The sequence below is a fragment of the Osmerus mordax genome, chromosome 18 (assembly GCF_038355195.1).
Source record: "Osmerus mordax isolate fOsmMor3 chromosome 18, fOsmMor3.pri, whole genome shotgun sequence".
Classification (NCBI taxonomy): Eukaryota; Metazoa; Chordata; class Actinopteri; order Osmeriformes; family Osmeridae; genus Osmerus; species Osmerus mordax.
In genome coordinates this window covers 9,536,279-9,597,226 of record NC_090067.1, presented here as the reverse complement: position 1 = coordinate 9,597,226, position 60,948 = coordinate 9,536,279, and the positions used below count along the sequence as shown (strand labels likewise).

The 60,948-nt window shown below is 45.9% G+C and overlaps 1 protein-coding gene across 1 annotated transcript; it reads left to right on the top strand.

Moving 5' to 3' along the window:
* Positions 1-5,799: 5,799 nt before the first annotated feature.
* On the top strand, positions 5,800-44,602 carry efna3a (ephrin-A3a). Its single transcript, XM_067256205.1, has 5 exons — positions 5,800-5,936; positions 38,625-38,926; positions 39,604-39,669; positions 41,602-41,688; positions 44,484-44,602. Exons 1-5 carry the CDS (start codon positions 5,827-5,829, stop codon positions 44,600-44,602), a joined length of 684 nt encoding a protein of 227 aa, XP_067112306.1. The 5' UTR covers positions 5,800-5,826.
* Positions 44,603-60,948: the final 16,346 nt, after the last annotated feature.

Sequence of the window (60,948 nt, the reverse complement as noted above, 5' to 3'; positions counted from 1 at the left end):
CTAATATTGTAACCAGACTTTCTGCAGAGCGGCACTGCTCTGTCAATTAGGTCAATACCCCAGTCAGGTAGGCAGGGGAGGGGAGGGCCATCTATCCATCAGAGAGGAAGCAGCACAGAGCACGAGACCTCATTACAGCCGGCCGTCACTGTCCAACCTTGCCTCCCATCGACAATACGCTGAGCAGTGAGTGAGAGGGCGGCAAACTTCTCATATCGGTCAGGCCATCGACCACCCATCCATGTTACCACCATTACCACCACCCCCTCCCACCACCTACCCCCGACCCACCGGCTCCACGCTAGGCGGGCGGCAATTATTCAGACGACTAATTAGGTCAGTCAACTCCTCCAGCCCCACACGACGACAGACGCGCAAGACGACCCAGGCTGACCTTACTGGCTCTGTGTAGCGGGTTGTCTGAGTGTTCCTGCCTGGGATTGGTCCCCAGCCAAGGGAAGGTTGACCTAACCGTCAGTTGGACTTCTGATTAAGACCCTGAGCCTTCAGTGTAGGCTTGCCAAGATTGCCCCATGATATTCTCAGACATATGATGGAATTAGAGCTGGCAAACTGCAAACATTCTATTGAGTGTAAGATTGGCCTAGCATCGAGAGTACAGTGGTTCTGGACCACAACTGTTCTCGGACCGGTTAGTCCCCGTGGTAGCTAAATGTCTGTAACCTCTAAAAAGGTCAGAGGTATTCACAAAAACTTGTTCCATACCTTTTGAAAAACACCAAACATCCACATAGTTAATACTCTGAGCAGTGGTGTCGTTGACAGTTAACTGCTGCCCTGCAAGACGTCAATTAACAAACCATCAGGTAGCGGCTGGATCCAAAACCTGCTGTGTCATGTTCTTCCATAATCAGCCCCTTTCTAACTCTCACTCAAACCCAATGAGCTGTTTCTTTTCCCTAATGTAATGCCATAATCCCGCGCCAGTTCTCCTTCAAAATGCACACAAGGAAAAGCTTGATGTCCACACCAAGTAGCACTATGATAGTGATTGTGACATTTCCTGCGCCCCCCCCCCCAGGGGAATATTCACCCTCACGCCACACCCCCACACCCAAATGCTCCTATGCCTCAGGAGCAATAGCTCTTCCTCACAGAGAAAAAGGTCACATGCTCCATTATTTCAAAGTGAACTTTCGACCTAACATTTACAGAGGAGGCGAAAAATAGCTCTCGACTTTAAAGAAACAGGGTTTTGGCATGGTGACGTTTCTGAAAGGATGCAGATGCTAAACAATGCTGTTGAGAAACATTGTTTTGACACTTAAAAAAAAAAAAAATAGACAATAAAATGGAAGTGGTTCAAAATGGAGGTGAGCACTCACTGTTCTGTTATTTGTTTTGTGTTGTAAATCAGCGTTAGAGTGAGGAAGCAGGCCAGGTCACTATCAGTGCCTCAGGCAGTGAGGACAGTGACTAATTCAGTTGACTCTGATTCACTCTGCCAACCAGTTGACTCTGCCAGCCCAGTTTCCTTTCCATAGATTCTCATTAGCGTTGGGAATGAAACAAAGTGATGGGATGGAGAGCAAAACTCCGGCATCTCAAATGTACAGTGCTATTAACTCATCAAGGCAATGAGAGGAGAATCAAATATCCTCAGTATCCCCACCATCATGCTAATTCTGCTACATTTACAGATTGATTGCACTCCCCGATCACAATCTGCGTATAACTGATAGAAAGATGAAATTTGAGAAACTCAGAGAGCCAGAGTAAGAGAGAGAAAGAGAGAGGGAGGGAAAGAGAGAGAGACAGTAGTAGGAAATTAAAGAGAAACATCTATGGATTCATTGACCTCTGTACTTAATTGCTTCCTTAATCGATCGTCGTCTTGTGGCTTGGTCAGTTGAGACTGCTGATTGGGGCTAGGTTATTGACCCTGTTGTTGATTCCGCATTTGCTTTGTCGTACAAAACCTAATCCTTGGAGGCTTAATAAGAGGGGTGCATTGTAAAAAAATATTGGCTTCAAAATATACTTTACAGACCACATCATGCTCAGTCTCGCGTCAGCTTGCTTAGCACACAGATTCTCATTCCGAGGTTTGAGTTTCCCGTTTGTCAATACTTGTTCATACAGTACATGTTCTTGTCAGATGTTATTGAACAAGGCCTATGTAAGCATTTGTAAAGCGTTTGTTCTCTATAATACACATTGTCAGATTTCCAAGCTAAGGATCCAGAGCACATTCATTTTGCTAGGATGTCTTTGTCTTTCGACTTCTTGTCAATTAGGAGAGTGCCGTGAGGTTTTTACCTGTACTGAGCTCATTGTCCTCCTCTCTCAGAGCCTCAGACCGTCCCTGCCTCTTTTTCCCCAGTAAATTTCCCTCCATCACTCATGCTAATAACTCACTCTCCTCTTTTTGTCTGCTCATCAGACACATGCTGCTCTACCCTCTCTTGTTTTTTTGCTCCCTTCTCTTCAATATTTCATGCCATTGAAAGTGCATCTATTTTTGGTCTTCCAAATGCTTTACCACCTCCCTAACTGTCAAAACATAATTTTCTATCTTCCTGCGTCTCTCTGTTGTCTCATACCCCCTCTTGCCTCTCAATCTTCCCAGTTGGGGCAATCCTGTGCAGTGACCCTGAAGGCAGTGGTTTGCTTTGTGGTGACTTCGTTTAACCTTCTCTTGATGGCAAGCATCACATCTTCACTGTATTGGTTATATCAAGCGATGTCAGTGCTCAGCATTTAAGAAACCAAAGCTTTATGGACTAAATCATAGCGATAAAGAACATGGTCCCACTCGTCTCTTTTCTTTGTCAAATCCTTTTTTCCTTTTCTTCTTGAATGTTTACTATTCCCCTGCTCATTTCCCAAAGGTTCACCCCTCATCCACACCTCTATTTTCTTTCTCTCCCTTTTCATCATGTCCCCGACATTGCAGAACATTGTGCGTGATTGCTTGACAGATGCCATTATCCAGGGCTTATATCTTCACAATCACATTAGCCATTTGTACAGCTGGGTACTTACTGGAGCAAAGCAGGTTAAGCACTACGCTCAAGGGTACAAACAGTCTGGGCCCACCTGGAGCTCAGCCCTACCACAGTCCTCATCACCAACCATAACAACAGCTCACTGGTGGCGTTCTCTCCATTCATCTGTCTTTCCACTTGGACATGTACCTCGCTTTCTTGGTCTCTCTCTTTTCACCCCCTGCTATTTCAATCCATCTTTTTCACTTTTGCTTTCTCTATCTGATTATCTGTATTTTCATCTTTTCCATTTTTTTCAATTTAATCTCAGTCACTTGTAGCCTCTCTCTTTTTGCCATCTCTCGGTCTCTATCTCCGTCTGAATGCACCAAACCATTTCTGTTGTCCTACCTCTTTATTTCTATCCCTCACTCGTTGTGCCTCCCTCATCCAGTTGTTCTCTCTCTCTCATCTTGCTTGTTTTTGGCACAGTGGGGTTAGGTAAACAGAGGATTGGAAAATACACATCAGACTAAGGGGTGAGAGAGGGAGACAGGGTGAAAGACTAGGAAGATGGCTGAAGTTAGGTGGCCATGTCAACACGGTTCACTAACCCAACACTGAACCGGGGAATCAGACCAGGGATGTTACAGATTAGACAAAAACCTGCGACTATGCTAACTACTGCTACGTCCTTAATTTGAAATGGCCATAACAGTGATCCCTACAGATGCTTTGAATATAAATGTGTTTTTAACTAACTATTAGTGCAAGATTGTGTATCCTGTAGGAGTCTCCTGTCCCGCAGTACCTTCTGCCAGAAGAGGTGCGGATCCTGCTGTCTTGGATGGCTTCCCAAACTGGCATAAGAAGGTAGACTGAAAACAGAGGGAGACAGCAAAGATTGAAGAGGAAAAGAGCACAGCTCTTTTTGTTAGTGATGTGATATCAATCACAAGCCAGCAAAAGTATGTGAACATAGAAAGGTTGATTAATGATAACCATTAAATCTAAAGAATCAAAGTGCCCATAATGGTACTGGTCATGAATTAGTCACAAGGCAGAACAATTCCCACCATTGGTGTTACTAGCATCAGCTATGTGCTAACAACACCACAGCAACAGCATTAAAATGTATATATTAGCATCATATAACATTAAATCAAAACACATTAGATAATATATTACTCGGGAACTCACTGGAGATACCTTACCCTCATGCAAATATGTATACATACACACGTGCGCACACACGCAGATGCACACGGTATACATTTCGAAGGGGCATAATATTTCCCTCATGAAACATACATGATCTTGAAGTGTCAATCTCAACATTTGTTTTTATTATTTTTGTTTATTAAAGCAAGCGAGCGCAAATGTTTGGATGGATGAGGCTTACTGAAATGCCACTGATTTATAATGGCTCTAACTTGACAGAGGATGACAAATGTTGAAAGTGATCGGGTATAGAACGAACAGACAGAATAGGAGGATTGGACAGAGTTGGGGGAAAGTGTCTGTAGGTAGCGTCCTCTCTCTCCCTCTCTTTCATCCCCCTTTTCCCCTAGTCTCCACGGCAACATGCCTGGAGGGCACTCAAGAGAGGCGTCATCACTGACAAAAACAACAGAGGGAGAGGGAGAGAGAGTGAAAGGAGACCAGAGCGAAATAGACAGCGTGTGTGAAAGAGAGAGAGGGGGGTAAAACCATGTAGGCTGTCGACCTACTATGCCTTGGATAAAATCATTTGAGTTTTGAATTTGAGTTAAATGAGTAAAATGGAAATCACTTGACAGTGAACATTCACAGATGGTGGAATTATCACAATAACTTGAATGCTTTGGATTTTATGGTGCCTAGAAGTAAACTTTTATGTGATTGCAGCAGTTAATGAAACAGGCCCAAATGTTTATGCCTGCAACAGGGAAATTAATAGTTCCATCACTCTTGGTAGATAACATGGTAAAACCACCAGCAAAATGAAGCCTGTTAATTAACATCTTAGAATTCTGATGAATTAATTAGAGTTTGGGTGAGAATCTCTCTCTCTCTCTCTCTCTCTCTCTCTCTCTCTCTCTCTCTCTCTCTCTCTCTCTCTCTCTCTCTCTCTCTCTCTCTCTCTCTCTCTCTCTCTCTATTACACACACACTCACACACAACATGGTTGGGGCGGTGCAGAATATGGACAGAGAATAAGCGTATCCTGTCCATCACCAGAGGGCGGGATTGTTGCATGGCGCGCGCGGAGGTTTTTGAGGCAGCGGCAGGTGAGACAACCTTCAATAATTTCTACGAACAGCCCGAGGCTTAGCCAAGCTTACTCAATTGTTCTCTGAAAAACTGGGAACACATAATAAAATAAGGATTCATGTTTTTAAATCAACTCTATTTTACCACATAACTGGCAGCTGTTCAGTAGAAAGAAGCCTGTTCAGGACGAAAAGCGTCTTCTGAGGTGAGTTGCCAGTGATGATGAGGTGACTTGCAGCCTACTCTCATCTCTCACACGGGACTTCGAATGTAGCCAACCTGCCCTATCTCCCCTTCTACCATTGTTTCAAATCTGTGGAGAGTAGGCGCCATAAAAAGGAATACCCAAAGCGCTGTGACTGACTTCAAAGTGCGCAGCAGTACGTAAAAATAGCAAAGTTGGGAAGAGGATGCAGAAATGGGGCTTGTCGCTATGGAATTTGAGTTAAAGAACACATAAGCAGTCCAAGTAGCATAGTCTGTTCGTCTCATCTGAAGCTGCGGGAAACATTTCAACGGCGTTTTGCTGACCGGTGGGATGTTGTGAGACATTCGCTCCTCGGGACGGAGAGACTGAGAGCGAAGACTGTAGAGAGAACAAGGGGTCGCGAGGAACTGAAGGATTATGGCTCTTGCAACGTTTTCTTTCAGCCTCTTAACGCTCGCCCTCACAAACTTGCACCTGGCTCGAGCCAACAACCGGCATGCTGTTTATTGGAACAGCTCAAATTTACAGTAAGTGAATAAACATCCTTAGCTATCGTATGGAGTGTAGTTCACAGTGTATTGTATGCTTAATGCTTGTCTGTGCACGTGAGTCGATTGTCACATTAGCAGCAGGAATCGAACCTGGCAGATGTCAACCTTTAAAAAATGCAAGGACATAATTACGAAGGGGAAATATCACACGTTTTTAAGTTACATCATTTTGCTTGACAAATGAAAGTTGTGATTAATGTTCTGCAATAAATCAATGACCTATATGCATTCCAACATGCCATTCGTGTCAACAGTGTTTGGAAACGCAAAAGTATATTTTTATGTTTCAACAGTTTTTTATTAAACAAATGTGCTACCACAGTCCCCCAAACTAATAGGTTTTGTTTGCCTTTTGGTAACAGCTGTACTGCTTAAATGTTGCTAACCGCATGTAGGCAATATACTGGATGTAGTCTTCTGTATATTTTATGGCCTCTTCTCACAGTTTACCGTCCATCCATGCCTACCACTGGCAGTGATGAGTCATATCTGTCATCTTTTGACCCTCTCCACTCAGTTCTCTGCTTTTGTTGTCTTTCACATTATATTGACTTCTTTGCCCCCAGCCTCCGCCCCTACTTTGCAAATTCAGGAACACACATACTCCAAGAGACACACACGTAGACAGACAGCCCCACCCCCCTCCCCCCTCCACCGCCACACACATACTCACACACCAAACACTTCATCCCACCTTGGACTAAAACCCCACACAGTACCTCAGGTACAGTACACCTCCACCTAGACCTTTCTAACTCAATACTTGTTAAAGCAGTTGCGGCAGAGATCGATGTGGATTCTGGTGCCTTTGTCCCCTCATTAGTTAACAGTGAATCCATCTCTCTCACATTCCTTTATCTTCTCCCCTCATCCCACTCTCTGCTCCTCCTCCTGCTTTATCTGTTTTCCTCCTCTGGCCATTTATATTCAACTCAGACTCTGCTGGTCTCTCCTATCACCTCTCTCTATCGCATACTTGGTTATTTTCCTCCCTCTTATTTTTCTACTGTCTCTCACAGCCAGCCTGTCCCCCTCAATTCCTTTTTTTTGCATCTCATTACCACCCCCCCATCTGCTCTCGTTCCCTCATTCACCTCCAGAACCCAGACTGAGAAAGAGAGAGGACATGACAATAATTAAAAGGGACGGAGAGATTTGAATGAGTCTCAATGCCCATTTTAAGCATTTTGTCAAAACACAAAAACTAGGAACATCCCCTGTATCCTTGCTCACAGCATTAGTTAGGTATCTTAATCAACACTTTGAATGAAAGTAGCCAAACGAGCACAGTACAAATGGCAAGTCAAGTTCCTTCTAGCTTCGGCTGCGATTGCAATTAAGTGTGTCAGTATGAATATGAATCGAGGGGAAGCATATTAGAGGAGACTAATTAGCATTGAGAGTGTGTGTTCAAAGTGCTGTGAGGATTCGCAGGTTTGTGAGTGTCACAATCTGTATTAGCAGTATCTATCATTGTTAATTATTCATTTGCTGTGTGCTCCGTCTAGAATGACTTGCACAGCATGAGCATGCGAACGCGTTGTACGATACAATCATTCATCAAGTGTTGGCACATTTGGCAGCTTAATGTAACATTTTCAAGAATATTTTCCCATATTGATGTATTCCAGGGGTAATAATGATGTCTGTGTGGGACTGGGGCTGTGTGTGTATGTGTATGTGCTTAAAATCTCCCCCATCCTCCACAATAAGATAAGAATCTGTAAAATAATGCAAAAATTGACCCAGTTTGCAGGTAGCAGACAAATCCACAGAGGCAATGGCAGGAATACTGATAGGCGATCAAGCTTTAAAGGCCGTAGGCTTCAGGCCACACTACACCACTGCTGTGTCCACAGCCTGCCGCAGGCCTCACTTACCCGACCCAGCCGTGGATGCTATCTCAGGGTGAACAGCGAGGAGCCAAGGCTGGGGCAGAAGGCCAGGGACCAGGGGTTTCAGGGAAGAACTCTGGGTGAGGCCTCACTGTTATACCCTTGAGCGAGGCATCCAGCCCAGATGGCTACAGAAAATACCCAGCTGTGAAAGATGGGATCACATGGAAACCAAGCTGTTTGTGCGAAGGCCATGAAAACAGCTTGTTATGGTTCTTGACTCTGCCGCAACTTCAAAGGAATATTGCCATTTTGGCATAGTTATTGCAACAGTAACATATCACCTTGTGGTTTACAAGTAGAGCATGTCACACTGTAGGATGAACTGGTTTATCTTTTCCATTTGGATAAATTCTTAAGAGGTGTCACGAACGTCCAGACAAAGTGTGTTGAGGTTATACGGAACCTTTAAGTGCTTTGATTTCAGCTGTGATTTGACTGCTTTAGCGGCTGTACAATATCTCCATTAAAATGTGTTGCTCTCAGCTTCCACTCTCGGCTTCCGCTCGCAGCAGTGCGCCCAGCCAACTCGTTACAGATGTCCCTGCTAATGGCTGACTGAGGCAGGAAAAAACGCACGCGCAGGCCATTAAATCATCTCGGATCTGAGGCCATCTGCCAATTAGAGAAGGGAGATGTGGAACATCTTGAGGAGCTCGCGGGAGCCGTGCGGCTCCATGGAGTCATATCACCGCCGCCGCCAGTGGCCTACACTCCGGCACCCCATCAGGTGTTGGCCGTTGTCACTGGTGACATGGACCCGCAGGCTCATAATTGGCTGCTCTCTGTCAACATGATCAAAATAACAGTGAGGCTTCCACTCAGTCACTCCTGCACTTTGATCCCCGGATAAAGGCTCACAACTTAGCAGTTGACTAAAAAATAAAGACTGCCAGGCTTTGTAGAGATGTGGGAGGGGAGCAGGGAATCACTGTGGAAATGTAGCACACCGTATTGCTCATACAGCATAGCCATGGCTTTCCAAACAAGATAAAAGCTCTCTGTTCCCCCTCCTGGCAGACTTCAGTGAGTTATTGCTCTGTGTGTTTCCATACCACATGCAGTGACCCTGATTTGAGACATTAAATTGAGTCTGTCAGGACCCCCCAAGCCAAATATAGAAAAAAACAACTGTTCTTGATACACCATATCCGGTGTTACAAAATAAATTATCACCTCCACAAAGCGCTTTCCTGAGAGTTGCGCAGGGGGGTGGCGGGGGAACATGATCAATGTGTAGCAGGTCTGCCATCTTACTCAACCACATAATTAACCAGCGGGGCTGTGTGGGGGTGTGGTGAGGATGGGGAGGAGGGGCTTGGGGGGGCGGGGAACCGTGTGTGGGGGGGTGTGGCTAGGGGACATTAGTGAAGAGTAGTGACATCCAACTTGGTGGTCGTCTGAGATACCCACCTTGAGAGGGACAGTGAACGGTCAGAGAGTAGCGAGACAGAAAGTGGATAAGGGAGAGAGGAGGAGAGAGAGGAGAGGAAGGCGGCGGGTAGGTTAGGAAGGCACAGAGATCTAGTAGACCGATCTACTGAAGTGAGAGAATGAAGGATAGAAGTGTGAGGAACATTTTGGAATTAAGTGGTGGTGGGTAATGAATAACAGGAGATGGGAGTGATGGAAACTGTGCTGGAAAGGTAAAGGTAGAGTTTGAGATTGAGAGAGAATGATTGAAAGACGAGAGGGAGTGAGTGGGAGTGTTATAATTTTTTGGTTTCCTTTTTCTTTCAAACCACATTTAAAGTCATTTGTCGCCTGTGCTGCAGCTGCCGTTTCTGGGGAGATTATACTTGTGGGAGTTGACCGATGCTAATGTGGACACACGTGGGATCATTCATGTGGACCAGTGCTCAAAGACAATAGTGCCCGGCCTACGCAACACAGCGCAACCGGCGCATAGTGAGACACTAGCGGATTTGCTAGATGATTACATGCAAGGCTGTCTGCTTGACTCGCTCTCTGAGCAGTCTCGCCAATTTAGCATACAAATGCGTCTTATTCACTGGCATTCAATTTGTTCTTTTCCACATCCATTGTGCCTCACAACCGTCTCAAATAACATTAGATAGCATGCAAATATTTTTCCAAGTATTTTTTTCCCCTGTCTTGTAGTGCCAGGCTGTGGTGCTGAATGATAATAAAGTGTTTAACACGCTAAAACGTGTTCAGTGACTTTCAGTACTGAATTAAGTGTTTATTTATTTATGCAGTTTGATTGTGTAATTAAAAAATGTTTTACAAGTGTATTTTCAGATGTTTTCATGAAATATGTCCAACACATAATACATTAAGTACATTGAAAGGGCTGTCAAAGTGCACACGTGAACAAAAATGGGGGTAGTCTAGGTGGACTAGGGACCTGTTTTTTCCTTTGATGTATTTGGTTGCTAGTCCAGGGTTAGTCTTGCAAATAGCTGAAAGGATGTTTCAGCTAAAAGCAAGCTGAAAGGATATTTAATGGTTCTTAAGGGTCCCAAGGGTGAGTGCGTCAATCAATACAACTGCATGGGATGGGAAAACAGTACTGGTTCATGGCTTAAAAAAAAACACTCAAACCAAGGCTGCACGCCCAGCTACAATCAATCCCAGACCATCAGGTGATCAATGTTCAAATGCATTTTTAATTTGATTTCAGTGTCAGTAAATTGCCGTAAAGTATTCTTGGGGTGGATTTGAAAAGATCAAGTATTGACTTTTGGTAATGTGTGTGTGTGTGTGTAGGCATGCTTGTGCAGGCTTGCAACACAGTTCCTGAGTTTAGGCCTTGTCATGGCAGTTTTCTTCACACCTGTTGAATTCAGACAAAGGTAGAACCAGGAAAACAACAGAATGTTTCAATCAAAATATGTCTTTAACATCCTTACAAGCTCAGAGAGACAGCTAACTCCTTCACTAGGTCTCTAACGCACATCTCAAAAACTTGCTTTCTTAAAGGGCTTCAGACAGTCAGTGGACTTTGTGCACTTGCACAAACAAAGTATCTACAGATGTGTACATGTAGTGGTTGTTAGTACTCCTCGTGCGTTGTGTCTGTGTATGCAACAGACGTGGTCTTGCAAGCTGTCAGAGTTTTACGGACCGTGTTCATCCTTCACCGAGAATCGAACACCCCATCTCTGACTTCCCAAGCGCGACCACTACCAGCTATGCCAACGAAAAGCTAGCTATTCATTGACACGGGTGGCCTGTTACATTCTTGAGGAGTGAGTTTCACCGATTCACACCGGCTACATACACACAAGCATTGTTTCCAGCAGTCAGGCCATAACTTACGTAACAGCCTAACAGCAACGTTTTACCTCAACGCAGGTGGGCCTTGTACTGCTGCACAAGACGAGGTGGAGGATTTTCTGAGGCAGCGAAGTGTCACCTTGTTTTGAAGGCCCCTATCGTATGAAAGGATCAAAGGATATTTTTTCAGCAAGATAATAGGGTTATCAGTTTAACAGTGAACAGTTTTTCACCAACAGCAGAAAAGGGGCTAACCTGGTTTAGATAGTAGAGTCTAGAAGTACCACTGATGTGGAAATGTAGTTGGAAGTACATTTTCTCTGGTATAGAACTGTTCCATGTAGTTACATGGTAATATACAGTATATAATCTTAATATTAAGTGTTGCCCAAAAATGTAATGATAAATACTTTAGTCTCCCTAACTGAACTATTATAGAACTATTATATTACTTTGCAATATTTTGCATTCCCTACAACTGTTGCACATTTCAGCATGAAAGTCCTGGAATCAGACAAGCAAAGCTCCAATTTATTTCTGCCACAATAGTGCAAAGAGTCGTGGTTTCATGAGACTTGATCTCACAAGATCTGATGACAATAATCAGTCCTGAGTGATAAGCCACTGACATTAATGAGAGTGGCTTATCTTATCTCTTAAAATAGCCCTCTGTGGCAGGACTACCAAATCTGCCAGCAAAAGAACAAGGTACTCCAGCGCTACCTCTCAACCTCATTATCATCAGAAGAAATGCATTGTGGGCATTGTAGTCTCCCTTCAAGGGCTCTGTAGGGAGGTGCCATGGGACCAATCTGTGTTAGGCCATGGCTTCTCAAGATGAACATGCACTGAAAACACAGACCCTTCACATGCTATCAAAAGCCATTAGTATTCCATCCGCTCCAAGGTTATAGAGACTGCACTTAACCAGCTCTGTAAACCCAGAGGAGATAGCCCTGATCCAGACAGGTAGAACCAATTTCAGACTCAACGATTTGAATGCAAATGTTCCTTAGCAGAGGCCCCTTCTTCTTTCAAACTCCTTTTCTTTGGGTACGGACTCTGTGAGCACTACAGTACATTACTCCGGCATTGCTGTGAGGCACCCATCTCCTGCTGGGAAATTGTATCGCCTTTGTAAATTGTCTGAATGTAGGAAAAGATCAAAGCCACTGGATGGTGGATGATGGTCACCAGACAGATCGGCACCATTAGTGTAATGGACATTGCTACATGGACTGGAAAATATGATGTACTTTGTCAATAATGTTATTTTTGTGTCTCTTCCAGAAGGGCCTCGTCTTGTGTGAGTGTGTGTGTGTGTGTGTGTGTGTGTGAGACTGATCCTGCTATGCTACAGAAGCTGAACTAGCACCTTCAATACATCCCAATTCCTTCAGTTTACACACACATCTTCGCCCTGTCATATCGTGTTCACTGATTGTGTAACTCCCTACAGCTCCTGAGCCACCATGGATCTTGCCCTAATCCTTATGAGTACTTCAACAATGCTGTCAGTTTTGAAAAGCAAAAAGTCTCCTCTTGAGCTCCATAGTCGAGGCATTAGTCCATTTATCAAATGGGGGCCATTCGAGTTTGGATGTAATAATTAGGGATTCTGTTATAATTGAGAATTTGCCGATTGAAGCTGTAATTATAGGAAGGTTTGAGACCCTTTGACAGCTGCTGTCTTCATAATGAGGACATCTAAAGAAAATTGAAATCTCTCTCCAGTGATTTGCACATTTTAAAGTGACTAAATGTAATTTGACCCCCTTCAACGGCAGCAGTAGCTGCCATTGCCTCTAGAAGTTGAGTTGTCCAGTTGTAATGCTGGGGGCTTTAACATTTAAATCAGGACAACTTCAAGCGAAACAGTTTCATTACAAATATGATAGCCGACTCTTTCGAGCCTGAAAGTCAGAAGTAAGTGGATTGGACAGGAGGGCTACCTGAGGGTGCAAAATGGAAGTGAAATGATCGCGTGGAGAGAGATGGGAACTTGGTTTAAGAGGGGAACTAATGGTGAGCTCACCTTTGTCAAGCAAGTAGCGGTTCTTTGAAAGAGCTATTACCAGTTTAGACTTGCATCTTTAACAAAAAAAGAGCTTCCTTTAGCTGGGGAATGACAAAGTCATGACGGTTCCCACGTCAACATTTAGAATACAAGACAAAAACTGTTAACCAGTACTCAAATATGTACTTTAAGTCTGGCATTGACACTGTTCATCGGTCCAGTTCTGCTGTCCATGTTTAAATCTCCTCAACCTCATCATTTAATCTGGTCTCGTGTTGGCCTGCATCAAAAATCTATTTGGAATTCATTTGCCGCCTTGATGTGTAAATTTGGTGATGGTTTATACATGAGCTACCACTACATGCATAACCATGCCTTTTTTCTTCATACACATGCACATGTTTTAATCCCTGTGTTATTCACGTTGATTTAACACTATCTATACAGTACGTGACTCATTCTACACTCATCTTTGTATTCCTTCAATGGGCGTCCCCTCTTCGGTTCAATGTATGTGCGCTTGACTGAGCTGTGTGAGGGTGTTTGTTCACCAAGGTATTTGCCATGTCAGTTATGCATTGGTACTGTAGGTAGACTTTGTATGCAGGCATTCTTCATCCTTAGTTCATAGCTTGTGTGCCATTTTATTTTTGTATGCCGGCCTGTAACTGTATGTCTGACAGATGACGGTATTGCGCTCTGGGAATAGTGTATGCTTTGTGTATACGTTGAGCTGTGTGTGTGTGCGTGTGGCAGAATACTGTAGCCATGGGGCTGTGTGTGTATTTGTGTAAGGACTGACATGTAGTGTATGTGTAAAAGGGGCCCGTCTCGGTGTAATGCCATGTGATGTGTTTAGTGATGGTGCAGAACGATGCAGTACGGAAAGGGGGAGACACACTGCCCATGAGCACAGAACCCAGATCCTCAACACGCTGTGTGTGGGTGGACTGAATATCAATGTCCTGCTGCGCTCTGTGCATGTGTCTGTGTGCCAGTCTGTGTGTGTTTTTGACGGAGAGAAGGGGGGTAGGATTTTAAATCTGAGTGTATACAAGTTTTAGCATGAGGGAGACGGTGCACTGTACTGCACGTCTTTCATTACTTGGCAGTGACTTCTTTTAAACGTATATTCATGTGGGAACCTTGTTCGTCGGTGTATGTTTCCCGGTGAGAACAAGATACTTATCGCTCCCTGTCTCCCACCCACCGATTGCCGGCGTTTCTCTACCAGCTCACAGGCCGCGGGTGCATGTGAGGTTTGTGCGTGAGACACGGCTCGATCTCTCTCTTCCTGCTGAGCTGTTTGAAGTGTTGTTGCTCAGCCTCCTGTTTTTGCTCTGCTCTCACCTTGTGTGGAGTCAATGGGAAGTCCCTGCGGGCCGCGCTCCACCGCATTGCCGTGCGTGGGCAGAGAGCGGACAGTCCCGCCCATTACCTCCCTTTCATTTAAAGCCGCTCTGACAGCGCGTGTCTGCGCGTATTGATGGGTAGACGGTAGTAAGAGGAGTGTTTGTGCTGGATGGGATATCCTTATGTTATCTGGAGGATGTGTGTGCTTGTATGTGGTTTTCCGTGAGTAGATAGTGAGGAGATAGATGGTTGTGATAAATAGATTTGCTTTTACATCACTTAAAAGATTCTGTGCCACTTCCCAAGAGGGTGTGGGAGAGGTGGTAAAAGTAGTGCCGATATAACCAAAAATGGAGCTGAAGAAAGATGTGAAGTATTATGGGGGAGAGGAGGGAGGAAGAGAGGTGAAGGAGGGAGAAATAGAGTGGAGGCAGAGATGTTAAAGGAGATTGGACACAGTGGAGTGGGGAAAATGGAGGAGAGGGATGCAAAGGGAGATAGATAGATAGAGGCATTGAGAATATGAATGTTGTGTCATGGAGTGGAGTCTCGTCACAGACTTGTACCCTCTCCCCTTCTTCACACACAGACACAGTATACAAAAATGAATTCAAGACGCTATTGCACCCTTTCTAACATCACGCTGATCTCAACACTCATCAGACTGCAACAATTCTCAGTGTTTCTAGGACCATCCAGAGGAACCACGGGGACTGAGTTGGCCAGTAAACAAATGTCACCTCACAGTTGTACAGTCCATGTAAAGTCAATACTGGAAGAGTTCTGGAATGTTGTCCTCGAGATAGAATACTGTATGAATCATTCTGGTTAATTGAGAGGTGACTTATCTTCAATCTTTACTCATTTGTAATATCAGGCTGCACCGAAGTAGGCTGTCTGGGGCTCCAACACCTGCTCCACTGGCCGATTTACACACAGCAAACATTGACATTCACACAGACACAATCACACGCACAAACACACACACACACACACAGTGTCTGCTGAGTTACCACTGTGTCAGGGTTTCCAGATCCCTGCCAGCACCTGTCACCAGCTGGATCCACAATAAGCTGCAGGAAGAGGGGGAGCAGAGAGCTGCAAGTGTAGGAGGGAGAGAGAGATATAGGGAGGGAGCAAGAGGGAGAGAGAGAAAGAGAGAGACATGTAGGGAGGGAGTAAGAGAGAGAGAAAGAGAGAGACATGTAGGGAGGGAGCAAGAGAGAAAGAGAGAGAGGGAGAATAGGGTGGTGGATGGTGGGTGGGAAGCTGTAGATGATGCTCATTTACAATGTGGGGGTAGGGGCGGTGATGGCAGTTTGAGAGGGAGAGACCCCCTCTCTCTCTCCCAGGAGGCTGTGTGTGTCACAGGTGACAGCCAAACAACAGGGCCAAGCAGCGGGCTGTCTGGGACTGAGACAGAAGGAAGAGGGACAGACAAGAGGAGGGGAAGGGGATAGACTGACTATGGAGTTTCACATATAGCAAGAGAGAGAGAGAGGGGGGGGGGAGAGAGAGAGAGAGAAGAGAGAGAGGAAATGTATTTTTTGGTGTCAGAGGAAGGGACCCCATTCTGCAAAGTTAAATGATGCAGATAGGAAATTAACATATGCAGCCTAGGGTGGTTGTTTGTGACGGAGAAACAAGTGTAGCACACAAAAGTAGTGGTGGATTTTTTGCCGGTGAAAATTGTTGTTGAGTTGGACTCTGAGGCATTCATACCCCGAAGGGCAGATCGAGACAAAAAAGCTCCCTAATTGAGTAAAGCGGAAAATGGCACTGTAAATGACAATTATGTATGAATATTTATTTGATGTTGAGTAGAGCTCTTTGTGAAAGCATCTCAATGCTTATACACACTGTAGCTGGCTTACGTAACTGCTGCTAGACTTTGAGTGCTTGTGAATGTGCATTATCAATACAAAGTAGTTGTTCCTCATATGCAGGGTTTTGTACTGAAGGTACAATAACCATTTACATTTTTAATTTGGGAGCGGCATGCATTTTAAGCAGTATATTTTGATAGGAGTTTCATTTTCAAGATTTCTTATTAACTACCTATCTGATGAAGATAATGTATAGTTTATTTACAGAAAAATTGCCTGTCTAAGGCATTAGCATTCCTGCTCTGTGTGTGTGTAAGACTTGACAGTATGTGCTTTTCCCATCTGTATGTGTGCGTGTGTGTGCGTACATGCACGCGTGTGCGCACAAGGTTTCTTTAAAAAAATCTATACAAAAAATAAATTGCTGTTCGTCAGCAAGCCCCTCTACCCCCACCTCATTAGAAAGTTCATCAGCAATCTATCAGCATATGTTTTATTTATGAGCAGGCAGAATTCATTTCTCTTTAAACACATTGCAGGTTCCTTATTTAGTTCTCAATGCTTGGGAGCTCAGTCAGCCCATTGTGAGGGAGTGCTCAGGGCCTTAAGGAAATGCTGCTTTTTACTAAATAAGAACTCATTCCCAGCACTCAACTGAAGTGAATAGGTCTACAGGCTCCCTGTCAGACGCTCGATACATTTGTATGCAAATGTACATTTTTCAATCAACCTTGCGTTCATTCACAGGCGCTCGATACCAGCTCTGGTGCGGGATCATTTTCCCAAGGTTCCCCTGACCCTTTAAGGTCACCTCACGCAATCATTCTTTTAATCACTCAATACCATACCTATAGACCTAGACAAGCAACGTCAAAGACCCTTACTTGATAGTTAGCTGTTTGCTACTGTTGCTGAAATTACTTTCCGTGGTTTGCCTGATTGTGTCTGAGTGGTTCATTTAAGGGATTGTACATTTTTCCTGTTAGTTACATGTGGTGTATTTGCGCCGTAGCTTAAGGTTTTTCTTGTTTTGGCAAGAAGCAGAAAAAAAACATGGCGTCCCACATCTCAGTTAGACAGCATATTTCTTTGTTAGCAAGTTAAAAGGTGAAAAGCAATTTTTAGGCGGATTACACCTGAGAGCAACACTTCCCTCACCAGAGACATGTCTTACACATACTAACCCTGCTCAACAAAGCAGCCAGCTGCAACCAGTGAATAATTAGCACCACGGAACATCATCATCCTGTCTACACTTGGAATCCACACCGCTTCACTGCAGGAGCCACGCTGCCACGATTCCCCTTGCCAACCTACAGGTGTGGTCCACTCCTCCTGAGTTCATGATTAGCACTGGATATCATTGGTATTCATCCCTCACTCCTGATTCCCTTCCGTGGTTTTTTTTCCCTTTCACTTGACAGAGGGGCGTGGGTTAACTGCCGGGGGAGCGCTCCATCACGACTAAATTTGATCCAATTAAATACAGATTTAATCAGATCCGCGGTCGGCATGTGAATACGGAATGTGATCCGGCCGGTAACCGGGGTCTCCTTTGGCGTGGGCCGGGGTTTCCGTGACGCCGAGTGGACCGGCCTTGTGGGTGAGCCAGGGAGAGCGAGGGAAGCAAGGATACAGAGAGGGAAGGACTGACCTGCACTTATCTGTGGTTTCAATCAGACTGGCTCAATCCAGCTATTCTTGGAGATTTGCTTTTTAATTTCTAACGATCCATTTTGAACAAATTTTTCTCTTTTCCTCTTGTTACTACAGTTAATAGTTTTGCCAATACCGAACTGGTTGATTTTGGAAGCGGGAGAGAGACCAGGGGGACCAGGGGGGTGGAGGGAGGGGGGGAGTGTGGTGAGGAGTGGAGGAATGATTTACTGTTGATGTAAACAATTGATTAATTAATGATTTAGTGATTGGATTAAATGTGTGGCAGGGCAGAAACGATTTGGAGGTGTTTCATCTTTCATTTACTGGCATGGACAGAATTAGAATCTCACCTTCAGGACTTGGGGAATACAGAGAGAGAGAGAAAGAGGAGAGAGGGGAAAAAAAAGAATCAGCCCCTTTCTCTCTACCAGTTGTCTGCAGACTGAGAAAATGTTCCTCCTCTCAGTAGAGCAGAGCTTCTCCAATATGAAGTACGTCTCCCCTGTGACCCATCAACGTCCACTCTAACTGCTGTGTCACCTTCAGACATCCTGGGGAGGCAAGATGCTGTCTTGAGTATCAATGAGAAGTCTTTGGAGGGAAGAAGCTGTACCTCAACATGTCCCCAACGCCTGGGCTGTCTTCCTGGCTCACTTCACTTTACGAGGAAAGACTTGATTACAAACTGCCATTTTGTGTTCGGCAGCTGTGTGTGTTTATTTTCGGTTAAACTTGGCTGTGACCAACTGTTTTGACAATGCTAATATGGTAGCCTATGCTCTTGATTCTGTAAATATCAACTCAATTACTCTACATCCCACACTATGTAAATAGAGCTGAGCTGTAAGTGCACAGTTTAGAGACTGAGTCAAATTCAGACTGGCAAGCGCTGAGGGTAATTTTAACAAGCTGTTGGTTTGTTTCCTATCCAACATGTCAGTCACTTACGGTAATGCAAATAAGTTTTGCCTCCTCTGTGTCTTTCATGTTGGCTGTGATGAATTACGGCCTTCCTATCAGATCACGTCAGCCCACATCCTGTGTACATACTCATTCATGTGCAAGAAGAGTGTAGGACGAATCATCCTTATCCAGTGGCTCGTAACCGTTCGAAAACCCACAAATAGAACAAAACTCGAACAAGGATGTCACATTGGGTATCAAGGAACAAGATCTGTGAGCAATTACACTGTGAAGTTATTTAACTTAACAGCGACGTCTCGCCTCGTGCCCCTGGGACTTCCTTTACCCACCTCCACCCACGTCTGACCAGGAGGCTTTAATTGGATCCTGCATCCGGGTGACGAGTCACCACACAGGTTATTTCCAAGTGTAAATGAGTGGGAGAGAGAAAGGTTAGCATCATCCCCACAGGACCCTCTGCTCCTCCAGGACTAGATGCGCTCACCCCCTCTTGCCCTAGCCTGATATCTCAAACAGAGCTGTGTTTGAAGTGCTCGGTTGGGTGCCCACATTTTTCACCCGGCGAGAAAAGACGCGGCGTTCAGCTGCCTGGCAGCCCCCCGTAACTTTCTGTTGTTTGGCATTTGCATACCGAACAAACAGGAAATTGTGTTCATTTGTATGCAAATGTCTTTGTCCCCAAGGCTTGGATTTTGAATTAAAAGTTTTACCGTCCCATTAATTCCAAATTACACACAGGCACTGACATGGGCCCCTCTTCCTGGCAGGGGGGGAAGGGGGGGTCCTTCGCGCCACCCCGATAGCAGCCCTGTCAGTTTAGGCTGTTTAGTTTGCCTTCTGCGAACCACTTTGGAATTTGGATTTAATCTGGTCTGGTGATTTGCAGATTGATCGTCTGCGCCACATCGCAATCTCCTTTTAATTATCCCGCAGAAATATGCAGAGATTCGATGTGATTGATAGTCCGGAAGACTGCGTGAGACAGGAACGCAAGGGCCTTGGAGTTGTTGACTGACAGGTCGTGAGCCACATGGTAAATGGGCAGGGAGTGCTGAAGGCTGTCCTCTGTTCAGATGCAGCAAACCTTATCCGCCTCCCTCATTCATTTACATGTAGATCTTATGAAAAATGGATGACCCCTCCATGATGTGTGGCATGTATAGACTGAGGTTTACCATCAGAAAAACCTGATGAACCAGATGTTTTGACGCTAAATAGGGAGAGTAAAGGGCTGACTGACCCTGATTGGCTATCAGTCGATAGCCTTCCCCTGCCTGTCTGCATTCTATGTTACTGTATGGAAAGAGGTGAAAGCAACCTTGTATTATCTCGTGTCAAAGCACTGGTTCAAAGGCTGCCATAGAATTGAAATGCTTTGGATTTCACACAGGGATGATTTCAGCATGCTTGAAAGACATGAATGAGCGAGTTCGAGAGAATATGAATTAATCAGTGAAACCAGTGGATCGATAGATATCCCCAGACAAATGACAGCCTGCCCCCCCCTCCCCTGCACTGCTGCACACGCCTCAAGGAGGGGCAAAAAAATCCCCTTGAGTGAGGCAACGTCACACAAATGTCTCTGTTCCTGTAATAGAATTCACAGACCCAGCGTGTCTGTTCAAGTCGCTGGAAGAGAAACAAACAGAAAGAACAACCAGTCAAAGTGTCATGGCTTGTGGCCCTCCGTTCATATGGCATGTATTTCTACATCTCCAGTCTCTCAGACCCCGAGGCATCCAGCCCAGTGATGGAAGCCGGTACGACACGGTCCCCAATAATGGAGGCATATTGGAAATCGCATTAAAGCCGCCCGAGCAATATGGCGGCTGATCTTGCTGTCACTTTTCACTGTCCCCCGGAGTCCTTCCCTCTAATAACAGAGCTGATCAGCGCCACTGTGAAATACGACACCCGGCCCCCCTACAGGAGAGTAATCACTGGTATCACTCACATGTGGCTCCTCTGCAGTTCATCACAAAGAGACGGGATAGAGAGATCTGAAAGGGAGGACTGTTTGAAAGAAGGGGAAACAAGGGGATTGAGGAATGGATTTCGGTGGTTTAGGAAGAATGAAAGAGAGTGGAAAACAGATAGATGCTGATATTTGAAACAATGGGGTTTTGATACGGAAGGAAGATATTGCAGGTGTCGCAAAAATATTCAGAGGGTAAAGAAACTAGAGAACAAAGAGTCCTAACCATGAAGACTTGAAAGTGTTTTAATCATACAGATGGTAAAGAGTGGAAAAATTACAAACAGCTCAGCGATACTGAAATTCAGCATCGCTTTTAGCCAAGATGGGAGAGTTGTTAATAAGTGCCAAGTTCTTGAAGGGACTTTAAAGATTCAACATCTGAGAAGTTTCTCAAAGGCGATGGATCAACTTTATTAGTCAGCTACGAGGGCAGGGAAATGAAGGATAAAGGGAGCAAGGCCTGATAATTGTCTTGCCTTTCCCACTGGTAAAGGTATTGAGGATGTTTTCAGTCGAGGCCTACACTTTGACAATTCAATCTGCCGGATTTAGTCAAGCTCCTCACACTGCCTTGCCTAACGCTTAAGTCTGATTCAAAGACACACGCCACAGGAAGTACAGGGATCATCTCGCCATTACTGCCGTGTGAACTTGCATGCTCTGCATTTTAAATGTCAGCAGAACGAAATGGAATGGGGACAGGACATGAGTCAGTAATCTGGTACCTCCATCTGTGTGGAGGCCTAGCGGGGAGGTGGATGTCTGGGAAGAGAAGGTGGTACGTGGGAGGCTGAAGACACGGTGTGAGGACGGAGGAGAGGACCAAACGAGGCAGTGGACCCATAGAGCGTTGAGGCACCGCGTTTAAAGGCAATTATCGTGTACCTTAACTCCCCGTCTCCCCCTCTCCTACTCCCAACCCTCTCCGCTGCCACCTTCAGTTATTAGCAATGAAAGGAGCGGTATTGAATTAGGCGTGTCTGACGTGTCATTATAAGCGTACGGACCTAGGGCGGTGATGCTGTGCTAATCGAGCCTATTCTGCAGGTGTAGCCGGAGTTGGCCGGTGAGGCAGCGGGGGGCTAACAGGACCGAGCGGGCACCGGGTGGGGACCATCAGTGCTCAAAAGCACACAGGAGGGGAGAGAGTAGTCCGGGCTCTGCGGCGCAGTGCAGAGCAGACCTGGCTCTGCCAGCTCCACTGGAGGCTGATAAGCCTTAATGGCGTGGGCACAATGATTCACACCACGTCTCCCAGCCACACACACACCTCTCGGGGCTGTAAAGAGTCATTTTCAGGACCCGGGGCAAATTTGCAATAGCAGGGAGCCTCTATTTACCAGTAATTGCATTTCTGTCCTCCGTCAGAACTCCCTTCGAAATGTTCAGCCTCGGGAACTGGAGCGGGAAGAAACGCAAATGTGTTCCGGGCGTCCCGCAACGTTCTGCCACACGCTTTTAGGAGCTGCAAAATGTGTTAGAACTGTGAGCTTGAAGGGAGGATGAACAGAGTTTGTCGCTTATCTTTCTCTCAAACCAATTCGGCTGAAGAGCTAAAGGTGTGCCATCTCAATCCCAGATCAATAATTTTACATTGATCAATTAAATCCCCGGCCTGTGTAAATCCGACAGGATTGAACGAAAATGCTCCAACAATAGACCATCAGCATTACCCACACGTGTCTTGAACCAAATTATGATAAATAGTCTTGATATGTGGCTACTTTTGCCGAAGGGACAAGAGAGGAAGAAGTTTGCCAGCAGGATCTCAGCAAGACCAAGGGAATCATCTCAAACAAAACAAAACATTACTCAAAACGACAGTAGAAAGACAGAGAGAGAGGTTATCAAACTGTGAAATATATCCCATTGGATGCTAATGGACTGATCTAAGGCTTCTACTGAGATGAAGGGGCTCAATGTCTAGATACATATTTGAGCAGGGAAAACAGGAACGAGGCAATAAAGAAGTAGAGTTGTGCCATAAAGGAGTGCTTTGCGTCATCCACACACACCTAAGATGGAGACACAGAGCCGCAACACATGTGCACTAAAATCAATTGACCAAAGCAATTCCTTTTGTGAATTGCCAAACGTCTGTGAGCCAAGGGTTTGGCAATCGGACTGGTAGCAATTGACTGGTATTGGTGCATGGTTGCGTAGGTGGTGTGTCATTGTGTTTACACATGCGTGGCCAGGCACTGCAGAGTTTGTTTGGCCTACCGCTCATCCACACAAAGGGGGTGATTTACCCCCCTTACTGGAGAACTAGTTGTGCTCAAACCGCAAATAAATGGAACATGAGTTAAGTGATATTTCTAGACTCTCAAGAGAAGGACACGGAGCAGCACCACCTGAGCCCAGCGCCACCTGTCACAACCCACAACACAGCCGGTACAGGGAGGAACAACAAGCCTCCTAGCCCCCCTTCTCTCCACTCGAATGTTCTACACCCATTCTCTGGATTAGAGGTTTAATTGAGCCTCATAATCACCACTGTTGTTCTCACTTATTGTTTCCTTGCTCGATTTGTTTTCTGTTTTTTTTGTTTTTTTTATTTCATGCTTCGGCAACACAAATGTTCCTTTGTCATGCCAACGAAGCAATTTGCATTCAATGCAATCCAATTTAATTGAATTTAAGGAGAGAGCGAAGGAAGAGGGAAAAGGAGAAAGAAAAGGCGGTGTGTGAAAGAGGAGCCTGCGGACACTAGAAAGGAGGTGAATAGAGGAGAAGAACCGTTCGGCTCAAAGTTGGGTTAACATTCTATATCCTGTGGCTGTTTCTACCAAGATAAAGACTACAGAATGATGGAACATGGCTCTCAAATTCTAGAATATAATCTTTAGGAAGGTTGATGTTAATTAGTCTCAATCAATCAACCTGTTTATGAAAGCTTGGGACATTCTGTATTTCCTGTGGTAAGCAAAAGCTATTGTCTTGGGGGATGACATGCTTAAAGAGATTATCTTTGGTGGCTCCAGGTCACTTTCTCTTCATTATATCAAGATTAAAAGAGGAAGGGCTTCCAATAATCCCAGATAGGATTGGATATTTATCACAGCCGTCTTAGCCTTCTGTATCTGCACGCATTTCACAATGCTCAATAATAAAGGAGAGAGAGGGGTAGCCTATATTGTATTTTAATCTTTACCAAAGACAGTTTTAAACTACACAGTAAAATCAACCTTATTCTTTCCTTTAAAAAAGAATGGATGACCCATTTCTGATGGTGATTGATTAGGAAAGCAGCTATGAACTTGTACACGTGAATTGGGATATCAATGTGTTATTTGAACAGTGTAAGACCTAGTATGGGGAGCAGTGTCAGGGATAAGTGGATGTTTTAAAGTGGCAGTTGAAATTTGTGATACCAAAACACAATCAATGTTAACATCCACTTTCCTTGGAAGGACCCATCTCCCCCATACCAAGTTTCATTGTAAGAAGTGAATTACACCAGACCAGAAGGAACTGTAACAAAATAGTAGTCAATATGTAACTACATATTATATGTTGTTACTGTAGGTATTGTTCTAATCTGCAGTTAAATGGAGATTAATGTAACCTTAATGTAATTCTTTGGCGATCTTATTTTTTTCCTTTATTGTATGTTTTACAAATACAGGGAACGCACTTCTCTTCAATTCCAGAGCAACGACTTACAGGACGAGGAGGTGGTCACACACAGCTCCTGCCAATGCAGACTAGTGCCTGGGGAAGCCCCCCCCCCCACAACACACACACACTTTGTGAATCAATACTGGTCTTGACTGTGGCCAACCGGCTGGAACTGGCTCCAATTTCCTGGTGATTCAGGCTGTGTTCGTTCACCTTACTCATCAGTGGTGACTGGGCAGACAGCATCCCTGCCACCCCTCGACCAAAACACCGGCTGGACCCCCGTCGCTGGCGCACATTAGGCACATTAATAATGCATTATTACACGGCGCAACATGTCGTAATTAACCAAGGTGATTAAAGTCAGTGCCGATATGCTAGACTGCGTATTACCGAGTGAGCACAGGCGATGACTAAGCTACACATCTATCTCTCTGTGAGGCTGTGCATCCATTTAGATATACAGCCATTCATCCAGCCATCCATCCATCCGTCCATGCTCCGCTGGCGATGATTGCTGGTTTGTGACGTGGTGATTCATGGCTAATGCGTGCTCATTAGAACGCAGGAAGTGATATTTAGCTGAATACAGTCAAGCATTTTATCAAAATGTCAATCAAACGTATAATGCCATCATTTCTGGAAAGAATTTAACAGGGCAATAGAAATGAGCACATGCTTCACTCTCTTGCTCGCTCTATCATTGATTCTTCTCCTTCACCCTCCCTCTCACTCACTCTGCTCTTTTCCTCGTCTCCTTCCTTCTGTAATCTCCCAGACAGGTTTTCTCCAGTCCGGTGGTTCTGCTCCACTACCCTCTGTCCTCCATCTTCCTGGTTCTTTATTGAACCCCAGTGCGTAAAACACTGTTAAACCAGCATCAGTGTAATAGTTGGCATTAGCCCTTTGAACTAACCTTAATCAGAATGTAATAAACTCACAGTTGTTTTTTGTTAAGGCGGTACACGCACGCACGCACACACACACACACACACACACACACACACACACACACACACACCACACACGTTTGTGTCTAAACACTTCTGGGAAGTGTGTTTCTGTCTCTGTGTTTAAGAGAGAGAGAGAGAGAGAGAGAGGTGGAGAGAGAGAGTTCCTGCCTATTGTTATGGATATAACGTTGCCAATACAGAGCCTGTCAGAATCTCTTCTGCAGATGCGGTGTACTAGAGCTGTGCTCGAGACACAACTTTAATTGGAATGTAATTGGAGAAGCACCATTGATCATAAATCACATTCGGCTACCTCTCTCTCCTTGTCTCCCTTTCCTCGGCTCAGGGCTCCTTCATGTTCGATGCTGTACCTCCCCTGTACTCTCCTCCTCCTCGCTCCTCCTTCCCTTTTTCTTTCCTCCTCCTCCCTCTCTGTCCTTCCTTTCACCAACTCCCTTCCTGTCTACCTGCTCTCTCTGTCACGGTCCTGCCTTCTCTCCCCTATGCCTTCCCTCGCTCTCTTTCTCTCCTTCTCCCCTTCCCTAACTCTCGCCATCCCCTCGCTCTCTCGTACGGAGAACGTCAGTCATGTGCAGTGGAGCGACGCAGAGGAACAAGGCCCCCTGCTGGGTCCACAGTGCCAGGGTCAATGTACGTCTTGGGCGCTTACCACTACCGAGCAGGAGAGGAGGCAGGGGGGAGAGCAGAGGAGAGGAGAGGCCAAGAGAGGAAAGGAGACGAGAGATCAGGAGGAGAGAGACGGGGATACGCCAACGGATGAGGAGGGAGGGGGTATCATTTGTAATTGCCTGTGCTCTACTCCATTGTGTTATTTCTTCCAGCGTTCAGTTAAGTGAGATTTGTTTTTCCTTTTTGTTGTTTCGCATTCTTCGGAGAAGTCAATTTGACGCCTCATTTGTCAACCACTGGTACACGTCAGTGGCCTCTCAACGGTGTCAGAAGCAGAGCCTCCTCGTTCAGCTGGAGTGCAGATGCGAATCAAGCTTGAGGAGATTGGCTGGGCCTTTTGGAATGCAGGGTCTCCCGCAACAATGAAAGCTGAGGGAACTCGTGGAGCACCCCTGTCACATATTGATTCTGAAGTGGAAGAGGAAACACAAAAGAAAGAGAAGGAGGTTTAGAGGAGAAGCGAGGGTCACAGGGTCACGTCATTCTTTACGTAATAAAACAAAATAAATATGAATGGATGAACAACTGTTGGGAAAGTTCAACAGTTGAAAGAAGGAGGACAGACGTGGAGAATGAGGGAGGACCATGACCAGTTGCTGATGACCAGTTGCTGATGAAAACAGCACTTGGTCAAGGACCAGGTCAAATTCCTGAATGAGCAAAGGCATTAAGAGTTGAGATGGATGGAAACGGAAAAGGAAAGGGAAGTGTGAGGAAGACTGAGTGAGAAAGAGAGAGAGGGAGAGAGAGAGAAGAGAGAGAGAGAGAGAGAGAGAAAGAACAGAGAGAGAGAGCGAGGGGTCGTGAGTAGATTCCGAGAGGAGGGTGAGGTGTCGCGAGCCAGGGGATGGAGAGAGGCAAGGGGAGAGAAGAGGAGTGCGAGGGAGGAAGGCTGTTGTTTTAAGATCAGTACGGATGAGTGCATTTCCGTCCTCTAGGGAGGGGGCCTGTTGGCTCTCTCTGTCTGTCATTCCACTCGTTTATGCTTCGCTCGGAGAGAGAGGGAAAGGGCACTGTCTTAGTGTGATGAAGAAAGGGGGAGGGGGAGTGCCCGGGGTGCCATACTGCCGTTTTCATCATTTCACACACTTTATTTTTTACACCTCTCCCTCTTGATCTCCATTTTTTCCTTTTCCCTTCCTTCTGCATCTCTCATCCACAGCTGTCATCCCTCGCTGTCGCTCTCCCCCTTCCTCGCCTCGCGTCGGCTGTTCCGTAGGTCCCTCGGTTTCACTTGTTCGGTTTCCCCGTCTCCGAGCCTGGCAGTCCTCACAGGACATCCCTACAGAAAACAGAGTGTTGTTGTCTACCTGAAGGAGGATACTTGGGAGTCACACAAGAACTGTGGCTGGCTCAGTGTCTCTGCTCATGGTTTTGGACCAACATCCTTATATACAAAGCCAGTACTGTCACATGGCCACATACCCATGATGAATAATGCCCACTCACACCTTCCTGAGTGCTACCTCCCAGCCCCCAGTACACAGCCGTTCAGTCTTGCTACCAAAACCAACTGAAGTCCTCTGCAACACAACCCCCAGGTATTCCGACAAACAGTCGCATTCCGCTTTACGGTCTGATTCTAAACTTAGAAACAGCTTTGAATCCTGCCCTGCAGATTATTCACAGAGATTTTCAGACCATGTTTTCAGCTTGTCTTTTTTTTGGGGGGGGGGAGGTTTGAAGTGTGGTGAGGGTTTATTTGATGTGTTTGATGTATTCCGCAACCAGGACAGTGTCAAACTCTGTTGTTGTTGTTTATTTCAGGCTGTCTTGTGATACAGGTATGTACGAGTCATGTGAAGGTTATCAGGCTTGTTCTCACTTTGGGCTAGAGGTGGATGGGAAACATGACTGGCTCCCCACTGGTTAGGAATAAGTATTCATAAGACGCTTATTTTTACCCCTTAATGTGTATGTGCCTCACAGTGGGAGCAGCCAAAGTGCGTAACACTAATGTCATCCTGTGGCCGTCCTCCAGCTAAAAACCAGGTTCCCCTCTCCTGCTTACCCCAATGTCACCTTCATTTCTAACACTTTCTCTCTCTCTCTCCCTCTATCTCTCATACTGTCTTCTGCCCTCTCCCTCCCTCTCTCTCACCTCCTCCTCTAACCCCTCTCCCTGTTTGTCATTTTTCATCATCTGTCGGGTGTTTCCTAATCTCTGTCCTTTCTCCTCGTCTCCGTCTCAATTCATCATCTCAAGTTCAGTCTTGTGCTGAAGGTTACTGACTCGCTGATAGAGAGAACAGGAGGAACAGACGATCACAGAAAATGACAGAAAGGAGGAGGGGGGGGGGCGGTCATCTCTTCATCCCTCCCTCATCTCTCTTTTCCGCCTTCCTCTCTGTTTCTTCTGCCCTTTATCTGCGTCCCTCCATCTGGCTCTGCCTTTCACTCTCACCCTGACATCCATCCCTCACTCCTTCTCTTCTCCTCCTGGTGATCCCTGTCTTCCTGACAGCTGCCAATTCCTGAGAGGTTTCTGCCATGGCTGCAACACGGGACTGTTGTGCTCAGATCCAGTGTGTGTGTGTATGTTGGTGTGGGGCGTATGTGTGCTAGTGTGCATGCTAGCTTGTGTGTGTGTGTGTGTGTGTGTGTCTGTGTGTGCGCGTGTCTGTGCATACCGTTTAAGGACTCAGTATGACACTAACCCATCACAGTGTGAAGCAAACCGTCCCACGACTAACATCTCGTAAATCAAACAACCTTAACCCTCTCTCCACCCCGCAGCCATGTAGCGCGTCCTGAACCCCACTCTCTGCCATGTCCTCGGCAGTGGAGCTCTTTTAAACACAATTACTCTGACCCGCTCCATCACGCGCCAGCGCCAACACCCACAGGCTCACACTCACATGGCTCAGTACAAGAGAAGCACATTAGTCGTGTGTGTGTGTGTTTGTGCACCGTGTATGCTATCTTTACACCCACTCAGGTGCCTGTGTTAGGGACCAGGCCCATGGCAGAATTTGACTCTACTTTCTTAGTAATCTTGAATTTGAATCAAAACACACACACACACACAGTACAGACAGTCCTGTTCGACCTCTGTCGAAACTGCTAAGCTCTGGACAAAAAGTTTTGGTTACACCGTGAGGGCCATATCCGAAGCTCACAGTCGTATTACATATTGATAAAACACAATCTATTCCCAACTTCCTTTAGTCCCTTTCAGTCACACCCCGCCTTTCTTTCAGCCTCCCTCTATCTCTCTTTTGTCCCCCGCGCCCAAGTTCAACTCTATCATTTTCAGCTCACCTTAACACATTCCTCTTCCTCTCCCCCATCCCTTTGTCATGATTTATTTATACATTACACATCTTTTCTTAATAATCTTTCCAGCTTATCTTTCTATTGCCCCGCCCCCCTCCCCCCTCTTTGCCTCCCTCCATCTCAGCCTTCCTTTTCTTCTCCTCACGGCTAAAGCACATTGCCTCACCTCTATCTCCGTTTCTGGGTGCTGTTGCACCCCCCCACCCCCCACACCTCCACCCCCTTCCCTTCACCCACCCCCCTCCTCCCCTCCCAAGCTCCAAAGCCCCTTCCCCTTATCTTGTCTCCCCATATCCCTTCATCTCTCCTTCTTTCCTACCCTCTTCCTCCTCTATCTCTCTGCCCGGCTTCCTCTGCCGTCCTCGCTCGCTCCATCCCTCCCTCTGTCCCTCCCTGGCGCTCTGTCCCTCTGCCCCTGACTGAAATTAAAAGCCGGCGGCACGGGCTTGGCCTGACCACCTCCCCCGCCCCGGCACAGCCATATGGGCCTTAAGAAACAGACCTTGAAAAACAAGATAAAGTACATCAAAACTGCTACAGACTCACAGCTCTGTGGGCTGTGTGTATTTTTAGATACAATTTTTCCAATTTTGCAGTCCGTTTTCAGCCTTCTCTCTTCGTCCCTCTTTCTCCCTCCCTTCCTTTTTCTCTCTTTCAATCTCTCTCTCTCTCTATTTCTTTGTATTTCTGTCTCTTTCCATCTCCTTCTCTCTCTCCCTCTCTCTCCCTCTCTTCCAGTCTCTGTCTCTGTTTAAGCCAGACAGACGGGTCCAATTCTGACAGTGGTCCGAGAGTCTGCAGTGATTAACACTGATTAAAGTAGCTAACGAGCCTTTTTCTCATTTGGAGTGTGTGTGTGTGAGGGGCTATGTGTGACTGTGAGTGTGTGAGACAGTGCGTGTGTGGAGAGATTGTGTGTGTGTGTTTTACCATAAATGTCTAAGTCATGTCACTGGCATTGATTGGATGGATGCACAACTATATGGGTATTATTTATGTGTGTGTGTGGTTACGTGTGTGTTCATGTGTGTGTGTTGTTACGTGTGTGTGTTTATGTATGTGTGTGTGGTTACATGTGTGTGTTTATGTATTGTAGCAACCCAGGGGACTTGAAGGCCCACATTTCACAATGAAATAGGACTCAGACATGCAGAGTCAGATGGCTGAGCGTTGAGGGAGTTGGGCTAGTAATCTGAAGGTTGCCAGTTTGATTCCTTGTCGTGCCAAATGATGTTGTGTCCTTGGGCAAGGTACTTCACCCTACTTGCTTTGGGAGGAATGTCCCTGTACTTACTGTAAGTCGCTCTGGATAAGAGTGTCAGCTAAATGACTAAATGTAAACTGTCCTTTTAATAATGGATCTCAGGGTAAGGGTACTGGGACGAACTTCAAATCAGGATTCTTCCCATCTGGGGTCTGTTGGCCTCCATGTGTGTGCAAGCTCATTTTCATGTGTGTGCTTAAGAAGATCCTTCAGCAATATCTTCTTTTCTCTTTCCCACTTGAAAAACACCCACGCCCATAAATGAGAACGAACCTGAAGCCTCGCTGCATCACCCGTCTTTGTTTGGAGTCAGAGTCGGGGTTTATGCACACGTTCATGTGTTGTATCTCCTCACGTAACCTTCCTGCATGCGTTCAGGCCGACTGAGATGTTTGGTTAAGAGCCTGAATATGCAGCACCTTGACCCACAACCTCCTCTCCCTGACGGAGTCCTGTCTGACTGAGTGAGTCTTTCAGCTAGGATTCAGATCCGACATGGCTGCCTCAGCCAAAAGAACAACTCCATGAATTATGAAAGGGCACGAGCACATCACTGAGCCACACGGTGCTCCAAGGAAGAGAGGGAGAGAAAGAAAGGGGGGTGGGGGGGGGGGGGGGGAGAGAAGGAGAGAGAGGAGAGAAATATGAAGAAAGATAGAGATACTGAGGGGTGCAGTGCATGTGTGTTTTTTAAGGTATGCGTGTGTGTGTGTGTGTGTGAGAGAGAGAGAGAGAAACAAGTAATAAAAAAAGAGAGATGGAGAGAGAGATCAGCGCTGCATCCTCCCATATCCAGCCAGAGAGAGATCAGCGCTGCATCCTCCCATATCCAGCCAGAGAGAGATCAGCACTGCATCTTCCCATATCCAGCCAGAGAGAGATCAGCGCTGCATCCTCCCATATCCAGCCAGAGAGAGATCAGCGCTGCATCTTCCCATATCCAGCCAGAGAGAGATCAGCGCTGCATCCTCCCATATCCAGCCAGGGGAGTGTGAAACACCAGCTAGGCATCCTAACCCGCAGCAGAGACGCAGAGACATTCAGAGGCTTTGTGCTCGTGCCTTTAAACACCCGCTGCCACGGAGACGCAGCCACGGAGACGCTGCAACAATGCTCCAGGCAGGTGGTGGTGGGGGGGGAGTATGCTTATCCGCCACATCGCCTCCTTACCCCCCCCCTTCCACACACACACACACACACACACACCCTGACGCCACCCACTCAGGAAGGAGACGGCTTTTTACACCAATTATCTAATGTGTGATCTTGGAGGGCCTGTCCGCCTGTCATTGCCGTTTTCCCTTCTTTTTTTCTTCCCTCCTCCGGTCCTCCTCCTCTCCTCCATGGGGCTCTCTGTCTGGGCCGTGTGTTGGTAGGCATGCAAAGGGCCTGCTTCCAGTAGGCGGCGGCACGCGGCACAGCCCCTTAATACCACCAGACAACTGCTGCAGCCTTGCCTCGTCCCAGCGACGCGCTGTCCCTCGTCCCAGCGACGCGCTGTCCCTCGTCCCAGCGACGCGCTGTCCCTCGTCCCAGCGACGCGCTGTCCCTCGTCCCAGCGACGCGCTGTCCCTCGTCCCAGCGACGCGCTGTCCCTCGTCCCAGCGACGCGCTGTCCCTCGTCCCAGCGACGCGCTGTCCCTCGTCCCAGCGACGCGCTGTCCCTCGTCCCAGCGACGCCCTGTCCCTCGTCCCAGCGACGTGCACTCACCAAGACACAAGTTCACTAACTGTATCGACCCGTTAGACAGGCAACCTTAATACAAGGTAAATGAGCGACATTGTTCCCTAGTGAGAAAGGATGGAAGCCACGTGTCTGGTCTTAGACTTTCCATCGCGCCTGGCAAGTTGGCTCCTTGTCTAGGTCTGAAAAAGAACTGAAATGCATCCATGTTAGGTGCTGGCGCAAAGTCATAACTACCTCATGATAGGGAGTACCTTAAGAATGCTTTCTTTTGTACAACTGCTCTTATGTATATACGGTCTCTGCCATTGTGTTGAGAGAGCGAGACAGCGGGGAAAAGAGAGAGTGACGTGAGAGAGAAAACGTGGGCTAAGGTCAGTCAATTATTCAGAGAGTGAAATATGGCCCATCTTACCTTTCGGAAGCTCAGAGCCAGCCCGGCCCGGCAACACCTCCTCTCTGGCTGCAGAGATACCTTCCCGGTCTGCTCTCTCTCCAGTCCTGCCTCTTTAGAGGGCTGCAGAGAGAGATCTACCTGTCCTCCTCTCTCCCCAGCACCAGTGGGCTGTGTGGACTGACCTGTGCACTCTGCTGTCAGGTTAATACACTCATTACCTCTCCTCCACTGGCCTGAAGCTGTACATTGGTTGTTTACACAAACAGACTGTGGACCGGTAAAGGGACGGGTTATTTTAAGAACACATCAAATATTAATATAGGAGGAGGTCTATGTGTGTTCTGTATGTACAATCTGGGTGTGTGTATGTGTGTGGGTGGCAAGTGGAATTTGTGTATGTATAAGTGTTTGTGTGTGGGAAGAGGTGATCGTTCAATATGTGTGTTTGTGTATGCTTGTTTGTGTGGGAGTGTGTGTGCGTGCATGTAGAAGTGTGTGAGGTTGTATGAGGACAATCCGGTGTGCCCTTGCTAACCATGTATGTGTGCACACGGGTGAGACTGTATTATAATTATAATGACATGTACGATGCAGGTTTGTGTGTGTGCGTGCAGTTAAATCCCTGCAGTTGTTCTGGCTTAGAGATAAAAGCCAGGTTCTATTTGGTTGGCACTGTCCCTGTGTGTAGGGTCCAATCTAGAAATAGGTCCTACACTCTTGTTCTCTTTTCCCCTCTCCTTCCATCTCTCTCTCTCTCTCTCTCTCTCTCTCTCTCTCTCTCTCTCTCTCTCTCTCTCGCTCTCTCTAGCAGTCTCTCTCTCTCTCTCTCTAGCAGTCTCTCTCTCTCTCTCTCTCTCTCTCTCTCTCTCTCTCTCTCTCTCTCTCTCTCTCTCTCTCTCTCTCTAGCAGTCTCTCTCTCTCTCTCTCTCTCTCTCTCTCTCTCTCTCTCTCTCTCTCTCTAGCAGTCTCTCTCTCTCTCTCTCTCTCTCTCTCTCTAGCAGTCTCTCTCTCACACACACACACGCACTCCTTTTCTTACTCTCTCTCAGTGCCAACCCAAAGGAGAGGCTTAAAGAGTGAGGTTTGTGAAAGGTAGCCCCCCACTGTGGCAGTCTCCTATGAGAGTGAGCGGGCTCTCACACGCGCCACTTCAAAGCACACACACAGGACTTTGAACAGATGGAAGTAGTTCTCTTGTTCTACGGCCCGTGTGCCACTTCACCGGCTCAGCCTGATAATATGACATTTTTTTGTGGGAGGTACTGTTTAGCAGAAACTCATTCCGCACCCCAGTGTCGGTGCGCTTGTTCGATATAACCACGTAGCCTGTGTGTGTGTCGAGTGTGTGAGAGAAAGAGTGTGTGCCCACGTTGTGTGTGTGTGGACTGTGTGGTCCCATTCGTGCCATTATCTCACCCATACCGCCTGTGGCCTGACTTTAGACGTCTCCCCAAGATTAGAGCTTTTGTTTTCCTTCGATGGCTGCCGCGCCCCCCCATCCCCTCCCCTCACCCCCATCCCCCCTCCCCTTCCCCCCCTCCCTTTTCCTACCCTGAACATGGCGCTGACATTCCCACTGAGGCGGCGAACGGTGGAAGAATCCGTCCTGATGAAGGGGCCTCCATTGTCTGACACAACCTTTTACAGTCTCGAGAAAAATCCCTGTCAGCACCGACACCTGCATGCCTCCCTCTGAGCAAACAGGACAACAGGAAGAGAGAGGCGAGGGAGAGAACAAGCTTCACTGTTCAACTGCGGGCTTTGAAAAACACGGATGAATAGAGAGAGCTCAGCCCTTCAGTAATAATATGGGCATACAAGTAGATGGCCGCCTTGGAAAAGGTCCTCTTGTCACTTGTCACTGCAGCAGGACAGGGAAGACACTCCAAGGCTGACTTGTGTTGAGATTTGACGTGCAGCACATTAGTATGCCAATGATTCTTACTACAGTGTCCGTCATTGCGAGATTGCTTTTGGAAGTGATTTGGTTGTGTCTCGTTTTCTAAATGACTATGGGTGCTGTCACAATATTCCATACATAAGTCTCCAGCTAATTGTATTCTGCCTGTATCCAGCCCACCCAGTCTCACCAACCAGCCAGCCAGCCAGTCCAAAAACCTCCCTTGATGCGCTCCCTCTCTCTTTCTCCTCCCCACTTTCCTTTCCTATCTCCCCAACATGTGAGCCACCACACTAAGGGGCTAGAGTAACGTTTAGATGGCTCAACCCCTAACCCTTTTCCTCTACCCCCCCCCCCCCCACCTCCCTCCCACACACACACACACACACACACACATTAACACTGAGTGCTCAGGCTACACAATCCAAGCCCCCCCCCCACACACACACACTCCCTTTTCCACCACCAACCCATCAGCGTCGCCAAAGTCCTGACTCATCTCTGAATCATCATCACTGCTCGCCAATGGTGGCAGCCGGGGACTCTGGGATACCCTCCGGTACTGGGAGGCTGCTGCGGTAGCGTCTGCCACTTTTCTCCGCGGAGCCTCTCAGGTCCTCAGTGTCGGCTCTCCTCCTCCGCCATTTTGGATTGGAACAACTTCGGAGTATGGGCACTAATAACGAGGCTAACTCAATCAACTGGCACGTTGTCAGGAGACAGTGGGCGTGTGGAATGAGTTTTGAGGCTGAAGTACAGGGAGAAGAAACAGCCAAGACTGGCTCTTCATAGCACAGACAAGACCAGACCGACTTGTCTAATACCCTTATAGAAAATCAGCTGAATCTTGTCTTCTAAGCTGGTCGATGTTGTTAGATGAGTCGATGGTGTTTTAGCATCCATCCATCCTGGTTACGTCACGTAAGGAGTGATGTTATGATGACCTCATGGTGGTTTGATGCAAGCTTTTATGATGGTTAGATAACCAGTCTGAGGTTAACCACAGGGTTGTGATTAACTACAACAGACTGAGTTTGGAATAGAGGTTTCGGGTAGTTGTATGATCACCCATTCAGGTGTTTGTTTAGGAATGGCCTACCCGGTACCACCTGGAAGATGTGGATCTTGTACGCCTCACTTTCTCTCTCTCTCTCTCTCTCTCTCTCTCTCTCTCTCTCTCTCTCTCTCTCTCTCCCTCTCTCTCTCTCTCTCTCTCTCTCTCTCTCTCTCTCTCTCTCGTGCTTTTTTAATGGAAGATGTGAAAGGTACTGGTGTACCTGGTGTCAGTGGTGCTATCTAAGCCTTTGTTTTTCGAACCCCCCCCTCCCCCCTCCACACCTCCCTTCTCCCTTGTTGTCCCCCCACCCCCCCACCCCCCCACCCCCCACCCCCCCCACCCCCCCCCCACCCCCCTCCCTCGCCTGTCTCCAGCTTGGGCTGGCTTTACTAACGAGGCCTGCTTTCCCACTCAGGAAAATGATGATGAGACAGCAAAACCGACATGGAGACAATGCTCAGCAGAGAAGGCTGGAGAGGGGGGGAAAGAGGGAGGGGGAGAACGAGAGGACGAGAGAGAAAGAGAGGGAGAGTTTTTCCTTACGCTTTACTACATATATATGCTACCCTGGGGAACACTTTATCTCTGTCTCCCCCTCTGCTTTTCTCCCTCGCTTCTTTCACATGTTTGTCATCGCTCACACGGTTCTCCTCCATTCCTTTAGCTTTTTACCCTTAACCCCTCCCTCTCTCTTTCTCATCCTCTCCCCAGCTGGTTCTCTTGTTCCCTGTCTTCTCCCCCCCCCCCCCCGACTCTCCTTTCCTCCCCCCTCTCTTTCTCCATCACTCCATATCTGTCTCCGGCTCTCTGCTGTACCTTTCCTCGTTCTCCCTCCCTCCCTTTTTTTTCCTCTCCTCCTCCTCTCTCTCCCTCCCTCCCTCCCTGTTATAGCATCCCTCGCTCTCTGCCTTGCCCCAGCACTTCTGCGTTGTGTCTCTAAGTGGAGTGCTTATATAAGTCCTTGCCCCTATAGATACCCTCTCCTCTCATCCTGTCTCATCCTCTCTCCTCTCCTCCTCCTGCCTTACACTAGGCCCTGCCTTTGTGACTGAATGATGATATAACCGCGTGGTCTGACGTTCCATCTAGAACAACACTAAGCAGAATATGAAGAAGTCTGAAACGCACACACACGCACACACACACACAAGTGCGTGTTACCCGCAAGGGAGTCACAAGGCGCACTCTCTCCCTCGTTTTCTCTCGGTTCTGCTCCACTCTCAGTGACTGCATCTCTCTTCCTCTCTGCATTTCCACCCCATTTGTGTCCATGATTCCCCATATGTCATCACATTCCTCTTCTCCTTTCCTCTACTCCCACCCTCCTCTCTCTCTCTCTCTCTCTCTCTCTCTCTCTCTCTCTCTCTCTCTCTCTCTCTCTCTCTCTCTCTCTCTCTCAAACCTCTCCACGCTTCACCCCCTCCTCCTCCCCGCACACATACACACACATCTCTCTTTCCCTCCCCCCATGCCCCCCTCCCTCTCTAAATATAGTCCCTTTGAAGCATGGCTGTGTTGTTTCTTCTCGCAACACTGCAAGACTCAAATCTGTCATCCTGCATCAGAGAGACATGGGTGGGGGAGAGATAAGATTGATGGCAGGGAAGGAACAGTGGTTAAAAGATACGATATTCATCTGCCTTAGCATGTGTGTAATGGCAAAAGAGGGAAAGGAGAAGAGAGAGGGATGGGGGAGAGAGGGCGGGAGCGAAATACAAATAAAAAAGACAAAGAGAAGCAGCAGCGTCGTAGTAAGAGAGATAGTATTTATAAGACAGTTAAAGAGATAGAGAGAGAGAAAGGGAGAGGTGTTGTGACATTCCTGATCCTCATTTTGTAATTGAATAATAATCTCTCTTGAGACCTGACCTAGTATAGATTACCGCGTGTGCGTGTGCGTGCGTGTGTGTGTGCGTGCGTGTGTGCATGCGTGTCTGCATACATGTACTGTGTGACGGAGAACAATGAGAGTGCGAAAAAGGTACAGAACAAGAGAGAATGAAAGAAAGAAGAGCACAAGAAAGTGAAAGAGTAAAGCCTTGGGCAGAATGCATCACAATACTGCCACCCGCTGGTAGATAACTGTTACTGCTACTCCAGTAAATGGACCACTCTCCCACCCGCCGCCGGGGAAGAATGCAATCCTACTCCTCCGTTCTCCCTTCTGCACCTGCAGGATCATGTTAATGATATCTGCTTGTTATTGTCAACCTTTGTCTAATGATCTTAATAAGTGTACTTAGTACATTAAACAGAGTAATGACATGGGGGAAAGTTGAAATCCATTAGCACACGCATTGTGTCCTGACTAAGAGTCAGAGTCATCAGAATTGCGTGTGTGTCTGTGTGTGTCTGTGGGTTTCTACACTTCTGTTTATGTGTGTGTCTTTGGGTTTGTGTACCTGTGGTAACTTGTGTATGTCTGTGAATTTGTGTACGTGTCTGAGTGATAATGTGGCTATGTGTATAGTGTGGTGAATATATGTATGTTTCCAGTATATGTGTCCAGTATATGTGAGTGCATCTCTCTGTCCTCCACAATATCGCGTCACACACCCCAGGACTGACCCTATGTACCGGCTAAAACAACGTTGGTCATCAGTGCTATCCAGAAGCCCTTTACATGTTACTGTGTGTTCCCCTGAGGCAGAAGAACACCTCTCAGGCCACTGGCACGGTCTCCTTCCACCTCAGTGACTGCAGCCTTCTGGGAGTTGTAGTTTATTTTCTGCAGCTAGGTTCCCTGGCAGGGGCCTTGGGGAACAGAATGAGGAAATGGGTATTTTATGCAGAGGGAGGAAAATATCTCTCTGTAGCAGAGTCTTATAGTTGTGTGATATATCCCTGTATCATTGCACCCATCCTTTCTTTTATCTTCTAACCTCTCTATCTATTTCCCCCCCCCCTGCTTTCCTTCTCTTTCTCTCCAGCTTGCGTAAGGAAGGCTACACAGTGCAGGTCAGCGTTAATGACTACCTGGATATCTACTGCCCGCACTACAACGCCAGCCAGCGAGGGGCGCTAGAGCGCTCCACCGCCGAGCAGTATGTCCTCTACATGGTCAGCTACCGCGGTTACCGCACCTGCGACCCTCAGATGGGCTTCAAGAGGTGGGAGTGCAACCGCCCCCACGCGCCCCACGCACCCATCAAGTTCTCTGAAAAGTTTCAGCGATACAGCGCCTTCTCACTGGGCTACGAGTTCAACGTGGGCCACGAGTACTACTACATCTGTGAGTCCCCCGGGAAGATGATGATATTGATGTTGAGGAAGAGGATTGATGATTGGATTGACAGTGAGGAGGATGGTGATGATATGGATGATGATGATGATGATGATGATGGTGGGTGGGGGGGAGGATCAGAAGTAGGATGATGAAGGTGGGGGAGGAGTAGGAGGATAATGATTGGAGGAGGATGAAGAGGATGGTGATTGGAGGAAGAGTAGAATGATCATTAAGAGTAGGAGGAGAAGGAGGATGATGATGAATGGGGAGAGCAGCAGGACGATGATGATGATGATGATGAAGACTAGCAAAAGGATGATGATGGAGACTAGCAGGAGAAGGATGATGAAGATGAAGACTAGCAAGAAAGGGTGATGGTGAAGACTATCAGGAGAAGGATGATGAGGAAGACTAACAGGAGAAGGGTGATGAGAAAGACTAGCAGGAGAAGGATGATGAGAAAGACTAGCAGGAGAAGGATGATGAGAAAGACTAGCAGGAGAAGGATGATGACGGGAGGAAGAGCAGAATGACGATGAATAGTACAATGAGAACAACAACATGATGAGGATGATGAGGATCTGGGCGCCCCCATGTTTGTCTGTGTCTTGTGTCATGAGCGTTGGCTTGTACGGCGGCCTGCAGAGGGCAGAGGACTAACACATATCTGTACTCTTTGGCAGCCACGCCCACTCATCACCACGGCCACAGCTGTCTGAGACTGAGGGTGTACGTTTGCTGCTCCACGGGTAAGCATCTGTCTGCTTTCTCTCCCTCCACTGTCTGCCCTCTCTCTTCCTCCACTGTCTGCTCTCTCTTCCTCCACTGTCTGCTCTCTCTTCCTCCACTGTCTGTCCTCTCTTCCTCCTCTGTCTGCCCTCTCTTCCTCCACTGTCTGCCCTCTCTCTTCCTCCACTGTCTGCTCTCTCTTCCTCCACTGTCTGCTCTCTCTTCCTCCACTGTCTGCTCTCTCTTCCTCCACTGTCTGCTCTCTCTTCCTCCATTGTCTGCCCGCTCTTCCTCCACTGTCTGCTCTCTCTTCCTCCACTGTCTGCTCTCTCTTCCTCCACTGTCTGCTCTCTCTTCCTCCACTGTCTGCTCTCTCTTCCTCCACTGTCTGCCCTGTCAACTGGTCTCTGTCTATGTTTACGTTTTATGCTTATTTCATTTTTTTTAACATGAGAACTTGGGTCCATCATGTGCATGTGCCAAATTTAGCCTGACAGGCTCATTTCCATCTGCAGTCCCTGGCAAGTATCTCTATAAAGAAAACATTCAAAAGCACATAAGCACATTGGTTCCTACAAAAGCACTTACTGTAAGCACAGACCAAATCTCTCTGCTCTGTTGTCTTGAGTTTCTCGCTCTCTCTCTCTTTCTGGCTTTTTCCCTTTCAGGTGTGTGGACTTTCCATACAGTGTTTTGTCTCTCTCCATTTCTTATTGTAGTCTTTGTCAAGCCTAGCTCTCTTTCTATTAACCATATGAATCAAACAATGGATACAGCAATAATGTTAATGTGTCCTGCAGGCTTTTTATGTTATTCGATGCAATCCACAGTCATGTTGTTGTTTTTTGACAGACTCCATCTCTCTCTCTCTTTCTGTGCTTTGTCTCTCAGATGGTAATGTCTCTATGTGGCAGTTGATGTGATATTTTTTTTACCCCAGTTGCCTCCCTTCCCCTGAGGGCCTTTGATCAGAGCCCAGTACTGAAAGCATCACACACCCTCACACACACACACACACACACCTAACCTTGTCAGCATTCATCTATACCACTCTCAGGCCAGTGTCAGCCTCTGTGTACACATCACCTTAACCCCCACTCTTTTAATGTCACGGCTCATCTATCCTCGGGTCCACTCCTTTTAGTATGTGTCTGTGTGTGTGTGGGTGTGTGTGTACGTGCATGTCCATGTGTGTTTGTAAGGGACTGTATGTCTGTATATTTGGTTTCAGATTTAGATGGTTGCTGTGTGTTTGTGTGTAGACTCATGTGTGGGTGCATGGATGTGTGTGTGAGTGTTTTTGTGTATAGTAGTTTTTTTACCCACAACCTTTGTCCGGCAAGGTCAGTTACACAGCCAACCGTTGAACCCCACTTAGTCTCTGTGGTATTCTTTCACCTCTTATTTTATTTCAGTCCTCTCGTCTCACTTAGAGAGCTAGGCACATATCCAGAACATACGAGTCTTATTTGTTCAGATATTACCTGGTTCAACAACATCCACCAACAAGGCGTTAAATCCCTGTACATCCAGCACCACATGCTGCTACACCACATGTTCTGTGTAATATGGATCAGTCACATACCCATTTCCCACAGTGACACTGAAGGAGTTTATTTGAATTCAGCGTCTAGACTCTGTCAGATGCTTTTCTTCTCTGTGCCTCAATGCACTGCTCAACAGCTGTTATTGTCAAATTCTCTATATACCCGTCATTATGTTAGTGCAGTGGGTGTTATGAAAAACATTGTATATGTTTGGTGTGGGTGTTGGCCACTGAATGCCGATAACATCTTGTCCCTGTGCATACAATGTGTGTGTGCGTGTCTGTGTGTGTGTGTGTGTGTGAGTGCATGTGTCAGTACATGCATCCCTGTCCAGTGTCAGTGTACACGGTGTGTGTGTGTGCGTGTGTATAATCATGTCTGTGCTTTACTGTCTTTGTCTCTCAGTGTCCCAGGCAGATGAGGATGATGATGATGACAGCCAAACCCCTCCTGACTACACCGTCAGACCCAATATAAAAATAAACGACATTGGTGAGTAACTACTCGTCTCAGTACAGCCACCTCTCCTTCTAGCTCGGAATACAGTGACCGTACTAACGAAACTAACTGCGCAGATGCCCGCACATAGACACCCACCCAACTCACTCTGAACACTCAAACACCAAACTCGGAACATGGAGTGTCTTACGATTCGTGGAATATTCCTAGTTACTTCACCTTCCTAGGAAAGGCAAGTGTTCGATCGAGTGGTTATGACTGCAGCAGAGTGGTTATGCAAAAGGTCATTCCTATTCTCTCAGCGTAGATGACAATCATTAGGTCTGGAGGATTAAGGGAGTTTAAAGGTCAGCTGAAAGTGTGTGACCCGCCTGAGATGGAAACTCCGACCAGGGCACAGAACGAGAGTGGGTGCGTGGGTAGAGAGTAAAAGCGAAAGAGAACGGTAGAGAGAGGTAGGGAGAGGGAGAGCAAGAGAGGTAAAGAGAGACAGAGAGAGAACAAGGGAGGGGGTCAGGAAGAGAGCACGATGGAGAGATGCGCGTGTGAGGGCGAGAGTGGGGGAGAGAGAGAGGAAAGGCTCCGGGGCTATGGGGAAAGTGCATTCGGATTCTCAGAGAGGCTCAATGGCCCGGCCAGTTCACAGTAACCCATGCCTGAGAGAAAACTAAGAATTACGAAATAAAACAAATCACAAAGCCTCCAGCACGCCATACCACTTAGCTCCATGAAAGAGTTCACACACACTCACACACTGTCACTCATAAACACTTGCATAACACTGATGGCCTTGCTGACCGCTGGTCACCAGCTCTCTCTCTCATTCTCTCCCTCCCTCCCTCTCTCTCTCTCTCTCTCTCTCTCTCTCTCTCTCCCTGTCTTTTTCTCTCTCCCTCTCTCTCCCTCTCTCTCTCCCTCTCTCTTTCTGTCTTTCTCCCTCCCTCTCTCACTCTCTCCCTCTCTCTCTCTCTCTCTCTCTCTCTCTCTCTCTCTCTGTCTCTCTCTCTCTCTGTCTATCTCTCTCTGTCTCTTTCTCTCTCTCTCTCTCTCTCTCTCTCTCTCTCTCTGTCCTTCGTTGATTCACCCCGGCCATCTCTAGGACGCTTCGCTCTCCGTTTATCAAAAAGCTCACGTCTGAACGGACTAGACCCCTGATGGTGGTAAAGAACATGTTGTCCAGCCGTGTTTCCTGAATACCACCCGCAGTACGGAAGAAAAAAAACACCACAGGCTAATCTTTGCAACATATGTCTCCGTCTGTAACCCTTTTGGTATTGGACAGATTACGTAAAGCTGGTCTGGGAATATTTTTTCCATAATCATTTTTAATCAAAAATATTGAATGTTATATCTATAATAATGTATCTATAATACCTAGAGAACCGTTACGTTCTATTGGGGTACCTCTGATCCTTGTTGTGGAGTAAGTAAAACACTCACTTTTAGTATAGTAACATACAGTAATCAATCATAGTAATAATTGAAACCAGTTCAATGTGTCTCCTTACTGAGCTATCTGTAAACATAAAATCCACACAACCTCTCTTCCTGTTCCTCCTCTCTTCTGGTTAAACTGTTATTTAGTTTTTCTATTTCCTCTGTCAGGTGTGTAGATGTCATAGCTTGGTGTCAGCAGACAGATAATAACAGGGTGTGACTCAGCAGACTTGACAGGGGCCGTGCCAAAGGACTAACCAGTCCGGCCAGATCGGATTCTTCCCCCTAAGAATCAACAACAACAAGAACATTCCAGACATTCCCCTCCCTGCTTCTCCTTCCAGTCTGACGTCACATGTCTTATCAGCATCATCTCGACGCCGGTCTCTTGTCACACTTGTGTGCTGGAGAGAGAACAAGGCCTTGAGACACCTGACCTACCTGACTAGTTCTGACTAGTTCCTGACTAGTTCTCTCCTGACTAGTCCTGACTAGTTCCTGACTAGTTCTCTCCTGACTAGTCCTGACTAGTTCCTGACTAGTTCTCTCCTGACTAGTTCTGACTAGTTCCTGACTAGTTCTCTCCTGACTAGTCCTGACTAGTTCCTGACTAGTTCTCTCCTGACTAGTCCTGACTAGTTCTCTCCTGACTAGTCCTGACTAGTTCCTGACTAGTTCTCTCCTGACTAGTTCTCTCCTGACTAGTCCTGACTAGTTCTCTCCTGACTAGTTCTCTCCTGACTAGTTCTGACTAGTTCATGACTAGTTCTCTCCTGACTAGTTCGCTCCTTACTTCCAGTTGCCCCCCTCCCCTCACACCATCCATTCCCCCCACAGAAGACAGGGTTTCCCCCTGCCCACCCACCTCCTCTTCCTCTTTCCATCCCTGACTACATCCCCCTCTGATCTGTGTTTAACATCCCCCCCATACAAGCTGCTTATGCATGTACAGCATGACCAGAACCAGATGTGCTCTCTCCCATCTCTGACCCTCTGGCTGTGTACAATTGAGACCAATCAATGCTAACACATTATGGTTTATGGTAATCTCATTTGATTGAAATTCCTGTATGAAAGAAAATCATTGAAATAGAGATACATGAACAAAAAAATGGAATTCGTTATTCCCATGGGGCTAAAGGACCTTGTGTACATGTACTAGCTTTGATGATAATTGGTGGTTTGTGGGTAAAATGTGTAAAATCTCTGCCTGTCATGTGGGTAATTTGTATGCATCACACATCAGTTGAGATTGGTGTGTTAATATGGTGTTTGATTCTCTCTTTCTCCTTTTTTTCTCCTCTCTGCCTGTCTGCCGGTCTGCCTATCTCTCCGCCTTCCTCTCCCCTCTCTCTATCCTCCCTTCCTGATCCCTTCTCCCTCTGTCCCAGATGAATTTAACCCCGAAGTTCCCAAACTGGAGAAGAGCGTGAGTGGAAGCAGCCCGTCACGTGACCGCCTGTTACTCACCGTGGCAACGCTGCTCATTTCCGCCTACTTGGTGTCCTAGCGACGTCTTAAGGACAGCTGGACCGCTCCGTCCAAAGGGCTTCGCATCCAATGACCCCTTGTTTCATTCAAACGTGGGAAGTGAGCCGACCAATCAGAAGCCAGATTTACAATCAAATTGATGCCAGTTCAAAAAAAGTTCAAAAGAAATCAAGAAGCAACACTTCCTTTCATGGGACTCACTTATGAAGAGGCCTTCAGATCCTATCTCTACACACCTTTCGGCACGCTGTTCATGTAACTTAACATGTTGCAGGGCTTTTAGCATGTGCAACAGAGTTTCCTGAAGCTTGCTGAAATGACAGCACAGCAGGCATTCAGACAGCAGTGATACTGCCACCGTGCCCAGTACGGCTAGGTTACACCAGCACTCACACCCAATCAGGACATTGTAATTGGAGCACGACCATCCATCTAGTAATAAAGCCAAATGGCATTTTGTTTAGATAGCTGAAATGACCAAGGACATTGGAGCTGATTGGAACACAAGGATTCTAAACCTAAATGGACTGATAGACCTTGGGAAACACAAGCAGGCTTCTAATGTGGAGCCGAGTCAGCCTTGGCTGTGTTGCAGTGGAAGCCTTGCAGGACCCTTCTGTATGCTGTACAACAGGCCTCTAATGTGCTGTGCCACTGCTTTGCTAGATGCTTTGCTAGATGGGCCAGGGTCAGACTGGAGTGGCTATCAGACGATCACAGACGAGCCCTGGTGTGTGTCCCTGGAAACATACGAGCGGTGGGAGAGGATCTCTGCCGAGCTTTCAAGTGCGGTATCTATTCCCGGCAGATATCCAAACAGCGTGACTTTGACGATGGGAGGAGATGAGAAGCTGTTCTCTGCGGAGGCAAAGAGGTCCCTCTCAGCACTAGTCCGTTGTCTATCTCGTTTCTGCCTTTGAACCATCAACACACATAGAAAAGTACAAACTAGTGCTTAAAGGCCACTTTCAGAAGCATAGCTGCGCTAGGTCTGCCTGAAACAAGAGTCCGCCCACTGCACTCTCTCAGGCTGTGGCTGTCAGACCCTTTTTCAGCAATCAAACAACAGAGTGGTTTCGAATAGTGCTAAATTACAATGCTAAAATCTCCCACTGTTGCAGTGAATTTCCGTTCCAATACAGGCACAAGTCTCTATTCTTCAACCAATTCAGAGAATCTTATAAAAACATGACTGGCCATTATAGCGATCTCCAGTCACCATGGAAATGACCCCATACAGTCGCCAGAGTGCGGCAGGTGCCTGAGGAGACTGTGCTCTGTGTCACAGATCACTGTTGCCGCCATTTTGTTACCATGCGTGAATGTGCTACTTAAAACAACAGCTTACATGTTTTATACTTGTAACGAAGGACAACATAGAATTATCAAGAGCTAAGCTGTGTTTTTTTATTTGTTTGTTTCACATTTGATAACATTATTTATGTATGCATTACTTTATGTATTTATTTATGCGCATTTCTAGACTTTTTTATTAAGCTACTGTGCCAAACGTCCTTTTTTCTCAATGTTTTGATTCCTACCAAGGATTCTTTAAAATAGATGGACGTATAGCTGTAATACAGTCCAATGGAGAGAAGTATTGGCTGAGACCTGTGACCAGAGATAATGTAGAGTCAACCTGTTCTTATGCAACAGATCCTCCAAACTCAATTACTTAGCCAACACAAGACGTCTATGATGTCAGCATGAAACAAGAGGAGTGGTGAGATTGGCTTAAAGTCCGTGCTCCTTCAGTGCTGCACTTAGTCTTGACACACACAAAATAAGGAGATTGCATTGTAATGTTTATTCAGGCTGGTTAGGAAATCATTGTGTGTGTCAGAAAAAGAGAAAGAAAGAGCGAACATATGTGTGCACAAGTATGTGCGTATATGTATGGGCTAGGAATGTGTTTGTCCCTGCTTCGAATATGTGTGCATTTTAGAAATTTCGTATTCGTTAAAGGACTTGTTTGTAGGATCTGAATATGCAAGCGTGTATGAGAGGGTGTGTGGCTCTATAATGTTAAAACTTAGTTTACGTTAGTAGGGGGTGGGGAGGAAAAAAAAGCATTTACTAATGTTGGAGACAACAATAAGAATTGTGTTTACCTTTGACAGGAATGAATTTGAGAAAAACTGTACATTGAACTAAGAATGAATAAATTAATGACAATAAAAAATCCTACTTTTAGCTATATCATTTTTGTTTATTCTCACTGTCTCTGGGTTAGACACTATCTAAAAAATGTATTTTATACACCAGTCATCACTTACCTGTTCAGCTATTTGTGTTTGTATTTATGTCGGCCCTAGCTAACCTCTCCCTCACTCTCAATCTACGTCAATAACATACACAACTCATCCTCCGCATGCTCAGTCTCCATCGCCAATCTCTCTCAACCTTTACATGTTACAGGTCACACAGACACGCACTGTGGCAATAAAAAGTTATGCCCACATGGGAAGATAATGCTACTCTGATAACCCACTCCATTTTCAACACCCAACACCCAAGAAAACACCTGCAGCAGATTCATGTCTCTTCGTATCTTTCATTCCCCCTCTCCTCCCTCCACCCATCTCTCCTCCCCCCCCCCCTCTCTTGTTTCCTTGTCAATTCCTTTCTAATCTCTGTACAGAGAACTCAAAGAAGACGAGCAATGACACATCCATCCACTGTCCTGTCCTGTCTGTGTCAGAAGCACAGAGTACATCAGATTTTTGGGCTGTGATGTTTTTCATCATTGTACCCTGAAAATCACACAAAAGAGGAAGAAAAAGGGGCCTGCTCCTAGCTCTTCCCATGATGTTTAGCTTCTAGTCTGTTTGGCTGGAGGTGTAGGAGTGGAGTGTTCACTGAAGGCTAGTTACAATTAAAGATGTATTACATGTAAACCTAGCTCCTTGATTAGAACTGACAGTCCTTTAATTGAAAGATAGATAACCGCCATGTTTGTTCAGTTGTACAAAAGCAAACCTATCTCTCTATCTCAGGTCTGGACTGGGACTGAAAAACGGATGAAAAACGGCCCACGACCGTGTAGGCTACTATTATTATTTTATTTTTCGGGAAATCTCCCGACTCACCCGATGGCCAGTCCGACCCTGCTCCATCTCTATGTTAAGAACCGCACCATTAATGGTTCACTTATTTTGACAGACTTTCAAGCTGTTCCCTGAAGTGTAGAGAAAGTGCTTGAGGACTAAATAGGTTTACTGAGAAAACACACCTGGATAGTTTTGTACATAACATTATTAATGATCGTGCACATTTTGTTTACATAAGTAAAAGTACAGTATGTTCAGCATATTTAAAGGTAACTGATATATCACCAAAAAGGAGTTTGAAGGCACAAGGCATTGTCAAGCCTGTGTAGAATTTCGCTACTTTGAAATCAAGGAAGACATTCCATTAGTAAAAGTAGAGGACCTTTCTTTGTTTAGACACATTTATCATTTTCTGAATCATTTACCGTGAGATAAGCCATCTGTACTAGATGAATGGGGACGAAGGGGTAGCATTCCCCAGACGACGTGTGCCGTCTGTTCCCAACAATGCAACAGATGCCTCCTCCTTAGAGAGAACATGTTATCTTGCGACATCGATGAACAATCTCTTCTGCGAAGGGGTAGAGCTGCAGACTGATTCCAGCTGGGCCAGGTCTAGGCCTGACATCGATGGCTAAGGATTCTTGATTTATCCAACGGAGACATGTTGCTGAAAAGGAAATTAAATGTAGTGGAAGGATGACTAGTTAAAGAAAGTATTTTATTACTGTCTCAACGTAAATTCATTTTGAGAGATCAATTCAAATATTATGCAGTTCTTATTTAAAATCTATAGATGTCGCTGTGGCGCTCAGACTCAAGGTTGAGCATAGAGGCAACCTACTTGGTTTTAAAGCAGGTGTCTACACTCTCAACTTTAACATATATTATGTAATGAATTGTATGTACATTCATATTTAATGAATGTACCGGAATTACTACCGGATTTGCTTTGCTTCTGCAGTCATTCAATATGTATGTTACGTGGTCACTAAATAAACCTAAAGTCTCCAAGCTGGATCATAGGAATTTTTATGTTTACGTAACTCTGGCATGATGTCACAAACCTACTTTTAAAAATGTTGTACTGATCTCTTTTACACTATTGTGAAATGTCGAAAAGCATAATGCGATTTAAATATAGCTCATCTGGACGTCCCACTTGGTCAGTGGTCCAGATCTCTGCAAAAACCTTTATTAAACATCAGCAGATGCCAGCCCTCCGATGGTGCCAACCGTCCTCCGGTGCCAAGTAGCACAGTGACCAGGTGAGGGAGAGGTTGGGGCTTTTTACACCCACTGCCGAGAGCACAGGAGCAGCTGGCCCTGTAGAGGCAAGCAGGCACGTGACTTCAACACCTCTGGGTCAACGTCTGCTGTTTGGGTGGGTGGATGGGTTGGATACATGCCTCATTAAAGACGACAGCCCTGGTCTTTGTATTGGGTTTTGTTCCTGTAGGCTGTTAAAGTCTTGCTGATTCTGAAAGTCTGTCATCTCCTGGGTGATTGACTGGGTCATTAATTCCACAAATTGCTCAGAGGCTTCACACACCTTTACCTTTACATCCCCTGTAATTAAAAGGCTACACAACCCTGCCTCGACATCACCTCAGCCACTAATCTAGACAACAACCCTAGGTATTTTCTACACAAGAAACATGGTCCAAATAATGTTAATTTATATCTTAAGTTTATGTATTTTCTAATGCAGAATACTAATGCTTTATTTTTATAGGTGTGATTGAAACAAATTCCGCCATTCCACACAACCTTTGCTGGAAGCAGGAAATGTCTATTTTAATTATAAAGCCTGTTAAGCTCAGTTCCTAGAGGGCTTTGCACACATTAATTTAGTTCCCTGCCAATCCTCTCTGGATCAGTTAGTTCTAAAGCACTGAAGGAAAATATTTATCACAGAATATCAAACTGCCCACAGTCGCCAACCCACTCTCACTTCCAGTTAGGTGCAAAAATGTTCCGGAATATGAAGTGGTGTAAACTCTCGGTTCAAGAAAATCTCTATTCATTGTGCAGATGTCGTCTCTTGTGTACTGCAGATTCTCAGAAGGTGTCTCAGAATACAGGAAGCAATCAGGGATCAAGCGTCATCCCTCAGATCTCAAAATAAAGTGATAATTATTGAATATCCTTCATATATCATTACATTACATTTATAATGATCACGCTAAAAGTTAGTTTGGCATATCACCTTTTTTTGGGGTTTAAGCTTCTTCTAATTTAGAAAACCAACACACTACTGAAAGCTCCCTGGGCCCTCTGTGCCACCTCTGATAAGCGTAAACACTCCCTTGTGTGACTACATAAATGGATATTTAACATAAGATGCTTTACCCGTGATTTATTTTTGACCAGGGACAGTTGTGTAACACTACTGTTTGGCTCTACACAGATTTTCCTTGCGAAATCTACCAAACAAACAAACAAACATCAAACCCAATGAAAGCATTGCGTGTGTAACTGTCTAGAATATTACTGTTTTTTGAATAACTCCTTTGATATGTGTCAATCCGTTTGTTTTTGTCTGTCCAACACATGAATTATTAAGGAGTGAGTCCACCTGTCATCTGGTCTCTTCCTCTGGTCCCTGGGTTTCCTTTCACAATTTCTGCTTCTTCGCTCCATATCTGTACCTGTCTGCCTGTTGTTCACTCCCATTTCTTTCTAATCTCTCCCTTCATCGCCTTGCTTTTCCTCGGTTGTTCCCCTTTAACCCTGGCTTCTTATTTTAACTGTCACTCCCTCCTTTTCAGTCCTCTCTGTACCCTATTATCCCCTCTCTCTCACTCTCTCCTCACTCACTCACTCACTCACTCTCTCTTTCTCTCTCTCTCTCTCTCTCTCTCTCTCTCTCTGTCTCTCTCTCTCTCTCTCCCTCTCCCTCTCTCTCTCTGTCTCTCTCTCTCTCAACTTCTCCCTATATTTAGTTGTAATCCCCTATTTATGGTTGCCGCATCTGCCCAACACTCAACAGCTGGGGATATATTCAAACAAACAGCCACACCCCAACACAGACACACTTATACACACACACACATACACACATAGGGCATCTGATCAACACTTGAGCCAAGGGATTTTTAATCCTAGCTTTGGAAGAGACATCATTCTACTAGTGATTGTCCGTGTTTCCCCAACGTGCAATTATTCAGGAAGTTGACGAGTCAGAAAGAGCTTGAATATCATCACTAAGAATCTGATTAATTCTAAGAGAAAGTCTTTGAAGTTTTGGATAGCTGGTTGTTTTTACAGCATGACTTGCATTATTAAGTACCTGTCTACTGTTATAACCATACTCTTCCCCCAAACCTAAGTTTAGCTCTAGCTGATATAACAAGTTTACTCTGAAAGTACAGTATGACTACAACTGTACATTTAGTCAGACAAGCGGTTCTGTATGGCGATCGCCTGCATGAACATGACACAATGGGACTGATTGAATGTGACAGATTTCTGACATTGTCGTTTAGACTGTTTCTGTGCTCCCGGAACGTGTTGTGACTCATCATGGGCTTTTCATGTGTCAGACCTACTTACCTCAGCATTTGACTTCAGTCGACTTGCAGATCCTATCACGGGGAGAAACCTAATACCCATTTCTCACTGATGGGAACTTCACCAGATTGGGCGTGTCAAATGTTTAAGTCTTTCCCCGAAATGTAGAGTAAATCAATGAGTAAATGTAGCGTTTGAAGAGATTTGCTTTAGTAGAATCTTAATTTTCACTGTCCCAGCACACTTCCCGGAAAACAATACATGTTAACAAAGACAACCAGACTGCCTATCAGACTGTCTTTGAAGCTGAGCCCACTGTCAGTGTTTTCAGTAGAAGTACAAGCAATATGTTCTTGACCCCAGCAGAACCACTTTCCAATGAATGTTGATGTGTAAAAATGGGAGATGGTAAATGTTCATATAGGCAGAAATCAGACTGTTAGGTTTATGGTCTGGTCTTCTCTGAACTGGTCTGATGTTGTCTGCTCTGACCTGGTCTGGGAAGGATCAATTCATTACAATTCACTCAAATGATCGCAAATCGCTCAGACATTTTTTCACTGCTCACTCTTTCTCTCTCTCTCCCTGTTTCTGGTCCATTGATTCCTTGGTGATAAATGGGGTGGTTAACAGGCTCAATAATCAACAGCTGTCCTTATGTTGCCCTCTTGTGTAATTATGGGCATCCCTGTTTGTGTGTGTGTGCGTGAGTGAGTTAGCAAGGGCCACAACAGTGACAAGCGCCAATTTTCTTAGTAATGGGGCTCTAGGAATGACTAATATTGAACAGGGGACACAGTATATCTATTCCCATCTGCCCTCGGGATGGGAATGAAAGCAGTTTTTTTTATGAATGAAAGCCTCAATGTGTCATTATAGCAATTAGAAAACCTAACCTTGGTTGTTCTTTTTGCAAATATTTACTGGCCCTTTCTGAGAATAGTCATCATGGCCTATGTCCAGGCTGGGCTAAGCCCAATGACACCCAAGCATTACGAAACAGGGCCCAGTTTAATGGATGGAAACATCTGTTACACTAATAGCTTCAGAATGGAATATTTGCAACAGAAGCCTGACTGTTACAGGGAAATTGTAGAGGACACTATTTCCAAGTTCGTACGCGTGTGGTCTAAATGTGTATGGGTTTATTTCCGTGCCTGCGTTAGCTATAGAAACGGTACCTATGCTAGTCACTGAGCTTTTCAGTACAACCCATTGCACTGTTTGTCAATGGTGATTAAATGGTTATGTGCTGAATGCACCTGTGAGCAATTGGTGTGGCTGAAACACCTGAACTCAATAATTAGTGTCCACATACTTTGGGCCATATACTATACCTACCTATATGTTAGTGTTTACCCTGGCAAAGCACCTCCTTAACTAAATTTGGACTACAAGTCTTAACATGACTGACCTCACCACAACTCTTTACACAACCCCAATTCCCTCAATGACTCACTACATATTTGTCATTCAACCCAAAAGGAGGTTTTGAGACATGAACCAGAACAAAGTCTTTGTCTTTCCAGCTTTGTTGTGTAAAGGCAACCAGGGGAAATGGGAATGGCGTGTTTACTTTTGTTCTTGGCCCTGCAGAGGAACTCACATGGAAACTTACACAGACCTGACTAAATGATGCCGGTTAAACGTCTAATAGACTGTTAGGTAACATCCTCAGAACCAGCACCTCCACTAGGGTTGTAGAAGGATGAATGTAGTCAGCTGTTATTATCTAGAGGACTGAATATATTCATAGAGACTCCCACCTGGCAAAACAAAACCTCATGCATCACTCATGTATACCGAGCATTTAGCCAGTAGTATCTAGCCTGTACAGCCTAAACACACATCATGCTCTGCTCAACTTTTCTCCAGACATTGGTACAGCAGGTCCAAGGGCCGGGGGAACACCAGCCAGTCTGTACTGTACGTAGCCCTCCTCTGTGAAGCGGCTGGGATAAGAGCATCCAGATGTCATGTCGGTCCTGCGGTAAACAAGGCTGGGATTAACCCCTTATTCTTAAGCTTTTATGTAATGATTTTTAAAAAGCAGGGGTGAGAGGTTGATTGCTCTTGTTGTGTCCTGTGGCCTGAATAATATGTTTCCCTATTGGGCCTCCCCTTAAATAGAGAGGGCCAAAGGGGCCCCCTGAGTGGCCTCTGTCACACTGCATCCGGACTTGAGACAGACACAGCCTACGCCCCCAGTTGGACACACAGGTGCGCGTGCGGACACACACACACTTACACGGGCACATACGCTGTACACGCACAGACGCACACACACGGGTACACGCGCCCAGTGTAAACGCAAACACTCGCACACGCGAACACGCTCGCACACACCAGCACAAACGCGTACACGCACAGACCCAGAGGCACCTCTGACCCTATGGATGAAATTGTATTCATACAAGGTCACCTCGTGTCTCGGCCAGAGTAATTGGATTTAACAACGGCCGTTGGGTTCGATCATCTCACGAGAACAGTTGACCCTGGAGGGGTCAGATGATGTCTCCGTTATTCCTACTGGCTGATTATGCACAACATCTGCAAGGCGCTTATCGCATACACATACATTAGTTGAACTGTGGCCCCGCAGAACATCTGTTCAGCACACCACATTTTCACGGTTATGCAATATCTGTGCCATCAGAGGTGTGGATTCTCAAGTTCTTTAGACAAGTTTGTGTGGATGGCGTTCAAACAGATGGGTCCTTTTTGTCAAGTTTCTCACATACACGGTCCTCCTACAGTGAGATTCCAGACAGTACAGTCAGAATGTGTCTCACACTTCTTCAGTCCTGCACGCTCGGCTCTCCACGTAGCGCTGCATGTGTTGTGAAGAGCTCTTCTGCGCCACGATGGACCAAGCACAAAGACAAGCAAGGCTACATGCATATTCATGACTTTCAAATGTATTATCATATTTAAAGAAAAAATCCACTCCATACAGACACTCTGTGGCACAACAGCACAGTGGACAGCAGTAGTGCATTATGAATAATAGTGAAGATACACTGAAGACACTGGAGGGGTGAGAGGAAAAAGGATGGATTTGGACAGTAAAATAATCTCTACTCAGTGGGCTGTGAGGCAATCTGTTTCAGAATGATAGCTAAAAGCGAATAAAATAAAATAAAAAATTGAGGTGGTGGGTAGAGGAAAAATTCCAATGTAACACCTGCTTAGGCTCGCGTGTGCGCATGCTCACACATGCTCTCTCTCCTACAAGCACACACACACACACACACATAGTACTGTTCAGAAACAAGCTCCCCCTTTCTTGCCCTCTTTACCCCTCCCTCTTTCACCCTTTCGCTCCCCACTACACACACACACAATGAACACACACACAATGAACACACACACAAACCAGCCAGGGGGGGCTGTTTCGGTGTTGTGAGGTTCAGAGTGGGCCCCTCTTTTGGGCCGGGGGTCTTTGTTACTCATTCACGGACCCTGCTCTCCTCTGATTTTGGGCCCATTATCCCCAACCGCTGCAGGACCTGAACCATTCAGACAAACTGATAAAGCCCCCTTTCACCCCACAACCCACAGACAGAGAAAGAGAGAGGGAAGGAGTGATGCGAAAGAAAAGCAGAGATGGGAGAGTGGAAAGGCAGAAGAGATGGGCAGAGGACGTATGAAGAGGAGGAGAGGTCGTTACACTACAGACAAAGAGAAGAGGAGAGAGGGGCAACAGGAGTAGAGTACTGGAAGGGTGTGAGAGATTAAAAGGGGGGATTTGGAGGGGGGGCTGAGATGAAGGAGAAGAGAAAGGGAATGTGACGGAGTAATGGAAAGAAAAAGAAACTTGAAAGAAGGCCGGAAAAAAGAAGGTTAAAGATTGGAATAGAATGTGAAGACTTGGAAAGGAAACAAAAGTCACTATCTGTCTATCAGACAGTGATCCAAGACCCCGCTGAGAGTAGGAAATAGTTCTCACTCTCTCAAGCTGCCTCCATCGGCCTGCACCAAATCATACCATACAGCCAAACTCCTCCAACATGTCCCAAGCACAAACCCAACCTGCAAGCTCACTCCCAACGTACAGTATTTGGCATGCTTAAAGCCTACAGGAGATATTCCTATTTCAAGCAACCAGTTTGCATGCTCTTTTAGAAAAAGAAGTAAAGAGCCAAAAGAAAAAGAAAAAATGTTTTTTTCTTTTTCACTAAGTTCACCGAGTTTTTTTTGCTGGCCTTTAATGAGCACTGGGATCAGCCTCTGACTTGCAATGCTCTTGAACAACAAACACATCTTATATAATCATGCAGATTATTTATTTATTGTGTGTAACCATGCGACTGAACCAAACATGTAGTTTTTTTTTCGAGGATGAGAAGAAGGAGGAGGAGGAGAAGTCAGTGAACCTTCTGGCCTTGCTAAGGATCCCAAGGGGCCCTTGTGGTGGAGAATGTCACCCAGGGCTTTGGTCATCCCTTCCTTCACGGTCCAGCCTCAAGGCGATCTCTGCCCGCCACAGGATTAGGTGGCCCGGAGTCACAGACTCATAGTGGTCATGTGTTTCAGCAGGTCATTCTGCATGCGGTGGGCAGATGTGCACTGCCACTAGCGGAGGAAGCTATGGATTAGCACTGGGCCAGAGGAATGGGAGGAGGGGAGGCAGCTGGTCACTTCAAAGGTTAACGATCCTGTCGGCTGCTACCCTGACAGAGCTGCATGAACGGGAAACAGACAAAATCTGAAAAGGGCTTCTGAGAGGCTCTGAGAGGAACCTATATCTATACAATCCATTTTCACACTCAACAGCTACCATAAAAATATATTACAGTATTTTACACTGTGACATGTAGATTATCCTTGTAAAAATAGTGCGGGCAATGTGGGCCAGTGGATCATAAGCTTGCGGCTCAGGACGTGGTGTCCTATCCCTGACACAAATAATCTGGTTTTACATAACATTTAGAGAAACGGAAGAACATAAAAGAACATTGAGAAAACAGTTATTAAAACGTTGACCTAAACTTCAAGTAATCTAATCCAATCAATCTTATCTAATATTCAAAACATTTTGGGAATTGTTTTGCACATAGACCCTTTCAGCTTTTCTGACTTTTAAAGATTGCTTTGTTGACCTTATCCAGGGTAGAAAATGAGTTCTCCATATCCTTTCCTATGTATCTCACACAAGCCGTGCTGAGATATCACCTTAACGGATGGCAGAAATGACCTTTTGAAAAGAGTGACATGTTCAGCGGGGATGAAGTGCCGGTGACTGTGAGGTTTGTTTCGGTTGGTGAACACAATGAACGGACCCTGAAGGGCTTCAGCTTTTAACACGCTACAAACATCCCACATATCACAAACTCAATACTGTAATTGACTTTCACTTAGCAATGTAGGAATAAGGAAACAAAATATACTTAACAGGTGTTTAGAATAGACGTGTGTAACTTTATAAGCACTGGACTGGCCAAATGAGAGCATTTTACCCAAATAAACACACCATACACATCCCTGAAAAAAAAAACATATATACTCATAAACACTCGCACTCTGAAAAAAGATCATGACATACTATCCATAATATGAACATTCAATTACACACGACTAGTTATCATAAATGTGTATGGAACTCTTTCTCTCTCACACACACACAAACACACACTCACAAACCCACACACAAACTAATGTTTGTGAATGGTGAGGAGATGACTATGTATGCATAGTGATTGCACAAGAGGTGGAGGAGGGAGGGGGAAGAGAGAGAGAGAGAAAGGAAGAAAGGCAGTTTAGAAAGCCACAGAGGGGACATGTTTTTAAAGGAGAAGTGGTTTTTATTCATGACATCCGCTCAGCAACAGGCAGCGACACTAAACAACAGAGAATGAGATGAATTAAAAGGAGGGAGCAGGAGAAAAGGAGGAAGAGAAGAGAATGTTGAGTGGCGATGTGGGGAGCGAGAAGGACTGTAGTGGAGAGAGGGATGGAAGAGAGGGAGCGAGGAGGCAAACAGAAAGATGGCGGGTTTTGGAAAACAAAGCATAAATGGAGGGAGTAAAATACGTGAGGTAAAGAGATGGGGAGAATTGTAGGGAAGAAGAGAGAAAACCGGGATTGGTAGACAACTGGAAGGAGAAAGGGAGAAAGGTGGAAGGAAGGAAGGAAGGAAGGAAGGAAGGAAGGAAGGAAGGAAGGAAGGAAGGAAGGAAGGAAGGAAGGAAGGGGAAGATAAATTGGGAGAGTAGAGTAGGAAAGGAGAGGCCGAGAGATGGGGGGGGAGAAAGGCCAGAGGAGGGAGAGGGCTAGACCAGGAGGGGTAGGTTAAGTACAAATTCAGAACCACACAAGCCAACCACACACTGAAAGACTGTAATTTGGAAGGTCCCAGAATAGAGAGTAAATGAGGGAAGGAAGGAGGGACAGAATAACATAAACTCTTTAGCAGCACGCAATACACACAACAACAACACACCCCAAGCTGTCCACACACACACACACACAAGAACACACATCATACACACACTGTCAGTAAGTCTACATGTTGGAGCAAAAACACACGGGTGCAGTGCTAGAACATATATACACACACGATGGGAAAAACGCAATCAGACCCGTTTTCCGAATTTCTATAGGATTTGACGACACCACAGTCCCTTATCTCATTTACAAATGAAAACATTCACTCTAGAGTGTTTTGTTCTTTACCAGGGCTCAGCTGCCAGCTTGATCCTTGATCCTCCTGGACAACTGGATGATTTCACATTCTGCCTTTCATCGTTGGGACTTAAAAAATCCAATATTTTGATTGGACAGAGGGTCAAAGCGCTGACAGTACCGTTAGGCTTCTGTCAACGTGTGTTTGCGGAGCGCCATCCCCAGCCCCGTGGAGCTTTGTTACGGTACAGTAGGTCAAGCGGAAGAACTAGGCCACTTGCTGGGATAGGAACTGGGTCAATCAGCAGACAGTTCAAGCCTTGAGCAGCCCCAAAGAGCGCATTGTGTTTTCATTACGATTATCAAACAATATTTCAACGCAGTGTTACCACCCTACAAACCTAGTTTGGGTTTATGGAAAGGTTTGTGAATCTATGGGTGTTTAACAGTGATTGTCATGTACTGTGACTCATGTGTTTCTACATTGAGACAGGTTAGTTAATATATGGGCTGATGTTTTTTTTATCACATAGGTATCTTCATGTCCATCTGCAGTCATTAGTGATCCTCCATCTTCCTGTGAGAGTGGGATGAACATATTGGACCTGGAACAGACACAACATATGTGTGTTAAAAAAAAAATTCCTTCATTAAATTACGCAAATAACCTTAGGTAGAACACCGGCTCAAACTGCAACAAGCCTGAACATTTCCCCTTTTTACTCTATCTCTCTCTCTCTCTCTCTCTCTCTCTCTCTCTCTCTCTCTCTCTCTCTCTCTCTCTCTCTCTCTCTCTCACTCTCTCTCTCTCTCTCTGTTTCTCTCTCTCTCTTTCTCTCCATTTCTGTCTCTCACTTTCAATGTTTTATTTCCATATCTCACCCCTATCTCTCTCTCCCTCTTTCTCCTTCTCTCATATCTCTCTTTCTTTCTATCTTCCCCCACTCCCCTCTCCCTCTTTCTATCCTCTCTGTGTTTGATTTGATTTGAGATTAAACGTTTTAACCAACCATCAACAACCCTGAGGCCAGTGAATAACAAGCCTCCGTTGTCATGGTGAGTCAGGAGGAAGAGAGTTGATGGCATTGTTTTCTTCACTGAGCAGGGAGACATTTACAGACATGTCTCGGTTAGGACTAATATGCTCTCTTCTCTTTATCTTTCTGGGAATTGTTCTAATTCCCTGCCACCGAGACGAGGGGCACAGATCATGTTCATCCCCCTGTCAGTCTCAGGACATATGTTTATAGATTCCATGTGCTGAGATCTCCTTGTGTGCTGCATGTATTGACGTGGTCTGCCATGTAGAATTGATGGGCCTGTTGTCTGACATCAACACGTGAACGCACTGACATTCCCAGATTTGTTCCAGAAAACCAACCAGCGTGGCTCCCAACATCCTAAGGTCAGACCTGAGGCCAATGATTTGAAATGATTTAATCTTGAAATATCACACATTCGATGGTTTTGATTCATATGCAAAAAATCACTGTGTTCAGACACAGACAAAAATAGTGGGGGTATTTTGTGTCTTCAATGTATTTTGAAGTGTGTGGGACATGCTGAATAGTAAGGCCTTGCTTTTTTTGGGAATAGAATAGGTTTTGATTAAAGATTATCATCAGGCCTTACGGTTACTCAGGTGTGTTTGTTCAGCTTTCTAAAAACACCTGAGGGACATAATTACACACCCTGCAAACGCGTACACACATCTACACAAAGCACGCCCACATCTCACCTTTCCAATATAAAGGGAACACCTTCACACGTGAGTGATATTGAGCTCTCTCTTTGAGCACAAAGGTGAAAACACACCTACAGCAAAACCAATAGCTTCAATCTTTCAGACGAGCCCAGATTAGCCTGTAATTTAAAACCATCATAAAAAAGTGTGGGAACTGTAACTTAGACTGTGTGGGAGAAGTGAAGAGTTGTTTCATATTCTCTGCGGTCAGGGAATCCTCCTCTGGATCAAAACTCCAAGTTCAGGGGTCGGAGGTCGAAGGTCAGTGAGGGAGAGGTCAGCCTGGATGGTTCAAGGGCATGTCCAGCCTGTGGCCACGTCTCTGCCTGTGTCCCGCCCTGGGGTCAAGCTTCTCGGTAGAGCTGGTGCAAGTCATGATTGGCAGCGGTCACAGTGCTTTTGGAAAAACATCATCGACAAATAACCGCACAGCAGTAGAGGCTTTCAGGAAGTTTAGCTGGAAACACTTGCCACCGTCAATTTTTGCCATCTCTGTCCTTTCAGTACTGACCTTGGCTAAGTGCTTTTAGGCAGGGATTCTTTGAGGTGTTCTTTGTAATGTCAATAAAGTTCTAAACGGTATAACAATCGCTTTTGGTGTGGAGCCTTGGGGCTGAACAAATAGCAAACAGTACACATTCAGAGAAATGATTTGACTGATAACTTATCTACCCTGGTCAATTTGGTTTAAAGGCTATCAGCCACCTGAAACATATTGACTACCTTTCAACAAAAACATACTTTCAACAGCCCCGTTATCCCAGAGATTATTTTTTTTTATCTCAATGTGAACTTCATGCCCTTGTTGTCAGGATAAACACCACAATTTTGTCCAAGCTCATGCTGTTATTTAAATTAGATGGCTGTGTCTCATGTGTATGGCATTATATGGAGTATGTTTGGTTTCAGCATTTGTTGTGTGGTTGGGACTCACACGAGAGGCATGTCAAAGTGGAAAAGAATAAGCAGTAATCTACAGTGGATATGCCGATCAAAAGCGTCCATGTTGAACTGTATATGGACCTGGGAACGTATGTGTGTCTGTGTGTGAGTGTGTGTGTGTTTATTTGTACTGGACCAGACCTGGGACTGTCCTTAGTCTTGACAGACAGACAGACAGTCACGCCAAAACCAGACTGAGGGGAGAGAACTCAGAAACAAATGAGGGAAGACAAGAAAAGGAAAGATAGTGGGAAAGAGTGGAGGAGAGAGTGGAGGAGAGAGCGGAGAGAGAGAGACAGGGCCCCTGACCTGACCACACTGACACACTCGGGTCCCTCTCTCTCTGCCAGCTGTGCACTGTGGTCAAGTCTGAGAGGACGCTCTCTCACACACATATACTTATCTACGCATGCACGCAGATGAGGACATCGTTGGCTTGTGTGCCCGTGTGTGCATTTGCGTGTGTTTGTGAGTGTGAATATCCACATTTGC

What these genes read in the sequence shown, in the direction of transcription:
- efna3a (XM_067256205.1), top strand. Translation starts at nt 5,827, where the DNA reads ATGGCTCTTGCAACGTTTTCTTTCAGCCTCTTAACGCTCGCCCTCACA. An exon ending in CCACGAGTACTACTACATCT is followed by an intron (nt 38,927 to 39,603) that starts GTGAGTCCCCCG and finishes ACTCTTTGGCAG; the next exon opens with CCACGCCCACTCATCACCAC. An exon ending in TATAAAAATAAACGACATTG is followed by an intron (nt 41,689 to 44,483) that starts GTGAGTAACTAC and finishes CCTCTGTCCCAG; the next exon opens with ATGAATTTAACCCCGAAGTT.